Source organism: Siniperca chuatsi, linkage group LG1 (genome assembly GCF_020085105.1).
Source record: "Siniperca chuatsi isolate FFG_IHB_CAS linkage group LG1, ASM2008510v1, whole genome shotgun sequence".
NCBI lineage: Eukaryota > Metazoa > Chordata > Actinopteri > Centrarchiformes > Sinipercidae > Siniperca > Siniperca chuatsi.
The window spans coordinates 18852897-18924985 of record NC_058042.1 but is presented as its reverse complement, the minus strand read 5'-3'; the positions used below and the strand labels follow the sequence as shown (position 1 = coordinate 18924985).

At 39.2% G+C, this 72089-nt stretch overlaps 3 protein-coding genes and 1 long non-coding RNA gene across 9 annotated transcripts; 3 read left to right on the top strand and 1 right to left on the bottom strand.

Moving 5' to 3' along the window:
* Positions 1 to 2652: 2652 nt before the first annotated feature.
* LOC122879779 (C-type lectin domain family 18 member A-like) lies at positions 2653 to 14916 on the bottom strand. Of its 6 annotated transcripts, none has more exons than XM_044204210.1 (13): positions 14548 to 14892; positions 13215 to 13306; positions 11465 to 11536; positions 9145 to 9378; positions 8917 to 9014; positions 8304 to 8425; positions 7740 to 7868; positions 7519 to 7611; positions 7134 to 7240; positions 6875 to 7004; positions 6627 to 6723; positions 5677 to 5768; positions 2653 to 2872 (listed from the first exon to the last, which is right to left on the bottom strand). In XM_044204210.1, the coding sequence occupies exons 1-13, from the start codon at positions 14669 to 14671 to the stop codon at positions 2835 to 2837; spliced, it is 1428 nt and encodes a 475-aa protein (XP_044060145.1). In that variant the 5' UTR covers positions 14672 to 14892; the 3' UTR covers positions 2653 to 2834. The 6 variants fall into 6 exon arrangements, 5 of the variants coding, with proteins under 5 accessions (XP_044060145.1, XP_044060150.1, XP_044060160.1 ...); XM_044204215.1 differs by having other exon boundaries at positions 7761 to 7868; positions 14548 to 14885; XM_044204225.1 differs by lacking the exon at positions 11465 to 11536 and having other exon boundaries at positions 14548 to 14883.
* A 2782-nt stretch (positions 14917 to 17698) lies between these two features.
* Positions 17699 to 24805, top strand: LOC122879804 (fibulin-7-like). Its single transcript, XM_044204258.1, has 8 exons — positions 17699 to 17866; positions 20051 to 20210; positions 20303 to 20473; positions 21092 to 21217; positions 22505 to 22678; positions 22770 to 22907; positions 23344 to 23479; positions 23705 to 24805. The coding sequence occupies exons 1-8, from the start codon at positions 17807 to 17809 to the stop codon at positions 24066 to 24068; spliced, it is 1329 nt and encodes a 442-aa protein (XP_044060193.1). The 5' UTR covers positions 17699 to 17806; the 3' UTR covers positions 24069 to 24805.
* A 7070-nt stretch (positions 24806 to 31875) lies between these two features.
* On the top strand, positions 31876 to 44975 carry kif7 (kinesin family member 7). Its single transcript, XM_044200650.1, has 20 exons — positions 31876 to 32021; positions 33770 to 34162; positions 34407 to 34604; positions 34728 to 35127; positions 35232 to 35579; positions 36473 to 36665; positions 36763 to 36930; positions 37171 to 37329; positions 37622 to 37767; positions 37944 to 38065; positions 38613 to 38768; positions 38875 to 39080; positions 39991 to 40188; positions 41003 to 41128; positions 41391 to 41567; positions 41650 to 41865; positions 41998 to 42204; positions 42490 to 42688; positions 42954 to 43115; positions 43949 to 44975. Exons 2-20 carry the CDS (start codon positions 33832 to 33834, stop codon positions 44341 to 44343), a joined length of 4107 nt encoding a protein of 1368 aa, XP_044056585.1. The 5' UTR covers positions 31876 to 32021; positions 33770 to 33831; the 3' UTR covers positions 44344 to 44975.
* A 3154-nt stretch (positions 44976 to 48129) lies between these two features.
* LOC122878912 lies at positions 48130 to 59715 on the top strand. The gene is made up of 3 exons (XR_006378572.1): positions 48130 to 48480; positions 49870 to 50073; positions 59175 to 59715. It is a non-coding gene; the product is annotated as an uncharacterized LOC122878912 (long non-coding RNA).
* The last annotated feature ends 12374 nt before the right edge of the window (positions 59716 to 72089 follow it).

The window sequence follows — 72089 nt, the reverse complement described above, 5'->3', positions numbered from 1 at the left end:
AGAAAATGTATCGCCATCCAGTTTTTTATGTCAGATAGGCAGCCCTGCAGAGAACTCAGTGTACCAAGGTCAGTGGGCTTCACAGGGAGGTACAACTGTGTGTCATCTGCATAGCAATGAAAAGAAATCCTGTGACTATGGATGACATCATCCAAGGGGAGCATATATAAGGAGAACAGTATTGGTCCCAGAATTGAACCTTGAGAGACACCATAATTGATTTGGTAAAACGAAAACGCCAAACGTTATTAATGGTGACACAGAATTTCCTATTGGGAAAGTAAGATGAGAACCAGTTTAGTGCCCACCCAGTGCCTCAGAAGAATCCAGAAGAATGCCATGATCAATAGCATAAAAGGTCATTAGTTACTTTAAGAACTCAGTGCTGCGGTGCTGACAAAAACCAGATTGGAACTTTTCAAAGAAAAGGTTTCAGTCGTAGTCATCTGGACACTGTTTTCAGAATCAAGACGTTTCGGCTCCCATCCGGAAGTCATTCTCAATTGTCCAAAAATGGGACGGGAACTAGAAATTTAAGCTACTCTGTGTACATAAGCCCTGCCCTCAGGAAGGAACACACAGACATCATCTCTCTCTGATTACTGGGCCATCTTGGAAACTATTGGGCAGACCTGAGGGCAGGGCTAACTGATCCATAGTCTCAAATAGGATTCTGGGGTTGTGCTGATGGGCAGAAATAAGTGCAGAGAAATGGCATGTTTGTGCATCTTTCACCATCCCATTATAAAAGAGTAATAACGCTTTCATAGCCACAAAGTGGACCTGATTTCTTCCATCTGCGTTCTGCTCTACTGCATTTCCTTTTACAGCTTCGAATCATTCAGTCATTTTTCAGAGGAGCAATGAGATCTAAGGTTGAAGAACACAGGTAGTTAAAAGAATCAACCAAATCGTTTGTGCTGGAGGAATCAACACATTGCCAGTAGAATTGAATAGTGTACACAATTTAGAGGCACTATGCTCATTAAGGACACATGTGTACTTAGAGCGGGATAATTCAGCACTAGCAGCCTGTAATTTACAATTAAAAACAATGCAGAGGTGATCCAGATACAAGCATGTCCCTGATTTCCACAGATGGTATTCTCAGACCCAGACTAATGACTAGGTCTAAAGTGTGGCCAGGGGAATGAGTTTGGCCAGACGCATGTTGTTGAAAGTTAAAAGAGTTAGCGATGTTTGAAATATCAGCAGCAAGGGCATTAGAAGACTCATCAACATATCAGCAATATTAAAATCACCACAAAGAACAATTCATAATCATAATTTAAAATAGGTTTAGGTGGGATGATAAATAATAGCAAAGGTGACCGGAAGTGGGCTACCAAGTTTAAACATGGGCACGACCAATCTGGAGGACACAATTCAGCAAGCTGACTGTGATCACCAGGATGTAACCAGGATTCTGTTAAAAACAGGAAATCTAAATCAGTAGAAGAGATAAAATCATTTAAAATATTTTTTTGTTAGAGAGGGATCTTACATTGAGAAGAGCCATCTTAAAAAGACTGTGCTGGGTTAGAACTGGAGGTAGGGTTCTGGCCCGGATCTTTATTACTATTGCTGTGTCGGCTGTGTCTGTTTCGTATTAAGGACCTATGCGAAACTACCATAGGAATTGGCTGTTTTTGGTGGGCAGATAAGAGAAAGAAGAAGACCAAGGGGAGACAGGTGATGTAAATAGTCAATTATGTGAGGAGGACAGTACAGCATGCTGCAGGTTAGCCACCAGCATGCGACTACCTGACTTGTTTGGATGAAGACCTTCTCGTGCAAACAGGGAAGAACATCCTAGAATAAGTTACAATTGTGAATAAAACCAATGTCATGGGTACTGCAGACAGACTGGAGCCAGGTATGAAGGCTGAGGATCCTCAAAGTTATTACACGGGTCCTCAACATTAATACAAGGGATCATCAAATTTATTACAATTTATCCTAAGCAGAACATGAATGTCTAAACCAATTTTCATTTCAATCCATCCAATATTTGTCACTCAAAACCTCAAATCCCTAGAGCCATGTCGCTAGCATGGCTTAAGACATAAAATGTAAATGATACATATTGCTTTCCATGATGTGTCCTTTGCATATATTTATCTGTGCATTAGAATTGTCTGCTCTGAAAAAGTCTGATAAACTGAAAACAAATCCTAGATTTAGATTTATAATTCTACAACCTGGTTCATCAAAGTGACAGATTACTACTTATGTGCACATACATATTTGTGCATACCTGTGCACCATGGGGCATTGTTGCTTGTACTTATCCAAATTGTACAGGACATCTGAGCTTTAATTATCTAGTTCTTTGCTTTAGTGTTGCTTTAGTGCTGCTGTTATTTGTCTGGTCCCCGCTGTTCTTTGACAAATGACGTGGTTTCAAGACAGCCCACCATCATAACTGTAGGAACCTTCTCTTTTCTTTCTCCTCACTCCTCCAAGCAGCATTAAGAGAGCTGAAACATCCTTTAATGATGGCAGACCAAATCAATTTCAATGTCACATGAGGGTTAAGATACAAAAGAAAAGAGGAGGGATGTATGGCAGTGAATGTCAGCCTTTTCATTCCCACTGAAGCTGCTCACTGCTCAGGATATGTGCAAAGAATGAAACAATGTATTTTCTAAGTAACATACACCCATTTAATAATGAAACATTTGCATTAAACATTCAAACATGTACAGTATATCAGTATATACAGTACATCTAAACTACATGTACAATGATTGACAAAACATATACCAACAACAGTGGCCATTGTCCCAACCACCGTACTGCACACCTAGTTTCACCCCTTTGAGAAATCCAGGTCACCTGCCTTCTTCCCACCGGACAATGTTCTCTGCAGCTGTAAAATACACACAAACACACACACATTATATAAACAATGAAAATATGTACGAAATATAGCACGTTGAGTACAAAAGCACTGTAAAAAAAAAGGAAAAACTGTTAAATAAGTGGGAAAAAAATGTGGTTTGTATCATAAATCCCCAGTTATCCTTAATTTCTGGTCAAACGTGACTGTGAAGAAACTGTTAATAATGTAAAACATGACATAAGAGACCAAAACTGTAGACTCCTTTTCATGCATATGGAAACAAACACACACACACACACACACACACACACACACGCGCACAGACAGTACTCTGGAGAAACATAGCTTAGTGTCTGCCTCAGGCTGTGTAATATTCACTTATCATTTTATTACCAATTAACACAACACAGCAATGAAGGCTGGAAATTACTCTGATGGGGTGGAGAGCTCTGCATGCTTTTAATCAGCTAAATTTATGCATTTCACTCTTTGTTGCTTCAGTGAAATTGTGCTTTTATTATGAGAGGAAAGGTGGGAAAATGACTGACTGAAGAATAGTCACATAAATTTAGCATTGTCAATGACCTCTGCAGTAGCTTATTTACCGCAGATCTAATCAGTCTCTCAAACCCTCTCATGATCTACTGCTTTACAACACAAACTACAAAGAGATAGACGTTAGCTCTTGTGTGGTGTTCAGGTCTGTGGGACCCATTTTCAATGTTCACTAAAAGAAAAATTGTATAACATTTTTTCAACGTGAAACTCATTGGCCTGGGCTAATTTTCTGTGAAGAACGTGTAAAAGAACACATGCACACTGTACACATTTACATTACATATGTGGTGTGTGGGTCCTGGATTCCTCAAGAGGAAGCTAACGATGGTAAGAACACAATGAAAAAAGAAGCCAGAGCTCCCACCTCAGTTGCTGAGTAGACAGCCGACACATCCCTGGTGTCCAAATGCCAAAGAAAGACAAAAATCTGGTACTCATGAGTATGCTGCATAGGGATGGGAGAATCTATGACCAGGAGCATCAAAGACCAGAAATCATAATGGATTACAATGCTACAAAAGGAGGGGTAGACAATTTAGACAAGCTGGTGACTGGCTACAGTTGCAAAAGAAGAAACCCTACCCATTGAACCCTGAGTGGAGTAAGTGTTAATGATATTGTTGCATGTGTGTGTGCAGTACAAATCTGCCAGTCATGTGGTGTGTAGACCAGCATGAATTTGTGTTCATTAATTTAAGACTGCATGCAAAATTAGTCTTTCCATTTGTTCAGTTCAAAGCAATAAACATCATTATTGATTTTAAAAAACCTTTCATTTGTATGTTCAAGATAAACATGATTTATTCCACCGTCTTGATTATAATAGATTTTTTTTACAAAGATCACATTGTATCACAAAAACTAAGAGCATTTTTATTAATAAATCTGATCTTGCAGTGGTAAATGGCAAATTTTAACCATATATGCTGTCTATTGCTTAAGTCAACATCTAAGTATTTTTACAAAAATTGTTATGGTTTTATTGTTTTAAAACCCTACTAATGTTGTGGGTCCACCAGACCCACGAACATTGGGTGAATGACAAAAATACAAACACCGCACAACAGTTAAGAAGTCTTCAAAAAAGCAGGTTGTAAAAATGCTGTCCTAGCAACGTTGACCACATTCAGAGCAGATCACTCTTTCAGCTATGAGTGATCAATACCAGATTACACACCAACATCTTGAAAAGACACAAACAAGTGGGCAAAACTAAACATCTGCCACCATCTCATTCCTTACAATCAATGTAAGTGGTATATGTGTCTAAACACTGCAGGACTTTGTGGAGCTGACGTATATTGATTGTTCAAAGGCTCTTGATGGTGAGCACTGAGTGCCATTGATTTAGACTGAGTGCCGTGTTTAAATGTGTAGGCAGGACCACACAGAGATTTCAATGTTGTGTTCACATCATTAATGGACACACTGGATTAACATTTTACACTTCACCCTGCTGTGATTATCAGTGACAGAGGCTGTGAAATAGGTAATGCTATTTTTTATATTAAACACAGAGTCTGCAGCTCACCGATTTGAGCCACTTTTAGTTCACTGTTTAGGGTTTCTGGCCTTCACATTTACTTCACGGCTAAGTCTCATAAAGTAAAAATAAAAAAGCTCAAAAAACCACTTCTAGTAAACACCCACATATTTTCTCAAGTCAGCCACCTTCCAGGTCCCCTCTGCAGTGATGGCAGGAGCCCATTCCCAGTACCATCTGGGAGACACTTTCCCAGAATGGCCAGTTACCACCACCACCAATCATACTCAGGCAAAGGAATTTTTTTGTCAAGAGACACACATATCACCTGCAATAAATCCTGTTCTAATTGCGCCATAGTTTTGAAGAGACAGGCCTGTTTCACCATAAAGTCCAGAGCCTGGTGGGGTTTTTTGCAGTGAAACAGTTGGAGCAGGACAGAAAGTAACATGGCAAGTTTTGGGGGAAATATGAGAGGACAAGCCAGTCTCCCTTGCAAGTCATCTGTGGACATGCTGCTGCAGTTGAAGAAGTGCAGCCAAATGTGTATAGTTTTCAGAGGCAAGATAAAAAGCAATGCTATCAGTGATCAGCTATTTGGTTTTGTGCCCAAAGTATGTCAACAATGGCAAGTCTTATATTCCTCACCTCACATTTGTAGGGCGACGCAGTGACTCAGTGGTTAGCAGGAAAGTCCAACAGATCACAGTGGGTGGTCATTTTGTATAAAAGAGAACTTTACTTTTACCTCTCAGCACTTTCATCCGCCCTCTCCCAAAAGGAGACTTACCATGTAGGCAAATGTATCGGTTCTGCGCTTTACAGCGCTGGTCGTTCCAATTAAAGCCACTTGATGCCTGCAGCTCCACGCAGTTTCCAAAGCTAGACAGAGAAAGAGAAGGAGTAAGTGACTCTGTATGCTGAGGTTTTTTGAGCTGCCAATTAGAAAGGTTTACTTTAAAGTTGAAGGGGAAAAAACCTTTGAAACTTTTTCAGACCAGTTTTGTTTGTTTGAATTTCTAATGAAGCGGTATGAAGCAGAGGAACCAGCAGAGGACGCTGCAATTTTTATTGTAATGTAATTTACTGTATTACATTTACACATGACTATATGATTAAAACTAGTAATTACTGATATAATAACTAGTTTTATAGTTTATATAGAACTAGTTATTGCTTCCAGATATAATAGCTGTTTAGATAGATAGATAGATAGATAGATAGATAGATAGATAGATAGATAGATAGATAGATAGATAGATAGATAGATAGATAGATAGATAGATAGATAGATAGATAGATAGATCAGAGGAATGGAGTGAGTGAGACACAGAAAGAGAGAGACATCTAGTGGTCAGGGTGAAGGTTGCAGGTCAGCCAACATCACTGTCTTCTGTTTAGTTCATATATAACAATGTCATTTATTTGAGACACCCTTGGTGGATAATGTAATTTTAAGTGCTATTTAAAAGTTGGATTTTGTTTCAGAGATGAAAACAATTGATTGACCCAACTACAGTAATCTCTTGCAATAATTTTTAAGACATACATATTGTACATATGTAGACACATCTACAGATTAAAAAAAGCCTGAGCTCCAACCAAAAAAGTAATTTTCTTCCTTTCAGATGATCTGTTTTTCATGTGCTTGTCTGTTTGTTTAGCTTCATTGCACTAGGCCGTCTCTGTTTATGATGTACTCTACAGTAGCTAATGTCTGTTAGTAAATGTGTCTCTTACCCTTGGTTGTCAGGTTGCCCAAAGGCAAAGCTGCTGTATCTGGGGATCTCTCCTGTGTCCCAGCGAAATGAGTCTTTCAGAGGCTTATATGTCAAACCTGTGGAGCAAAAACATTGCTGTTTTATCCGTGCAGCATCTCCACAACCTCCACCTGGCAGTACATCTGGTCCAAACGACAGCGTAGTCTGCCACCTAATATGGTGGTGTTAGAAAACATTTATTTGGATGACCCAGTTAAACGACTGTACCAATCCAGAAGTTTCTTGTCTCAAAGTCAGTGTTGGTGACCTCGTTGCTTGTCTCCAGCTGACTGAGATAAAACGCCAGGATGTCCTGAACCTTCTGATTGTGGATGTGAGCTAGAATACCCCCTCGTTCCTGGTGGTTTAAACAAAAAAAAGGCCAAATTGAAAGCAGAATGAAAGTCCTTATATAGATTTCTATGATGTACTATGGCTGTAGCGCTTGTCTCACTCTCTCAGTGAGCAACACACACCTGTCTCTCACCTGACAGTGACTCTTGGCTCCATAGTAGGTGTCGGCTTCTGAAGACACCATGAAGCAATCACCATCTATCATCACATCACAGCTGTGAAAGGGAAACTGCACTTTCTCTGTTGGAAGACAAGATTCAACTGAAAAGAACAATAATGATACTGACCATCCACCATGGCTCAGGTTCACGGAACAAACTTAAATATATTGTAATCTTTTGAGGCAATACAATTGTAAATGTGGATTCAATTTGCAGAATTATGTTCAAGGAAATTAATAAATAAAACCTAAATCAACTCAAAATAATTTTGTTGTTTTCATCATGTCACCAGACTCGGCATCCCTTAAAGATAAATATAGAATGTAGCAAGAAAGAGGCAAAGCACACTGCACTTACCTGCACACTCAGCACCACCATAGCCAAGATCACACAAACAAGAGCATTCTTCTTCTTTGAAACGACCGTGTACACACTGCACACTGCACCGCACTGAAAAACAAACACTTGATACAGTGAAATCTGCCTCTCTACTTTGAATATTAAAATACTAACATATAGAGAACAGACTCATTTAATGAGGCCTGATACCAATATGTATATTATCTAGATGCTACTACACTTGATGTTGATGCTGGTACCCTGACAGAGGCGTCCGGTGAAGCCAGGGTCACACTTGCACTTGCAGGATGAGATGTTAAGATGGCCATGCTGACCACAGCTCATACGACACGGATTCCTTGGAATCTCTGATAAAAAATGCACATGCACACCAACAAACACACACACATAAACGCAAGCACAAACATGTACGTTGCACATCTGGAAATTGTACATCTGGTCATTTTTTTCCAAATCAGCTGTGATCTTTGTGATTTGGGCTTAATTTGCATTGCTACCTATCACTAAACATGACACTGATGGTAGATGTGCCGAAATGGCCTTGAAGAGCATATAATGGAAATAACCACAGTAGAGGTAATAGTAGTAGAAAATTGAAAATTCCATTTTAATCCTTTTAAAAATACTATGATAATGACATGCATGTCTGTTTCAATTCCATGTGGAATGCCCTAATGAAACCCATTAAATCTTATATCAAAGAGCTCCCTCAGAAATATATTTTGAATGTCAAATGACAGCAAAGTTTGCTTCTGTAGCAACCTATATATATATTGTCTTACCACATAATCCACCTACATGGTCCCACAGTTTAAAGCAGCCAGACATGGAAGAGGTGCAGAGAGAGCAGTACAGCCCCATCTTATAGGGCATCACCAGCCATCCATTCACCTCCCAGTTACCCCTACAGCAACACAAATATATATTGCAGAACACATATTCTAAGAGACACACAATCGGACAAGATCTGGAGGAGTGGTAGGGGGGCTAAAACCATATTAATGTTCAAAATGTCCAATAAAATCTCCACACAGAACACGGACTTGATTTTAGAATAATCACATTCTGAGACCTTCATGCAGGTAGTTTCACGTAATGTTTTCTTTTTAATATATGTACCAAGGACTCCCTGGAAAGCAGTACTAATACTGAGTGAAATAAAGTAAATGTGGATCATAATGCAGTAGATAAAGTCTTAACTGTAATCATTAACTGTTTTTTTCTACATGCAGGGACTTGCAACAACCTTTCATATCAATATTGCTGTTTTTTTAACAGCATAATGAGCTGGATTGCAGATAGTCTGTATTTATTTAAAATGTATTAATTAATTAGCTTTTTTTAACCATGTTGTTCTCAGATTCATTTAACATTTAAATTTTTTGTAATTGTTACCCAGGGTAATATGCACAGACAAATAGCTCCCAGAGGTCTCCTCCTCTCAGACACAGCTGGCTGGCGCAGCCCACGTTACTGGAAGTGGCCCACACCAACTACACAACAACAGATAGTTGAGACACACTACATCAGCACTTTTAAACACAAATACAAATATCTATGAGGTGTCTGTAAAAGTACGACTTCACATAAACATAGGTACAGTTTATATCTGCTTGTTAATACCTGCGTATAGTGTTGACAGGTGGCGTTCTCTCTACATTGCCCACTCAAGTAGAGAAAATCTGTCCCCTCCTCAAACCAAGTGTGAATGACGTCAGAAAATGAGGTGACACCATAAGCAGAAAGATGTGTGTTCCAGCCAACGTGACTGAAAGATGAGGCGTGTTGAGGGGAGGGGTCTGTGTGACACAATGCTGCTCTCTCCTTTGCAAGTAAGGCCAATTTCTCATTCCACTCCTATAAAGACAATAAAAATATTAAATAATATCATTGCACATCTTTCATTTTTTACAATTACAGTAAAAAAATTAATAAAAACTAGGACATTTTAATTTTGCTACACATATTTAAGCCTTCTCTGGCAGTATCTTGCATGCACACAGGGGAGTTCTACTGCTAATCAGCACACTGACTATAGTCAGAAGAAGCTGATGTTAAATTTACTTTACTGTATCTGTGTGTTTCAGAAGCTTCCTCTGTTTTTTGATTAAATTATTTAAAAGCAGATCTGTTTGATAAAATCTAAGGTTTTCAACTCTTCCCCTATAGTTTTCAGTATTAGGGTCCAACAAACCCTCAGATTATAATAACCATGTACAGTCCTGTCAGATTTGATTATTAATATTTGAAGTTGGCAGACGGCCTTGTCACAGGTCATCTCTCAGCTGCCCCATGTCCGTCAGAAGCCCATGAAACTTTTGTAGCACTTTTCCAGCAGCCGTCCAACAGACATCCCGAACACATTACATATTTTTGCAAACTGATACATATGAAGGCATTGTGAAGCCTTTTAATTCTACATGAATAATTGATTATTTACTAGAACAAATAATTAATAAGCAATTACATAAATAATTACCAACAAGAAATATTCATCACACTGGCTTCACTAAGCGGCACATTTTTCAAGATTTGCAGTGGCTGATTCAAATTAACAACTGGTTTCCACATAAACTTTCCACAATCACTCTGCCATATTTGCTGTAGTACAAACATCACTTTAGGTACTCTCACTACTAGAAAAGGCAACAACATGTGGAAAGTTACAGATTCAAGCTTAGTATGAAAAAATATAATAAATGAATGAAATGAAACAAATGAGTGAAGTTGAATGATTATTGTTTTTTCACTACCACATCTTTAATTTATTATACCTCTTAAGAGGACAGGTCAATTTTAAACTCTCTTGTAGATAATAGTAATAATAATAATAATAATAATAATAATAATAAATCCTTTAATATGGGTTTATAAATTGAAAATAATGGCTTTATCAGAGGCAGTATTGGGAAGTAACACATTACTTATTACAGTAATATAATTACTTTTTCAGTACAGTTCCCTCAGTAAGTCTCTTTTACTTCCACATTTTGAGCGTCAACTTATTCACGTCCAGAGACCGCTGCAGAATGTGTTTACATGTTGGGTCTTCTTAGCTGGCTTACTAATGTTAGGCACTAGTTAACCTACAGTACATTCAGGAATTACTTAGTTTTGTTGAAGGGTGTCTGAACCCTGCAGCTCCACAGGGCTAATGTTAAACTAGATGTTGATGATAAATACCATGGATGTATCATAAGAAAAGTTTAGTTACTATGCATAAACCTTTTGTAAATGTTGCCTTATTAGAAAGTGGTACCCTTGATAAATTAGACTCTCATTTAGGTCAAAGAAGCAAAGCTTGAATGTCTGTAGCTGTTGTCTTATCTTAAGTGACAGTTTCCTGTATTCTACGAACATTGAGGGAATCCTCTTCGTATTTCCTGTCACATTTCACAGCCTGTGCAGTCTTTTAAAGATGGAACCTCAATGATCTAATCTAATGTCTAATGTCCAACTGCTTTTTCTGTATGGTTAGACAGAGTTTGGAAATTAGACATCAGAGGTATGACACTGATGTGTGGTGTAGAAAGGCTGAGCTCCCTTGAGTTCATTGTTCACTCTGCTCCAAAGTCACCGGCTCGCACTTTGATGCCACCAGAGGGGTATAAGGTCACCGGGCAATATTTCATCTAAGGCATTTCATTTTAAGGGATGTCATGTTATATCAGCTGAGGGATTTGAATGTCTCACAAAGAAATATGTGTGTTTATACTCTGTTTTGCCATCTTTGTGGCACAATCAACAACTGCTATATTGTTGTATGCTGAATTAGTTAAATTAATAAAGTTCCATATTTTGCTGTGAAGCTCTGCAGGTCTGTTTTTTTCACCCTAGCTGCGTCAAAATGAAGTGTTGGAGTTTGAGAAGTTCTGAGAGAGATTAATAAGATACAATCTCACAAACAGAGGTCATGATTTACATATCAAAAATAAATACTTAACTTTAATTTCTGTCTCTGAGGGCGACAGTATGACCTCATAATACTTCTTAGCTTCAAGAGCGCAAAGAAAACCTGCAGATAGGGCATTGGGTAAGAAAGAAAGGAGCATCATTCATTCCTAAAATATTAGTATTTTATCTCACCCTGAAAGCAAAGCCTAAAGGACTATATTATAATCACTTCAACACAATCTCACCACAACATTTACTGGTTCGTTCCTCTGTGAGGAAAAAAACCTCCTTATTCAGATATTCACAAACACAGCTTTAAGCCTTTTAACGTTTATCAGTAAAGCTCTTTAATATGCCTCTTCAGCTCAGCAAATCTTCCTCTGAGGGTTTTCACAGGGAAATTACCTGTAATACCAGAGTTGTGAATGCAGAATGATTATCCACATCCTCTTTTTCTCATTACCGCCTTATCAGTTGAGGACAGTTCTCGGAGGCTGAAGAGCAGTCGAAGAAAGGGGCTCAGTCTGTGCGGGTGGCTTTGAGGATGTAATCTATGACAAAGTGACAGTTTTCCCTGGCACAAATCTCATATTAGGCCCAGAGGATATCTTGTGCATTGTGAGTCTCATAATCCATCGTTACCTCTTGGTCATAATCACATGCAGACAAGACAGTTGTGCAGATAAGCGTTGTACAGCAAAGCAATAGATGGAATAAGATAGGAAGAGGATTTAGCTGGGGTGTTTTGCAGAGAGTGGGATTAGAAAAACCTGAGTCAAAAAATCATTTTAAGAATTGCTGAACATTCAGCAACACCTCACTATGACTCTAACTGTTTTATCGCTCTGTATAAGCATCATTAGTATTTAGAGACTAACAAATTAAAAATGTTGCTTAGTTTTATTCTTATTCTGGTCAAAAAAAAAGAAGATTCATTGGTGTTATTTGGTTGTGTGACCCTCACAAGACTATGCACACCTAATTGATTTTGGCTTTGCTCTAACTGTCCACACTATCACTCAGCCTGCAGCAGAGCAGAACAAATGGTGCACTAACACTACTATTTCACACTGTTGAGACTATCAGCACTACAGAGCAAGACAGCTCAACTAAAAACCTTTTATATCCATGCCTTTGTTTAGTGACTCCACTTTTGAAAAAGGAATATTTTTGAACTGTATAAGTGCACAGGGACCAAAGCAAATGGTCACACTCTCAAGTGTCCTTCCTGGTCATAGATGTTGTTGTCAGAGAAACAGACTTTTTGTTGATCAAGTTCTTTGTGTGCGATGTTGTGCTTTGCCTGTGACTATGTTGCTACTGTACCTGGTGTAGTTAGATAGAAAAACAATAAAAACAGAGCTCTAAGTTTCTGGATTGCTCTTATTGTTGTCCTCTCAGAACTGTTGGCTCACATCCAGATCAACACACCCTTACAAAACCCATGTCTGATAATAACTGACACCATCATCATTATCATTACTGTTTTTATCTGGGCTTTGCACTGGAAGATGCAAGCTTGTTTGAACTCAAAAGCTTATCGGTTAAGTTTGCAACATGTGGCAAAATGTCTTCCACTAATGCAGGGAGACAGAGTCTGTACAGTACAGAGCAGTAACTCTTTGCAAACTTCGGTGTGAAAATGAGCAGTGTGGACAGTGTACTACCTCTATTTTATTAACAAGAGTGCAGACTGTTAACAAATCAATAATGTTAAATTGCCTTAAACTCACATTTAGGCGACAGCATTCATACCATTCAAACACACATTGAAGAAACAGACAATAGATGCCACAAACCATTTTTTGCATGTTAGCTGCCATGGGTTTGACCCAGCTGCGCAGCCTATTGTGCTGGACAACAATCTGCGAGTGCTCCTTCACCCCAAGCCCTGGAAGAAAACAGAAACGCTCATTTACTACACCTCTACTGCCGTTGCTATGGCAACGGAATGCAAATGTGTTGGCGGGATGTTTGAGTGTGTGTCAGAGCGAGTGTGTGTGTGTGTGTGTGTGTGTGTGTGTGTGTGTGTGTGTGTGTGTGTGTGTGTGTGTGTATGTGTGTGTGTGTGTAAGGTTGAAGCACTGGTTAATACAGTCAGTTACAGGTTCACTCGCATTTCAACTCACACAAAACTCCAAACAATATTTTTACAATTTTTGTCATATACTGAGTCAACAAGCATCCCTATAAACTGATTTTAAAATGCCCTAATTATCTGTTAATGTACAGACACACATGATATTCACATTATACAAACTCAGGATGATTTAAGCTTATATCACTACATTCCCCATTAATAATTCCAAGGTAAGAAAAATTATCCGGATATTATTAGCATTCATAAACATATCTAAACATGCTGGTGTAAATGGATAATGAATGACAGTATAACACAGTTGGAATTATATAAAACGTGTCTTCATAGGAGAAGTTATAATTGCTGAAGATTGATCAAATTTAAAACTATATTATAATGTGTTGTAAACAATTTATTATTGATTTATACACTGCTTATAGATAAAGGGGCTAGAGTAAAGTGTTAACAATGTGCCTTACTTTGCAATCCCTATTTCAGATTAAATTGGGCTTGAAATCCTTAATCATTAATATAAGGGCGGACTGTGGATAAATAACATTTTAGACTAGACTTTGACCTGTCATTCATCAAATTCAGTTATTTTACTCCCTTAAGTTACTTATTACATCTGAGCACATTTCACCAAAGAGTAGGGATTCATCTCCCCTTAATTGCCATGTGTTTGGCAAAGTAGGCTCCCATCAAAATTGTAATTTGTTAAGCTGATGCCAAACGTCTGTATAGCACAGCAGACAGTAAGACAGAAAAGTTGGGCTGTTGGTGCTTTGCCAGATGGATTTGGACAAGAATGCCCACTTGAGCTACACAGCCTAAAGGATTGCCACCTGATTGCAAGCATGGGATAAAAACCTCCTCTTATAAAATTGTATTCTCTTAGACTGACTTGCTGTAACTTAATTTACATCAAGAATTTAAATATATTCAGCAGTCAAAATGAGCGCAAGTTGATGAAGGTGATCCTGCACTACGAGGTCTCTTTAGAAAACTGTCCCTCGAGGCCACCTAACTCGTGCACAAGTTAAAGTGTTTACCGGTGGTGGTGGACATCTGGAGGTCCGGTGTGTCTGTGATAATCCGGTTGGCGTAGATACACGGAGGCAGCAGAGACAAAACGACAAACAGATCCAAACACCGGGAAGCTGTTACAGACCCCATTGTGAACTCCAGAAGTGTCTCCAACAACAGTGGCCACTTGCTCTCAGTTATCCTGCCTCCCTGCTCTTCTCCTCCCTCTTTTCTCTTCACCAGCTTTCACCCCGGGCTGCAGCAGAGCACATGTCTCTATTCAAAGAGCGTTCACTACTCCGACTGTATAATTACTGTAGAATGTCGTTAACTTTTTTATATTTCATTTGATCGTTAGGCTATTACTCTAATCCGTCTGTTTTGGAAAGTAATCCACGCTAAAAGATGCCCCAATTTATTCTTGCACTTTTTGCAGTGCAGGTGGAAGCAAACATGCAAAAGGAATAATGAACAATAGGTCCTCATCAGCCACATAGAGGATATTATAGAAAGTTCAGATTGACCTCTCCTTCTAAAAGAACGAAAGGGAAAGTTTCAGGTTGAAATATTTATGGGCAAAAATATGTTCAATACTGTACAACTACTGTTTTGTTAAACAGAATAAAATATACATTAAAAATAAATTTTACACTTTGGAAATAGATTAAAATGTTTCATATATTTTTTATTTAATTACTTCACTTTATAGTGCAGACATCAAAGCAGATAGTGGTAGAAGTATTGAAATCCTTAAAGTAACTATACTATGCTGTAAATATGCTACATTAAAAGTTAAAGTCTTGCATTTAGAGTTTTGCATGACAAAAAGTATGTGTCCTCTTTTAGTGAGTTACAATTCTATAAAAATTATGTTATTGGTATATAATCACTGATTAATTCATTCAACATGTATGCAGCTTTTTAATGTTGTAATTGGCCGAGTTTTGACTCTTGGGTACTTTAATCTATAACAACACATCTATAAACTGATCATGTGTTTTGTGTGTAAAATTGTGATCAGTAAAGTAGGACAATAGCTGTAAAATAAATGTAGTGGAGTAAAAAGTACAAGTGTTATCTCTATTAAAGTAGTGGTTTAGAATAATAAAGTAATATAAAATGGAAATACTCAAGTAAAGTACCTTAAAACTGTACTTAGGTATAGTACGTGAGTACATTTAAATGTAAATACTTAGCCTACTTTTCACCACTGACAGCAGGTTACCAGTGTCATGGTCAGTGAGGAAAAAAACATATTTCTTTAATCATCTCTCTCATCATTTCCCGATCTAAATGACAAAAAGAGCGGTGTACTCCTGGTTGGGTGTTCATCATTGTTAAATGAGGGAAAAGTTTGTTTTGAGAGACTGATGTCCATCATTCAGATGAATCACCACAGATGACGCTTTATTCCTGAGCCATCAACAGGCTGAGGTGCAGGAGCCCCCTTTAAGCAAAATGTGTTTGTGATATTTTTGGTACAAAATGACTAGATGGGTCTGAGTGTGGAAAGGTACAGGATGGAGCTGTCTGGGTGTCTGTTTAGACATGGTGACAATGTTTTTTTATGGACCCAGTGTGGGAAGCATGAATCATGATTTGCACATTGTGGGATGATTCAGTGTCTGGAGATGACTGCAGCCCAACACAATAGACTCCCACTCAGTCCTCTTCCCTGTGGGCTGAATGTATTTTGCAATGAGGATTCAGTCCCCAGGCTGCCCAGTTATTTCTTATCTCTTCGATTTTGCTACATCAGTAAGAGACTGTCTGACCCTGCTGAGCCAAACGACAGCTGTGCACGCAGGCTGTTCTGGGCTCAGTCAGACACAGCCTCTCACTAAGCTGATTTCTCAGGTGACTCCAACTACCAAAGGAACCACTTTTTCCTGCTTAAGCTCAAAGCAGTACTCAAGAGCCTGAGCCTCTTCATTACTCTTTGAACTGCTGTGGTGTTAGCTGATCCACAATAAATGTTTTCTCAGCAGCATCGTTATACTGAGTCATACTCGCATCTTCACCATTAATTAAAATGATCGGATTTTCCGCAAGTTTGGTCAAATTTATTTTTCTTCCTTCATAGCCAGTGGCGGACTCTTTTTTTATGTGACTCCAATTAGTATAACTACTACACCTCTGTAACAAAAACACACAATAGGGCACCCTAGAGGGCCCTTTATTATGTTTTATTGTTTTACCATACTCCACCTTAACCTCAGATGTAAGAATTTATATATATATATATATATATATATTTATATAAAACTGACTGTTGCTGTTTATAAGTCAACTGTGAAGCGTGCTGAGTTTCAAAACAGTAACAGAGAGCTGAGTAGAAATTTTTTGGATTTACTGGTGGTATATGGTTAGAAAAAATAAGGGAAGTCTTTTCACAGCTGTAAATCACCATTGTTATCGGCCTGCAGTAATGATATATAAAGGGAAAATAAATTTTTCCTATCTGTCATCTTCATCCATCTTGTTGTATTCCCTGACCCCACTGTCAAGGCTATATCGCTGCCCAGAGGCCATCATCATGATATAGTCATGTCAGATATGGCCCCTGTGAACGTGAGAAAAATGTGTGTGTTGTTTTGTTCAGTCCAACTAATATACAGGACAAGAATGCATGTATTAATATATCGAGGGCTTCTCTGTAGTTTCTCTCCATCACTGGCAGCAAATGCAGCTTTCTAAATACTATGTATTTTTTCATCTAAATTTAACTGACAACACTGGCTTGGTTTATTCTTGTGTTCACAAATATTATTGCTGTAAACAAGCCTTTAATAACATCAGAAAACATTATAAACTAGTGATAGTTTTAATCCTGTGTTTTGAAGTTTTGTGTTATTAGCCTTTTGTTTATATTTTGCAAAGCAAAGTGCTACATGTCTGCATCCTTCAGAATGATTATACTCATCTCATATTTCTGGATGGATTGTAACCTACATGATCCAGAACATATTTTCATGCAAAGTTCAGTTTTTTTCCACTTCTCTTTAAACAAGATATAAACTAAGCTGATTTGACCAGAGAAGAAGTGCACTCCAAATTAAGTAAAGGGATAATAATGTGGTCACATTTTTCTTAAGGTCTCTTTCCCTGATTGGCTCCTGAAGAGTAAACCCAACATTCCGCAGTGGTTCGCTGCAGCAGCTTTTCCACTGCCAACTGTGGTCATTCTCTCACCTGGAGTCCCTGCACACACTCAGAGTTCACACTGCCGGCAACTTTTAACTCATTTGAGGACTGATCGTCGACTGAATTGGGATCAGTGGAAACATGTTTGGGATTGTCATCACCTTGTTGTGTTTCTGCTCGCTCCACCCTACTTTTGGACAGGTGAGTGAGAGCAATGTCACAGGCTAACATGTTAATTAATTACATCCTTCTATCTATTGAATTGATCAAGTGATTCCAAAATGCATGGCTTGAAAAGCAAAAACTGCTCAAACCTGAGTAACCTCTCTCCTCTTAAGTACACAACAGGTCCAACTGTGAATGTTCCTGCTGGGCATTACATAGAAAGTTTTTGATACAGCAAACTTTAAGTGACCTTCACTTTGCATGCAAGCTTCAGGAACAAGACCCCAGAGGTTCCACTGAATACACTCAATATTTCTATGCTGTGCTTCACTGCAATCCTGCTTAACTTTTCCAAAAAGCTGCATCAGTCTGTGAATGACTCTCTTTGGGCCTCTGTATGCATGTCTGTGTCTTTGCATGGGTGTTACTGACAGATGGCCAACATGTTTATGTGCTTATGAATAAGAACGTGAGTTGGATGGTTTAGGTCCTGTATATACGTGTGTGAGTGTATGTGTGTGTTGTTTAAAGTTGCATTTCAGTGTTTCAAAGTTGGTTATGTGGTTAGATTTAATAGTACTGTACTGTAATCTTGAGTTCCAGTACTGCATGCCTCCTACACACTGTCACACAGTTAACATGAAGCCATGAGAAATGTTGCGTAGCACAGGCAGAAAGAGGCCTTTGACAGCTACACTATAAACACCAGCCAGCTCCCCCCGACCGACTGAAGTTCTGTCCAAATCAGAAAGGTGTTTTCAACAAATATTGACTCTTCTTACATAACTCTGGCTGGACGAAAAACACTAATTGGTTGTCTGAAAACATGCATGAGAGGACAGGGCAGAAGGAGTATGACACTGTTGAATGGATAGAAAACAAGTCAGTGCCACTCCCTTGCCCCTCCAGCCAATAGAAAGGGAGGTTGTAACACAGGTGATGTTTATGCTGAGGATGTTTATACCCGAATGACTGACCCCAAACCCTAAATCCACCACATTATGAAGAGCAAGTGATTACCCATAATGCAAGCTAAATAGCTGATAGCTAATTTGCTGATTTCATCCCCTCTCCTAAGATGTTCACAACTAAAAACTACTTCCACAAGAATAGTAAACTGGTTACTTTCAGTGAGTGTTCCTGTGTTAATGACTGAGTTACAGTATCTAGTTTTGAGAGGAGGAGGTTCCTGCTTGAAAATACTTACAGTGGCCAAACATACTCTGATCCTACTGCATTTACTCCCTCATATAACAGCCCAGTCTCTGTGCTGCACAGGTCTTCAAGTGCACTCCTTCAGCAGACTTTCATTTGTTTATGTGCAGTGGAGCTCACTCAGATTTTCAAGTTTTGGATACAACTGTGATTTTATATAATAATGTTCTTTTAATTAAACCATCTACTGGCACAATTGAGTGATAAATCAATAGATTTACTTTGGGAGTGTAACCTCAGGTATCCATAGGCGTTTGAGGTGATCAGAATGTTTTTGCCCTTCCAGTAAAATTTACAAGGGAAGCACAAAGAAAAAACATACAAATGCAATTTATGTAAGGTAATCTGTTGTCTGGGAACTGCAATTTCAATCATAGACAGAACTGTACAAATGCAACATAATGATTGAGTGCAATGAAAAGGCGAATGTGTGGTTACAAAACCATTTGTAGGTTTTCTGGCTCAGACACCATTAAAAGAATAAAGATCTTTTGGTTGTAAAAATCTTTAGCATCCTTTTGAGTCTTGTGAATGAATGGAAAGTTAGTTCTCTGGCTAACACGTCAATGACATCACTGGCTTGTGGTCCTGCGGACTCTTTTTCATGATGACAAATATTTATTTTAAACTTACCTGAGCCAGGGGAGTAGCTTTTCTGTATTCCTAAATTCAGCAAAAACAGCATTCCTTTTTGAGAAAACTCATAAAAAGTTTTAACACAACATCTGTAGTTTTCAAGAACCAAATACTAACACTATATATAGTGCAATATACTCTTAAATGCTCCTATGTCTTAGAAGAATGCAGTGTTAACAAAAATCACAATCTTCTCATATCAAAATGATTGAATGAAAGTACTTACAATTATGTGGAGACACTTTTATTTGCAACATTGTAGCAAATAATAAAAATTCTATACTTGTGATACACTCAACATAACATAAGTTGTTTTGAAATATTAATCAACATTTAATGAAATGAGTCGTCCTCTCTGTTTTGTTCCAGGACTGTCCCAATAGACAGGAAATACAGGGCTCTCTGAAGCAGGTTCAGAAGCTTCTGTCAGCCCATGAAGCCTCGTACTTGCAGAGTCTGCGTAACCTGAAGAAGAAAATAAACCTGTTGCAAGGCAGCGCAGGGAAGCAGACCACAAGAGCCATCAACAGTAAGCAAAATCCTCAGAAAGACTGATTTATTCAAATGTTAGATGTTGAAATATCTGCCATCCCTTTTTATCACCTTCTACTTTTCGAACAGGTACCTGCCCAAAACTGGACGCACCCATCAATGGGAGAAAACTTGGGAAGTCACACAGCGTGGGCCATGAGGTTCACTTTCTGTGTGACCCTGGTTATGAACTTGTGGGATCAGAGAGCAGGCTTTGTCAGGAAAGCCTGACCTGGAGTGGCCAGCAGATTACCTGCCGAGGTGAGAGACCAGCACTGATCTTCTGCTACCTGGCCTCACTGTGATGGTCACTTTCTCCAGTGCTTCCTCCTCATCCTGTGTCTCTCCTCTTCTTCACCCTGACCACCACTCACCCTGTTATCTAACCCACTGATCACTTTTACAACCCTGTCATCGTCCCCTTTGTAACCTTCCCCTCTCCTGCTCTCTATTGCCATTCCTCTTTTTGTGCTTTATGCATGTCACCAACGTTTTTCTACGTAGAGTGAGATACATTTCATATGTGACCCAGGATCATATTTCCTCTTTATGTACTTTGGTCATTGTCCAGAGAGCTTATTGAATGCTGTGACATGTGATATTCCAACCTCTATGTCCTCTGACAGCTCGCTGACTTTAAGACAACAGCTCAAAGGCTGTTTGATCAAGACAGGGTTTCCTCTACACTTTGGCTGCACCTAACATTAACTCATCTGCTCCATTTTTTCCTTATTTGCTCTCTAACATACATATGCCATGATGTCATGTTCTCTTATCTTTAATCAGTGTTTTGTTGCATATGTCTTTGTGTTTCTAGAAGGTTCAAAGGTAGCAATGGAGTTTCCTCGTATAACCTTCCTTTTCTGTCTTTTCCCTCAGACATCAATGAGTGTGCAGCCTCCCCGTGTCTGAATGGTGGGACATGTGTGGATGAAGTGAACCAGTTCTCTTGTGTATGTGCCAAAGGCTGGTCTGGAGCCACCTGTCAGAGCCCTGTGCCAACATGTAGGTATAATACACTACATAATCAGACCACACACATATGTTGGAGATGTAGTTTTATTTCACCATCTTACTGCTGTTTACATTTAGATTCGGCCTGTAGTTGCACCAAATGGTTTGATATCTTAATACTGGGACCTACAGCACATATAACAAATGAGTTTTCAAAACAACACTTTACTGCAGAGCAAATGTTTTATAGGCTAGTATCCAAATCCTTCCAGTCTGCTAAAGGAGATTACATTGGCTGGTGGTTTGGCTTGCCAATACAAGGCAGTGCTACATACCACAAAGTGGGTTTTATTAAATTCCAGCCTGAAGTCTAAGACGATGCTGGTTGAGTGGCAGTGGTCTGCTCCCTGATGTGGATGGTTGAGTTCACGCACAAACAGAAACTGTGAATCTCTGGAGCCCAGTTTGTTTTGTTTTTCTCTGTTTATTTAATATTTCCACGCCAACATACAGTTTGTTACTGTAGGTAACAGTGTAGGCACTCTGTGTGACCGATACTGGATTTTTATGGCCGATACCGATGTCAATATTTGAGAGTTTTAAAGTTCTGATAATGTCTGATAATAATTTCGGTTAATATATACACACATAATATTTCCAAACATTTCTGATATGGATCCCTTAAATTAGTTTTGTAAAGTATTTTGATATGATATGTACAGAGCAGGACATTTTACAGTTGAAAAATAAACTCTGTTTCTTATCGCTTATCGGCATTAAGCTTATATTGCATCTTTTTTATTAGTCTAGTTCTAGTGTAGACAAACCATCTTGACTAAAAAAAATAGATGTGTGAATAGATGAAGGCTGAGTGATGCCAACATTTTCACTTGGTGAAAAAAATTCAGTGTACAATATAATTGTCCCAAACCCTGAAAAAAGATGTATAAACAGCCTACTTGTTAAAAACCTCAACTGAATTACATGAATCATAAGCATACTGTTGTTGACATAATGTTGAATTTACACATGGAGAGTATCTGCACATTGGATTAAAGCTCACAATATTTTATTGGACTGATAAAAGGCAACTTTTCTGCCCTGTCAAAGCAATATATGTCAGAGCTTTATGCTGAGATAAAATCCAGTCACTCTCCTCTTAAATTCCATTTGACACTGGCAGTTGTGACTGACACTGTCTCACATCATAATGCTCTACACATCAACAATGTCTGTCACACATTGTCCATCAATAATTGACTTAATGAACGTTGCTGAGCTCCAGGGTAGATACAGAGCTACTGCTTATTTTTCCTCTTTCCTGTCTTCCTCATTCAGTCTTTGTCACCATGACAAACACCTCTGACGCCACAGCTGCTGCTGCTACCTTGCCTGCTGCTACCACTGGGCCCTTTGTTCGTCCATCACGTTGCACTATAGTGCAGGGGACTACCCACTGCACCTGTGAGCCAGGATACACCATCTCTGGCAGGGACAGCAACACCTGCACTGGTGCGACTAATACCTGCCCTGTAATTAAAACAGATACACTCATTTATGTTTCCATGTAGGATGTTAACTGTGTGCGCAATGTTCACTTCAGATATAGATGAATGTGAGCTGTTCCATAATGGCCAGGCTGGGAAACTGTGTTTACATGCTTGTGTTAACACCCCTGGAGGCTACCGCTGTTCCTGTCCTGTCGGATACAATTTGACCCGCGATGGACGCAGCTGTAAAGGTGCACTCGCATTTTTCTTTTTCTGTGTTTCGTTTGGCTTTTCTTAATTTCAAGAATCTGCACTCAACATTAGATTAAGTACTCTACAAGATAGTTTCTGTTATGCCAAATGCCACAGTACAACATTCCCATTTGTATATAACATACTTTCTATATACTGTGTTGCTTAAACTACATGTAATAGAAAGCCTATTATGTTAATGACCAAAGCCACCAAACCTAGCCCTAGACATTAAAACACTTTTTTCTTAGAGCGCACACATTTGAGAAACTTTACAGTGGATTTAACTGCAAGTTTAATCAAAAATGGCTCCTATCAAAATGACTCCAGTTCACAAAAAAATTCAGAATGTAATTCTCATACAGTATGATGATGATGATTCCCAACTAACTTTTCTGTTTGAATAAATGTTACTGTGTTGATGTTTCCTCACAGACATTGATGAGTGTGCCACCAGACAAAACAACTGCACAAAGGATCAGATGTGCATTAATACTTACGGTGGTTTCCAGTGTGTCCGTGTGGACTGCCCCAAAATCCCTAATGCTACATATGTCAAGACATCGCCTATGTGAGCATTATCCTTAATCATTTTTTCACATCCAAGTTCACTCCCCATTGTACAAATAAGATTGCATTTGAGATGCACAGTAACATGTAGATATGGGGATGAAGTCTTAGACCAAATAAAAACTTTGACAGTATAACTAGTTTGATTTCGTAGACTGAACACCATTTCTCACACTTGGATGAACTCTTTCAGCTACATTTTCCTCAGTTTTCACTTCTTTTCCAGGCGTTGTGAACGTAACCCCTGTCCTGTGGACAACAAGGCATGTTCTCAGGCCCCAAACTCCTTCTCCTACCATTTCCTGGCTGTCGTGTCCAACCTGTCATCTCCCCGCGTCATGTTCAGGGTCTCAGCATTACGTCCATTGGGTGACACACTTCGCTTCTCCCTGCTTGGGGGAAAGCAAGCTCGGCGCCACTTCACAGTCCAGCGTTCAGACCGTCTGACAGGTCAGCTGATGCTGGTGAGCCCCGTGCAAGGCCCTGCCACGTTGGAAGCAGAAGTGGAGATGAGCGAGCTGGAGAGACGAGTGCAGCTGGGGAGGTACATCACCAAAGTCACCATGTTTGTTTCCCAGTATGAGTTCTAGAAAGGGAGGGATGAAAGTGGAAACACACTTAGAGCAAAAAGGACAAACAAAAGTCTGGTTTGGATTTAGGACTGGATAATCTGATGTATGGTGGTGACCATCTTTAAAGTCGACTGTACTGTTGCTGAAGGAGGTGCTGCAGCCAGGTCTCAAAACTGTAGTAAAGTAAGCATGAAGCAGCATATTTACTCTCAAGTGATGGATGGATTAACACCTGTCTTGCACAGCTGCATGCAATAAATGTTTTAGAATATGGTTTCTTTGGGGACATTGGTAATAAGATTAAAAAAATGCTAATTGAGTAATGTATGTTTGGGTTGACTTTACTGTAAGAGTTTTGCATGGATTAACTAAAACATATTTATTGCACAAAGATAGAAATGAGTGTAGGCGATATATATGGTGAATGACATGATGTAGCAAACAGTAAAGCAGCAATTAACTGGAGGAACCAGATAATATGTAGACAGTCCACCCTGAAAGTGCTTTTTTTGTAAATGACAGTCCTGCTATGTTGACATTTATGCTATGTATACTGGACATGTAATCATGACGTGTGAAGATTTTGTATTTCTCTTTAATATCATGTTTTGTTTATATTCTGGTTTCAGTACAACTATAATATTCTTGCTTCCAGTACAATCATTAAAACACCATGTAAACCCTAAAAAGTTCAGTCTTTTATTTGCAAATGCATAAAATCTTAACAACAAATAAACTCTCTACCTTCTGAAATATGCTGTACGAACAGTCTGGTATATGTACATATATATAAGCAGTGATATATGTGAGCAGTGGTTGTTTGGGAAACACTTTAGTTCTCGCAGTACAGAGTAGTGCTGTTCAGCAGACAGACTGCCAAAGACAGGCTGCTCAAAGAGCCACTGTGTTCTTACAGTGCATGAATAACTTTAACTTTTAAATTTGCAAGTACACACAGAAAAATGCACGCGTCACGCGAACCTTGCAAGTAATGTATGTGTGTTTATTTGAAAAAATAGTGGCATTTTAGAGAAGCGTGATGAAATGTGGCACCTCTGTACTGCACCAGTCATCTCTCTACTCCTTAGTGTTACACAACTTTTTGAAAAAGAAACCACACAAAAGTACATGTGTGGATAGTGAGGCAAAGTGTTGGAGACAAACAAGATGTCTTTAGTTGCAGAAGGGGCTCCGGAGACTCACCAATGATGCCGCTAAAGGGGGCAGGGTAGCTTTAGCCACGGGATCCTAAAACGAGATTGCACACTCAGTGAAGAAAAAAGATGCAGAGAGATAGGGAGGCAGACAGAGAGTGATGGCTGAATGGAGAAGGCTGAATAGAAGACGATTCACAGTAGCCACTAGCCAGTCAATCACTGGCTGAGGGGTGCAGGCTTAATTAAAAACTGCTGTCTTTATTACCACCACAGAATAGACCTCTCACTGTCTTAATGGAAGAATAAGTGAAAGGAGAGGTGAATGAGAGGCTGTCCTTATGTCTGTCCCTCAGGGAGAGGTGATGATTCAGTATCCAAAGTTCAACCAGACTCCTTTTCTATTCCTTTCGCCCTATACTAGAACCCAAATAAAGCCTTCCTCTACTCATCTACAGATTATTCTTTCTGTACTCTGTGTGTCCAGCCTGGTACCACAGCCACTTACACAACTGGGCTCTGAGAAAGTCTGCCCGTGAGAGTTGGTGTTTTGTCTGTGTTGTTTCACTTTTCACCCCTCACTATCATCTCTTTTCCTCCCCACCTCTACCGTATCATATTACATCCACCTTCTCATCCTTCTATCCCCACTGCTCCATCTCCTCCACGCTTTCTCTAACAGCTCTCTCCAATGTCACACTGTACAGATAAAAACCCCTCCTAATGAGTGCTGGCAGTGTGTACAGGATTGAAATCAATATCCTGATCTCAGTCTGGTTGTGAGGTATGGTCATAAGAAACCAGCACACTCTTTGACAGCAGGCTGGGTTGTCACAGGTACTTACATTTGAAACGGAATACTTTGGTCTATCTGAAGTTTAATGGAACAAAGGAGAGTGTGACTGGGTCTGCTCAGGCCCCAGAGAGTGCAGACAGGACTCTACAGATAGTTTGGCTCAGGGCCATTCAATGTGGGCATGCAGGTGAGGGGGGAGGGAGGGAGAGGGAATAACAGGCATACCAGTAGTGCCCACAGTCGTCGTCAGTGAAGCTAAACTCCCCTGTGCTGCAGGTCAGTATAGTACTTCCTTCTCCAACCCTGACACCTGATCTTCTCTTTCTTTTTCTCTCTGCTCCATCTCTTTAACAACCGTGTCTTTTAGTGCATACTCAACTATTGTCCAGTCAAATATCAATAAGTAACTTTTTTGTTGTGTTTATGTTTTAAAGTCATTGCAAAAGACTGTGTATGTTCATGTGAATTTTCAAACCATGGTGTTACACTGCCCCCTGCTGCTCCCAGAGGAGACATGCTGCAGTCTGTCAACGGTGAAGCCACATGCCAAACATTGTTTCCCCAACAGCTGCCATTACTTTCAAACTGATTTGTTGGATTGTCTCAGTTTGTAACAGTTTGCAATTTATGGAAAAACTAAGACTTTTCATTAAGTATTTTATTTCTGAGGTCAGCCTCTGGTGGGGTTATTTGTTAAGCACATGGAGTCAGATTTGTAAGACTGATATACTTATATTTGTGACCATTTTGGTATTTATTGCCATTTTGTTTTTAACCAAAACATGAAGCTTTAACATAAAACATCCCAGACAGGAACATTGTGGAACATGTGTTGGCATCTTCAAAGTGATGCAAAACTGACCAACCTAATCTAGTCACGATGAATTAGTTATTATGAGAATGACAATTTCCTTTCACATACAGATATGTTTGAGTCTGTGACTCAAAATGCCAGAAGAATTGACCAAACTACATTAGTTGGGCTTTTTTGACCAACAGAGCTACAGATATTTGTTGATATATGAAAAGGTTCAAAACTTATAGGCTAGAAGTACCCCAATGTGGGCCTGATGGTGGCGCTAAAGAGGGTCATGGAGCCTTTTTTGCATTTATATTTAGATACACTGGGACTGATTAAGCAAATGATCAAGAAAAGCAAAAAGGAGAAATTGCTCACTTTGTGTTTTTTATGGTTTTGGCTGTACTCTATACTTTCAAACAATGCTGAAGCCAGAATGCCACATATCCTAGACTGTTAATGCGAATCTAACACACCTTCAAATTAAAGATGAGAGTCAGCACTTTAAAGTCAGGAGTGTTACTTTTCAAATCCAATACTGAAATACAGAGCCAATACAACAAGGAAAGTGTCACTGTCATAATACTTCTAATCTGACTGCATTGTACATTATGCACGGGTCAAGTGGACACAGGCCCAAGGAGTCAAGGACCCTCTGTATGCCAGACTCTACGCCACGCCCTTTGTAGTAGTATTGGAGCTTTCTAGCAGAGTTTCAGGAGCAGGACCACACCTCAACCACGCCACTTCCGGCACTTCCATAAATACCTACCTAACCCATCTCCTCCTCTTTGCTCTCGTATTCTGCACTGTCCCCCCACTCTATTTCTCTCTCCCTTTTCCTCCTCTCCTTCCACCTCTCCATAGGATCCTGAGGGGGGTCCGTCGTGCCATCACCACATTGTCTGTTCACAATCACAAATAAGAAACCTTTGTTCACAGGTCTTTGTGTAACTATAGAAGAAAATCAGTCAATTTTAATGAGTGTTGGTGTGACTGTCCTATAAGCATGAAGAGTGTTCTTACTGATCATTGTCCTCAAGTCTCTTTTGTCACTGTTCATATTGATCTCTATTTATAGTTTCATAATATATCTGTGTATAGTTTTATTAATTACTTTAAGTTTGACATAAATTGTACTTATGTACTGTGAGTTGTCTTTATTGATGAAATCTTTCATATTTTTAATACATTTTATCTTATCAGCATCATTGTTCTCTTATCATGTTGCAGTTTGTAATGTCTAAGAAACTGTGCAGAAGTTCACACCAAATAACTGACTGTGACTTTTTGATGAAGGATCACATCACAGCTTTAATACAATTAGTTATGACCTGAGGGGAAGGTGCATCAGTTGAGTCTGTCTGAACATAGCCCTGATAATGAAACAAAGTCATCATGGTGCAGCATGTCACTCCATCTCAGATCAAGTGTGAGCACTACACACGCCTTTGTGTCAGAACATGCCCAGCCACGAGACAAAGTTTGAAGGTGATCATTGCAAGGGGCAAATCAATAGTTGGGGTGTGAACTTTTGTGAAGTTCTTCTGTTTCCAGTGGGGTGTGTGACACTGACACCCTGCAATAAAATAAGAAAACAGACAATAATCATAAACAGTTCATAATTCTAAAGATCAAGCTCTCATCAAATGAGCATTTTATCAAAAACATTAGGCAATTTGTTCATGTGTAAATACACATATACAGTATACAGTAGAAAAAAAATATATATATACCCTTTTCAGTTTAAATTCCCTATTGATATTGATTGCACTATTACTTTATACCATATTATTATCATCAACCGGTAAACCCACTTTGTACTTCACACTTATTTTATTTTATTTTATACTTATACCCACTTGGTACTTAATTTATTTTCTGACCTGTATTATAGTGTATTATAGTTTTTTTTGTTTAGTACATCAATTCCTGTGTGCACTGACATGATAGTGAGCTGCTGTAGCAAAAGGGTTTCACCTCGTGGATCAAGAAAGTATTTCTGATTCTGATTCTGATACCAGCATATTAAATGTGATGACAGAGAACAAAGGCATTGATCGGTAAGGACACCTAACTTAGGTGTCTGCTCATACAGCAGCAGTCAAGCTGACACCCATTAAAATGGACAGATTTATTCTTTGGAGTGTTATATCACAGTTGCACAAAGACAATGTGCCATGGTTCTACACAGACAATATACACACATATATTATTGGAGTATACTATTGTAGAATTTAGGGCTCTAGGCTTGTGACGTCAAGATGCTATCGGCCACTTGTGACCGAGCTGCTCTATAAAGGACACCAGACTGCTCAGCTGGTAGGTGACTGACAGACAGCAGACTAGACCGAGGGACAGCTTGGGCAGGTGAGAGAAAAAGATATCCAGAAATCCATATGCACATGATATGGAAGGAAACTGAAGACAGGAATGTAAACAAAGAGGTGAGTGAGCGTATGTGTGTGTGGGTGTGTGAGAGAGAGAGAAAGAGAGAGAGAGAGAGAGAGCAGCAGGTACATGTAAGGCAGGCTTTATAAACTTGTATCTTGATTTATGCAACACGGCTGCAAATTAACAACCATTTATTTTCATTTGGCTGGGTGTTTGGCAAACTAATTTTTTTGCCCAAACTTTCAAGTTAATCCCATTGTATTGTTTTTTTTCTGTTTGATCAAAGTTGCTTAAGAGGTTTGTCAAAGTGTTGGACAGTACCACCTGTTCTTCTCCCTCTCCATTTATTCCATTTATTTGTATGATTTATGCATTGTTTAGTTTGATTTGAACATACTGTAAAACTGTTGTTTAAATATCACCAGCAGCTGAAAAAACCATGCTGGGTAATTTTGATAAATCTGTATTATGCAACTAAAGCCAAATATGTTTTCAGGGACTTCTGCATGAGTGAGATTCGGCTCAGATTGAATATCAGCATGAGCAAATGCAGAAATGCATTGTCTTATGGTGTCCAACTGAGGGATCAACACTTTCCCCCATTGTTCAGTCACCCTCTGAGTAGTTTTGTGTTCAGTGGGTCAGTCATACTGCAGAGATTAGAGTCATTGTAACGTTTGTAGACGGAGCTCATACAGATGTATTGAAATACAAGGAGCTGTTTTCAAAAACTGCTGTGCATTGGAAGACACAACAGGCATGCAGTAATGCATGTTCCTGCCTACCAACAGAATGTATGAGGGCACTCTGTTAGCGGTAAGTACAATATCAGATTTGTATTGTGTAGTTCTTCACAATAGAGCCAAATTAACCAACCAAACTATGCAAATTGCCACTTAAAAAAGCAATATACTGAATGTGTACATATGTAAAACTGTTTGTTGTATGATGGCTCTTAAACAGGATGTATTTAATTATTATTTTGCGATTTCATTTTAAGATTTTTGTGGTGTGTATGGGACACAGCTGCAACGTGCATTAGACTGTCATCTTTATTTATGTTTTTATTTTTATTATATAAAAATGCATTGCTGAGTTGACTGTCCTTATTCTCATGCAGGTGAAAATGAAAACAGGAGGGTCTCTATGCACATCAGTGGAAAGGGCATTTTGATTTAGAGCCTTATGACATTATTGACAAGACATGGTTTGCAAGGGTTGATTGAATCTTATATTTCAAATCAGTTATAGTAGTTTGATAGATGAGTTTGACATTTTGTGTGCATGTGTTTTCTGTTATGCCAAAAGTAATAAAGTTAAATTCTAATGTAAATTAATATTTTGCTAACAATTTGTTCATTTTTTCTCTTTTTCAAAGGATGAAACAGTGTCCTAAAAAACAGAACTAATGTCAAAGCTAATGTTTTGAATGCTTTGGAAGATTAGTGATTTTGTTGTTGTAAATACACTACTCAGACAACAAGTCACAATCTGCCTTAATATTCAAAATGCACTACTCAGTAAAGATCACATCCAAAACTTTGTGTGGATACTCAAACAAGGGATTGCTATTTGAAAAGAGACTGTTTCTGACTTATTGTGTTAAAATTCAATCAAAGCTCTGGTTATTTTGTGATCACCGCTATTTTGCCATCATTATAATAAAATGAAATAAATGATGACGTGTCCTTGTAAAGATAATGGAACTTTACCTGCAGAGGTGTCCATTGATAGACCTAATATTCCTAATATGAAAATGTTGCAGAATAAAGTTATTTCCTCCCACATTTTGTTTATTTCCAGCTACAAACCACACACATGCAGCTTTAACATAGTTAACAGCTGACTATTGCCAAATTGTTCATGATAGTTTTCTACATTTAAGGTTGTTTCTTAACCAAACTAAATATTTATGCCACAGACTTTTGTAACTATGTCAGAACTGTTTTTGTGCCTGGATAGTTGGATATGAAGAGTGGGAATGATGAGAGTGGATGTTTTCGTAAGGTCACAGGCTAGCTACAGTACTCTGCTAAAGGCAACTGTACTATCTGTGCAATTGCAATGGAAGTGCAACTGCCTTTGACATACTGCTTATGTAAACATCAGCCCCTGTTGGATCTGGAGCTTCCTGTGCAGACGAAACAGAGAGTTAAGGTGAACAGACTTTCATCTCGCCCTCTAAATGCAAGCACAGACGCCCCTTGAGATCCTTTAGTTGAAAATAAAAACCTGGGAGCTGAAATCCACAAAATAGACATTGTTGGAGCACTGACTCTTGTGTGTTTCAATTGTCCAATATTTTTGCATTTTTAATGAGTGTTTTACGCATAAACTACCCGTATATGGAAGGAATCCCGTATTATACGGGTGCCTAAGAGAAAAGCTGTATGTACTGTATGTCTGAATGATTTGAGACACAGCTGATGCAGTGAAGGTCTGCAAAAAGGTTGTGCTGCCACTTATAGATACACACATTGACCTCTGTCAGGTTGGTGTTAGTGGTGGTAATTGTATTAGTGTATTGATTTTGCTCTGCATTTAATAAGATTCAGCTACATGTTATGTTTCATAACTTATTCAATATTACCACAGCGCATTTGTTCACTTTGTTGGTTATGTGACTACTAATTCTCAGTATTATGTTAAATTCTGCTGCAGCAGCTCTGCAGCTATAGGTGACTGTTTTTCACCTCTGCACTGAAGCCTCTACAGACCACACCCAAAACTCAGCCCAAACTCCTCCTCTAGGCTGCCCCTCAACTTCCATTCCCCCAAAACCCTCCAGTGTTGTCCTGAATCCATGGTGTAACTTCTGCCACATTTAAGTAAGTTAACTGTTAGTGGTTACGAGAACTTACCCAATCAATGCATGCTGTTTGACGTTAGCTATTTCTTAGGGGAGTATGTTGCAGCACTTCTAGATAACGACATCCAAGCCTCATCTTCATGTTTTGATTTTGTTCGGACTGCTGGCAGGCTAACTATCTAACTTTAGCTTAGCTGAAGTTATCTGGGAAACAGGCGACCAAACTAGCGTGTGGAATTTGTGAAATTTCTTGTCATCGAATATTTATAAAAAGCCGACATGCGTGTTTTTCTTATAGATAACGGAGCGTAACGCCTTTACTTTGTTAAACAGTGGTAACGGTGGCTAGCTAACGTCACCTTGCTAACATGGTCAAAATAAGTTTACTTTACAGTGACGTTACTATGATGTTTTAAAATGATATCTGTATCTTTTTTACGTGAACCTGGGTAGTCCAAGTAAACCAATTTTCCTAAAGATTAAGGATTACCGTAACTTTACGAGTTTGGTCCATGTTGTCTCACGTTACTGACAGTAACATGCAGTAACGCTAGCGTTAAGTTACTTGTGTAAAATAAGGCACGAGTCACAACTCAGCGTTAACTAACATTTTTTAACTATAACGTTACTTGATGAGGTGATCCTGCATCCGGTTTTTAGTCAACTCGATAAACTTTAACTTTGAGGTTTCGTATAACTAAGCTTACCAAAGTTAGTTAGCAGGAGGCAGTGTTTAAGATAAAGTAACGTTAAGCGGAAGACGGTCCATCCAAGTCCTGAATACGTATGTTTTACACAGGAAAAAGTTCAGGGAAGCGGCTTTCTGCTGCTCTTTCACTACGTACCCAAAATACATTTGCCAAACTCATCCTTGAAGTTAGACCACATCACTGAAGCCTAATTATTGTGAGATTAAATTAAAAGTTTGTACATATTTGCAGTAAAACATTGTATCACCTTTTGTGAGATGTATGCAGTGCCACCTCTGTAAATACTCTCCAAACACAAAACTAAAATGTATCACATCTATTTGTCTGTTCTTTTCACTGTAAGGTTTTTATGGTTTTTAAGGTTTTATTAAGTAGCTCCAGGATGTGTTGAATTTGCATTAACAGTGTTTCAACACAATAAACACTTGCATGGACACACTGTCCACATGCTTTGTGCTCAGGGTTTTTTTTAAGTTGTCAGAAAAAAAGAAAAGCACAGGCAACTTGAGACTTGTGACAATATGAATTTGTCATTTGTCAGAGATTTTGCCATATCATTTATACAGAGATAGCTGTCTCTTTATTATCTCTGGTTGTATTAGACCATTGTTGGCATGGTGCCATACAATGAGCAGGGCTGTGCTTTATGGCAAAAATATTTTTTTTTTACATCAATATGATGAAGTACCTTGATTTGACAGGTATTTCATTTTCTTGATTAGCCAAAATCAGACATTACTTTCTGGTTATTTTATCTTTTAACAGTTTCTCAATTGACTTTCCAGAATCATTATTATATCGCAAATATACTGCATATTTGTATTGCATTATTGAAGTATATATTTATCCACATCATCTTCACCCTCTCCAGCTGTAGCTTAAAGTGAAATGGTTGTACAATATGGTCTTGAAAAAATTGTTGCCTGTACAGAAAATGTGTGCTTGAGCTGCTTGGTTGGTTAATTACATCATCATGTAATAAATCACATTCTCGCTCATAGACATAGCCATGAGATGTTGAAAACCTTTGATGACTGATGATTTCTATCCCCTCTAGTGGCTCAAAGATGATCCATACATAGCAGTGACGCACAGGAGAGCTCCCACGGTGCAGCAGAAATGTCTCCCAAAGTGCCCGGTGGCCAAGGCAGGGGGGATTATTCTGCAGTGCAAGTAGCTGTTCGAGTGCGTCCCCTGCTGCCTAAAGAGCTTCTACACTGCCATGAGAGTTGTATCACCGTGGACTCAGAGCTGTGCCGGGTTACTCTGGGCCATGACCGTCACTTTCTTTGCGACTACCTATTTGAAGAGACTTGCTGTCAAGAGGAGGTTTATTCTGTGTCTGTCCAGCCACTCATAGATGCCTTCTTTCAAGGCTTCAATGCTACAGTCTTTGCCTATGGGCAGACAGGCTCAGGAAAGACTTACACCATTGGAGAAGCTAATATTTGTAAGTTATTTATCTTTTCTTCTATTGTCCACTTGTGTTTTTGTCAGCTCAGTTTATCCTGTATTAAAATGAATCAGGCTCAACTCAGTTTAGGGTTAGGTCCTTTTGATGATTCAAAAGAAAATAAGACCAGATAGAAAGTACAGCACACATCAGTTGGACCAATTATGCACTGTGCTCTAATCTAGTTTTACTGTAAAAAGCCAGTTGCGTGCAGTGATGTGCGTTTTCATTGTGTTTGTAGGTTCCTTTAGAGATGAGGAGCAGGGTATCATCCCCAGGGCTGTTGCAGATGTCTTCAAGCTGCTAGATGAAAATGACCTCTCAGATTTCTCTGTCCGAGTGTCGTATCTAGAGGTCTACAAAGAAGAGTTCAAGGATTTACTGGAGGTGGAGACAGCCAGCAAGGACATCCACATCCGGGAGGATAAAGGCAACATTGGTATGGAATAGGCAGCCTAATGTAATTTGTCTTTTTGTGGTTGTGATATGAAACGTTATGCAGGATTTTACTTTGTGTATGTATTTATCTGCATTTAATATTGTTGTCTGTGTGACTTCATAGTTTTGTGTGGCGTAAAGGAGTGCGAAGTGGAAGGTCTTGATGAGGTGTTGAGTTTACTAGAGTCAGGAAACACAGCCAGGCACACTGGTGCAACCCAGATGAATCCAAACTCCAGCCGGTCGCATACCATTTTTACCATGTACATGGACCAGCGTCGGGGAAGCTCTCGCCTTTATGGGACTGCTACAAGTTCTGGACCACAAATGTTGTCTTCCAAGTTCCACTTTGTTGACCTGGCAGGGTCAGAGCGCATCTTAAGGACGGGGAACACTGGAGAGAGATTGAAAGAGAGTATCCAGATTAACAGTGGTCTTCTGGCTCTGGGAAATGTTATTGGGGCACTGGGGGACCCCAAGAGGAAAGGCTCTCACATACCATACAGAGATTCTAAAATCACAAGGTATATTTTTAATAAGTTCATGAGATACTTTAACATACCATTCTAATAGAAATTGGTGTAAAATGTCGGTTTGGTTTAATTTATATAATCCTTGTGTCACCTAGGATCCTAAAAGACTCTTTGGGAGGAAATTCCAAAACACTGATGATTGCCTGCATCAGCCCTTCCTCCTCAGACTTTGATGAGAGTCTGAATACACTAAACTACGCCACAAGGGCCAGAAACATTCAGAACCGGGCGACAGTCAACTGCAAGCGTGAGCCAGATCGGGTGGAAGGGCTGGAGCAACAAATCAAGGCACTTCGCAGAGCACTCGAAAACCGCCAGCGTTCAGAGACCCGCATCATTTCTCACGCTGACCCACACAGGAGACCTCGACTTGGAGAGGGAGAGATCAACAGACTGCAAGCCCAGAGTGCCCACTATAGGACCTGCACAGACACTGCTTACAGGTTGAAGCACATTGATTGATCGAGTTAAATTTAGTCTGCATGATTTTTTAATGTGCTCTATTCTGCATGTCCTTGACCACTGAGTGGTAAGTTAATTTGGGAATAATGTGCATATGTTATTAAGCAGCCATTGGTGCCCCATGCACAAGCTCACAATATAAAAACTAAATTAGGTAAATTAAATTATAGCCATCATTGTTCTGTTTTATGCATTACAGTCCACGCCTCCTTCTTTCTGTCGTTAATTCTCCATTATGTCTGTTTGTGCAAACCTTAACCATAATATGAACCACCCTAATTCCATATGAGCCAACTGAAATCCAATTGCGTCAATTTGAGAAATTTCTACTCTACTAAAAAATAACACTGGTGTTACTTTATCTTTTTTATTTTTATCTACAAATCCTTAAAGAGGCCAAAACCCACAAAGAATTTACAAGTATTACAATATCTGTTTAGCCAAAGCTTAATATACAGTAGCATATATCACTCTGTAATACAACTCTACTTTCATTAAAAAACTATTGAAAATATGTTAAAGCCATACTTTTGCGTTGACATATTTCTTCATTGCACTCAACATTGCTGGTGTGTTTTAGAGACAACCAGAGACAATCTGTGATGGAGTGCAGCTCAGTGCTGAAAAGAAGTCATGCACAGGGACATGTTTCTGAGTTTACACTGGTTTTAGCTTGAAAAGCTGGAAAAGAATACATGAAACTCTCTTGTAAACAATGGCGTTTGTTGTCGGCGGTATCATCTATACCAGGCTTCATTCAATGTAGTGTCTCTCATCCTGAGTGTGAGATGTGTGTTATGCTTAATTTTCATAAATGTCGGCTTAAGAAGCAGTGATTCCTTCCTTCAAATGTTCTATTACTAATATATCACAGGTTGCTACGGGAGCTGCAGAGTGAAGGGGCTCTGACTGCAGAACAGAGTCTGAGAGTGAAGGAGTGGCTGTGCTCAGTGGAGGAGGAACGGAGCGGACTGACCACTGCCTCAGGACCAGACAGCGGTATCGAGAACAGCTCCACTGAAGACAGTGTTGCATTAAGGAGAGGAAGGCCTTCTGTAAGGAACCAGGTGTGTCTCTTTCACACTCCAAAAGAAAATGAAATGTTTCAGTCTAATTTTAGATTTATTTGTTTCTAAATATAGTAATATATAAAATATTACCCAGGATTCAGAGGCTGTGGAAGAGAGGTGGAGCCACGAGCATGAAAATGAGAAAGATGGAGAGAAAGAGGATAGTATTGTCCAGCTTCAAGCACAGATCCAGCGGTTGGAGAGAGAGAACACAGACTTTTTAGCAGCTCTGGAGGACGCTATGGAGCAATACAAGCAGCAGGTGAGATCCAGGGGAATTCTAATATTGTTTATTTCCATTAGTGCAGTGTTTCACAGTTTAGTCATGGCATGCCACATTCATTGATTAATTTGCATAGTCACGGCAGGGTTAACCAAGCAGTGACCTGCAGACACTTGGGACACAAGCTGTGTCATCATCATATTATACTGATTTTGAACATATTACTTTCATTGCCTTAGAGGATGTGTTATTTATTTGATTGCTTTCCTTCTGCCTCAGAGTGATAAGCTGCAGGAGCAACAGGACTTGATAGCTGAGCTGCAGTGTCATCTGTCTACTCCAGGGCTGATGGGCCTGGGCCTTAACTTGAGATCACGGCCACACACTGCCCCTATGGGCTCCCTGCAACACAGTCAGAATGGAGGCACATACAGACAGGTAACCAACCAACAGAGCTAGTTCTTCTGCCTGTAGTGTTGTGTGGATATAAAAGCAAAAAAGTGGTAAGAAATGGAGATGCATGCTCTTTAATTAGATGAGCGTATACTAAAGAAAAAGGACCACACACACTGACAAAGAACTAGAAAAATCTGCACAAAAAAGGGTAATTTATTTTATCATTATTACTATCATGTTGATACAGATCCAATGTATAAATAATTCATTTTTACACTGTTTATGTCATAGCCTGCTTGTTTGTAGATCTGTGGGGTTATGTGTGTGGTTACAGGTCAGTCCGGTAGGCTATCTTGGTAATGGGCCTTGTGGTGATCAGGATGGTAGCCTCAATGAGGAGCAGGAGATCCCAGGAGGAGCAGAAATGCAGGACACGGAAGAAGAGGGAGGTCTTTCCAACTTCAGCCGGGAGAGACGCAAGTATGTTGTGTTTATAGAAATCATAGTTTGCAGCTTATACTATTTAAATTGCGTGGTAATAAAATAAATACTGCACTCATTACAGACAGAACATTAACAGACAGTGTTGATGTCATTGCACATGTGCTCATGTTATGTGTGAAATCTATATAATGTAATGCTTATGATTCTGTCAGGCATGTGAACCTGACCTGGACCAAGAGGGACATGCTGTCAGGAGGACTAGCAGCTGGTGGTAGAGGGCTCATATCTCTGCTGCATGAGCCAGACCAGCACCCCTGTTTAGCCAGAAAAGCATGTAAGTCTAACAACCTTAGGTGCTTATGTTATAAACAGATTTAGGATAATTGATTAGGAAGTTTGTGTGACCTCACTAATGAAATCGTGTATTTACTAATGACATGTTATTTACACATTTACAAAATCTTTCTAGAACTACTATTCTTTTCTACACATTTGTAAAATATATTTGTTTGCACAAATCCAATTTCTGATTGATTTTTGCACATTGAGAAACAATCACACAGTTTTTCTAGTTAGATAGGGTAACCTCAGGCTTTTAAAATCTGTTCAATATGCTTTGCTTGCCTGCTTTTAGTCTCTATTCTGTGGTCCAAGGTTCATATTACACCCAATTTATGCCCAGTGGAGGGTGTCACAGACACATGGCCATGACAAAAGAGGGAGACGCACACAACCAAGCCAATTAACAAATGATTTATTCTGGTACTTCAGAACGATCACACGTGAGAGCTTGAACCTTGGCGGTTGCCTTGAAGCTCTGTCCCCTTCCTCATAATATCACCCTGCTGACCTCTGGTGTACTCTGTCAAATCTCTGTGTAGCTAACTTCAGTACCGGTGAGACATCTGTACGTGAAAGTCTGAAAAGTTTTGAAGGTGTTTCAGAGTGGGGACTTCTTCAGGCACAGCAGAAGATCAGGGAGCTGTCTGTCACCATCCGCATTAAGGAAGAACTCATCAAGGAGCTGGTCAAAACAGGTAGCAATTTCGATCTCGTTACCCTCCCTTAGCTGCAATTTTTTTAAACAGAGGTTCTCTTCTGTGATTTTCTAAATTAATTGTTTGTGGGGGTGGGGGGGTTTAGGTAAGGATGCTCAGGCCTTGAACAGGCAGTACAGCCATAAAATCACGGCTCTGGAGAGTGAAGCTGTGCAGGCTCGACAGGAGCTGCAGGAGGCCCAACGGCAGCTTCAGGATCTAGAGAGGCAAGAGAGAGAGATCAGTGCGACAGACAAAACCAGAGCACAGGAATGTCGCAGGAAGATAGCTGCTGCTCAGAGCAAAGTTCAGGTTTGACTGTAAAACATCTGTATTCATGCATAATAACACACAGGCAACAGAAAGATACTGTTTTAAACCCATGTTCTTCCCTGATGTAATTAACAACAAAACACTTTTTTTATATATATATATATATATATATATATATATATATATATATATGTGTGTGTGTGTGTGTGTGTGTGTGTGTGTGTGTGTGTGTGTGTGTGTGTGTGTATATATATGTGTGTGTGTATATATGTGTATATATATATGTATGTGTATATATATATATGTATATATGTGTATATATGTATATATATGTATATCTATATATATATGTGTATATATATGTATATGTGTATATATATATGTATATGTGTATATGTATATGTATATATATATATGTATATGTGTATATGTATGTATATGTGTATATGTATATATATGTATATGTGTATATGTATATATATGTGTATATGTATATATGTATGTATATGTATATATGTATGTGTGTGTGTATATATGCATATATGTATATGTGTGTGTGTATATATTTATATATGTATATATGTATATATGTGTGTATGTATGTATATGTATATATGTGTGTGTGTGTGTATATATGTATATATGTATATGTGTGTGTGTATATATATATATGTGTGTGTATGTATGTATATATGTATGTATATGTATATATATAATATGTGTGTGTGTGTATATATGTATGTATGTATGTATATGTATTTATATATATGTGTATTTATATATGTATGTATTTATATATATGTATATGTATATATATGTGTATTTATGTATATATATATATAGATATATATATATATATATTCTTGATTTTATATTCTCATTAATGAGACCCTTTAGACCTGTACATTTGAACTTCTGAAAAAGGAATATGTGTATGCTTTCGTTTTAGGTTCTCAGTCAACGTCAGAGGGATACCGCCCGTCTCGCTAACCTTCCTGCCCAGAGTGAACGTCGTGTGTTAGAGCTGGAGCGAAGTGTTCAGAGTATGAGGCAGCAGCAGGAGCAGCTGCAAAGGCGGCTGCGCCAGGAAAGTCAGCAGAAACAACGTCTGGAGACCGAGATGCAACGAAGAACTCACAGAGTCAAGGTACCTCAGGCCAGTACAGCAGAGTGGCAGCAATATGTTTCAAGTAATTGTGGGTATTTTCAATCACATTAATATTTAGCTGTTTTTTGTTTGTTTGTTTTTTTTTGTTGTTTTTTGATAAAATGGTTTCACGTACTTCACCATAGAGCTTCAAATTTGGGAGGAGCACTGCTCTACAGTATACATGCTGAAGTCCAACAGTCTAAACCAAAAAGTAATTAATACATTGACCATTCATCCAAGTTATTTGCACTCATTTAACTAAATCACCAATAAATGTCACACCTGCAATTTCAGTAGAATATTATTCACTTTTTCTATGTCATTATTGTTTTGACACTAATGCACTGATGAAATTGATGGACTGGACAGTCTGTAATCTCATGCGACGTCAACACTTATTAATAAACATTACTTTGTTAGCTTGAACGTCTTCAGAAAACATTAGTTAAGATATCTTTTGCAAACTACAATTTCACTGCTAGATGCCACTAAATCCTACACACTGTACCTTTAAATGTGCATGTAAAGTTGTGGGGAACCGCTACGAGGGCTGACTGCTGTATCACTGCAAATTTACATTATATTACATTGCTTCTAATTCTGAATGACTGAAATTAGAACCAAGGTAGTCTCAGTTTATTGCAAATGACATGTTTGTTTTTTTCATGTGTGGAAAAAAGTCCATCTTTATTTGGAATAAGCAACAATTTACTCCCCAAGCCTTCTGCAATTGTTTAAGGAAAACGTGTAATGTTACCACTACCCATTAATTGACTTTTATCTTTCTTCCACCACTCCATGCTTTTTGTAGGAACTGGAGATAAAGAATGAGCAGCAGCAAAAGATCCTGAGAATAAAGACAGAGGTGATTGCTGCCTTCCAGAGGCAGAGACGTAGCGGTAGTAATGGCTCTGTCATCTCATTGGAAGAGCAACAGGTGGGATAAGAATCGCAAGGAGATTATATGTCTACTAACTTTGAATACATAGAAAACAAACTGCCTTTAAACCCCAGAAGAAAATTAATGGTTTGATCTAAAATGCAGCATCTATTTTTAATTTTAAGATTTTGTCATTTTGGTAAAGAGGTGTGGAACTTTGCTCATGGGAAAGTCACTCCCTTGGAGCCTTAGTTTGTGTGTTTGTGTCTCTATTTCTGCATGATGTGTGGGCTTTTGTGTCTTGACTCCCTGTGAGCAGAAGATTGAGGAACAAAAGCGCTGGCTGGATGAGGAAATGGAGCGGGTACTAGACCAGAGGAAAGGGTTGGAAGATCTGGAAGGAGAGCTCACTAAACGAGAGGATATTCTGGCCAAGAAAGAAGCCCTGCTACAGGAACGCAGCGGACTGGAGACCAAGAGGCTCCGCTCCAGTCAGGTATTCACAACAACAAATGACTCAATTCAGTCACACAGGAAACTGGCAAATGCTGACAATGTTTTCTTCATCTTCCCTACAGGCCCTGAGTAAAGACCTGGTGACACTTACAGGGCGTATTGAGTCACTTGAGCGAGAGTTGAGTGAGAGGAATGGTCTTCTTCGCAGCAGCAGTGCTCAAGACTCGCAACAGATTCGTCAAGAGATCTCAAACCTGCGTCAAGAGAAAGATTCGCTGCTTAAGCAAAGAGTGGAGCTGGATGATAAGCTGCGGCAGGGTAACCTGCTGTCACCTGAGGTCAGATATTACTCTGGGGTTCAAGCAGCAAACAGAAAAAAGAGACTTCCTCACTGTAATATTACCTGTTTGTGACTGGCTGTTCATGTTCACATTCTCAATAAGTCCATCTGTTCCCACTGACGTTTCTAGGAGGAGCGAACACTTTTCCAGTTCGATGAGGCGATCGAGGCTCTGGATGCAGCTATCGAGTACAAGAATGAGGCCATCACTCAGAGACAAAGACAGCTGAGGGCTTCTGCCAGTATGCTTTCCCAGTGGGAGATGAACCTTATGGCCAAACTCAGTTACCTGTCTGCCTCTGAGACCAGAGCTCTGCTGTGCAAGTACTTCGACAAGGTCTGTGCAATGCTCAACCTGAGATTCAGCTTTTTTTACCGTGTTTTCACCTACTTCAGCATTGCAAAATGCCATATGTACTACTTTTTTAGACAAGTTTGCTAGTTGGTTACACTACACTAATGTCATTTAAACATCAATAACATTAAATTAAATTCCAATTAGTAATAACAGCACTTGTTCACTCTTTTATTAGAAAGCTGAGCAGTGTCAGAGCTTGCAGGGTAAGACTCTGAACTCACCAATGTGTATGCTTAAGAGTGTTGATGTGGATGTATTCTGTAGGTGGTGTCTCTGCGTGAGGAGGAGCGTAAGCTACAACTTGCCCTGGCTGAGCTGGAAATGCAACTAGATGAGCAGCAGAAGCTGGTGCAGTGGTTGGAGAACGCCCTCGATCGCACGCAACTCGACACAGATCGCCGGCTCACGCAGCAGCAGAAGGAACATGAGAGAAGCGTACAGCTCTTACTGCAGCAGTGTCGAGGTGCAGATCACATGGACTTTTTACCCCAAAAAAAGTATCTCTCAATAAAAAAGGCTGCCTGTATGTCTTTAGGTGTTTTCACAACTTAGAATATATTATAAATCCCTCACTCATTGGTTTACATATGGAATATAAATTGGATTAAATTAAGGGTAATGCCGAAAGGCAAAATACTAACCATTTTTTTGCTAGCGTATCTTCTACATTTATTTATTAATAATTAATTTATTTGCATACCCTCGTGTGTGTCATCCCGCCCTCACAGAGCAAATAGACGAGGGCCTGGCAGGAAGGCAGCGGCAGTTTGAGGGATGGATCCATAACCTCAGCAAGGAGCTGAACCACTACAAGGTGGCAAATCTGGAACTAAGCAACAAACTGAGAGAGCTCTGTGGTTCAGCCAGCCAGCCAAAGGAGCATGCTAAAGGTAAATGTATTATTAGATCAAAGTGTTTGTTGCTTTTAATATTTATGATTATGATGATCATGGTGTTTACAGCTTGCAGTAAGATGGCTTCAGATATCCATGTTATTAAGCCACACTTTGATTCTTTCCATATAAAATCACATAAGTGCAAATATCCTTCCACATATCCTCAGGCAAATCCACTTGCAGCATTTTTGTAATCATTTGTGTCTCTCAGATCTCCACATAGATTCTCATAGATCTCCATTCTCCTCTCCATTTTTGTGCTGTGCTGTCACTAGCTCAGTTATGGCCTGCTGCTGAGGGAGCAGAGGAAATCTTTCCTATGGTTAGATAACCACAGCACATTAGTTCTGCAACTAATAATTATTTTCATTATTCATTAATGTGTTCATTATTCAATTCATCACTTAGTCGTTTGGTCTATAAAATGGCAGAAAGGGGGGTAAAAAAAATGCAATTTCCCAAAGTACAAATACAGTACATCAGAACTGTACTTAGAACTTAGAACTTGTACTTGTAAATGTACATAGTTACTTTCCAGAACAGCTGTTTAGTTTCAAAATTTTATTTTCTTTGCCCTGGTTCATGCTTGAATGCTTCTCCTTCATACTTCTGTGTAAATGAAGGAAGGGTCTGACATCTTGACATCCTATTTCTTTGATTATCTATTTTGCCCTCAGATTTCTATCTTGACGTTTGTTTTGATATTCAATAAGAGTAAGCTCAAGAGTATTAGCACTCAAGTCTGTTGGGTAATGCTCACTGTTTTCCGGCAGCTCTAACTGTCCTTTGTCTGTATGACATGTCTGTCCTGACGTGTTGTCTTTCAGTTGTGGCATCTGATGGTAAACCAGCAGGCATCGGCAGCATGGAGAAGCTGACCCGCTGCCCAGAGGACAGCCTGGGAGGCAGGGTAGCGGGACAGTCTGACAAACTTCCCAGGTCCAGGGAGGAAATGCGTGAGCTGGTGAACACCCCTCTCCCGTCCACGTGGAGACGCTCTTCTCTCCCCACAGAGGAACCTGCTGTCATGGAGGAGTTATGGCTCCGAGCGACTGGGGACGTTCCTGTTAACCGTGTAGTTCAAACTGGTATGGGGTCCTGGGGCGGGCCGACATCCCTGCCTGTGGTTAAGTCTCGTAGAGAGTCCCGCCGCTCCAGCCTCAACATTGGACCACTGACTTCAAACAATGCATTCATTGACGTACGGAAGAATCCTGTCTGAAAATGTATGTCATTGTGTTACTTAAGACCATTCACATAGATTTTTGTTCTGTGGTTTCTGAAATATTTTGTCGTATTATCCATCTTTAGTTTTTGTATTTCAATTTTTGTACTTGTATATAAAGTTTTTTAATAAACAAGGATGGTAACACTTTACTTGGATAGTCCGCCTACAGATAGGTTATAGAGTATTTGTAACATTTCAACTGTTTCGCTTTGTCTGTAGATGTTTAACAGATTATCAATAAAGTTTATGTCACAATTCATACCCTAATACCCTAACTAAGATGTTTTTTGTGCCTAAACCTAACCATACCTTTATTTGTGAAACAGTTGAATCTCAACTAATAAGCTGTTGAAATGTTACAAATACTCTATAAACTACCTGTAGATGGACTATCCAAGTACAGTGTAACTACAAGGACACCCACTGATTTTTATATGAAGCACTTTCACTAAGATAAAGTTTGTTTCCATTTCATACAGTAATTGATAGGTATATGGTCTTACCAACCATGAAGGTCAATAAGAGGTGAATCATTTGCATCATTACAAAATGAGATTTTCATGCTTTCTAATCATGTAGTATTTTTACCTTCTACAATATTTTATATTAAAATGTTTTTGCAAGTACGCACTCATCTGGCTAGTGTTTTTATTTCTTTTTAAGTCGAGGCTTTGTTTTTCTGAAAAGTTTTACATGAAGCTCACATTTCTTCCACAACTCGTCGCATAAGAATGGTGAAATGATTTTTGCCATTTGGTCTGTAATCCTTTTTAAATTGATGGGCAGGTTGGATGTTATCACAGCTGATGTAGATGAGGCATGAATGCTGACGTGAAATGTCAGATTAGTGTAGGCTGTTGTGTGGGTTTAAGTGCAGCTGTGATAAGCAGGGCAGGGGTGCTTCTGGGAGGCCACAGCTGACTGTTGAGTCCTTTTCTAGTAGGGAAATTCATTCAGCACCCAAACATTTACATAGAGTACTGCAATTTGTGTCAAAAATTGTACTCTTTCTCAGAGTCATAATTCATTTTTATTTTCCGTGTGGCTTACACTTTAGAGGATATCATTATCTGTGATGCCCATCCATAAACGTCTATAAGCTTAGAAACCACAGGAGAAAATAACGTTCCTTATAACTACAGAACTTAATTGAGAATCATCATGTTTTTAAGTTTTCTTCAGTAACTATGTAATCCAGTGATAGTTGTCTGTACATCCATAGGTACATTGCAAAAAGGAACTGCTAATAGTTAAATCAGCTTACTTTTAATGATGTCATTTTGGCAAAATGTAAACAAATACAGGCAAAGAAAAAAATGGGATCCAAGTTGTGGCCCACAGCTAACTCATTGACTCCATGGCAACATAATATTTTCTGTTTACATCCCCCAAAGCCCCCAAATTATAGGAACTGTAAAGTTAGAGCACGATTATCCCCCAAATTTACATAAGACAAATAATAATAATAGGAGTGACAAATCCAGACTTTTTAACCCCCTGGCTTAGGGTGCCAATCTTGGTAGACCTAGAACATACAGTACTTGGTCTACCACCATTTAGCCTAATGTTTAATATTGATCTATTGTAACTAGTCAAACCTGAACATAAGGAACATAATCTATGGAGATAACTGTTTGATTTTACTGTATCTTAGGCTTTCCGATCTGCATGGAGCTCCATTTGTTGTGATGCAAGTTATTCCTCCATTGGCCTTATCAAAAATAATCCTGGTTCTTTATTTCATGAATAAGAGCTCAATATATCTGTCCTGTTACATACAAGTGGAAGACTAACCAGTAAGTACAAGGCAGGGTATCTCTTTAACTGGTCATCTCTCTACGGTGGAGTACAGAGAACATCGAATGTGTGAGATGAAGGTATGGACACCATCTGAGCAGTAGAGGGCGGTACATCCTCAGTGTTTCACATGAGTCGGTGAATATTTCTTGACTCATCTCCATGAGGGTCGACTAATAGTTGTTTTTTCTCTTTTGGACTAAAACTGGAAACTTTGTAAAATCATCGCTCCTTTAAGAACAAACAGGATTAAGAGGAAGCTCAAGTGTTATTGCTGAATTTGGCCACTTAAAAAGGAGCAGATTTAAAGGAGGGAGGAATACATTCCTTTTATTGAGCTCCATGGGTACCATAGATGGGTGCAAATGAAAAAACAATTTTGCAATAGAAAAATCTAATAATAAATCCAATATCAATTCTTCACATCATTATAGCTCCAAAACAGGCCTGGCGGTGTTGGTCATGGTGAGGCAGTGGGCAGGGCAGCTTGGAGGATGAATGAGGCACAAATCATTTTAAAAGGAGAACAGCGTGGGATTCTGAGACAGAGATGATCCAGCTCATCTGAGGGGGAAGGGCTGGTTTCAGGACTCTGGACACTCCTATGTAACAGAGGAGGTGGGGTACAGTGTATCTTGGGAGATTCTTGTCCTGTTTCATGCTGTGCCACATCCTCATAGAAAACTAAACAGTTATTTAACTCACCAAAGCTAAAGTAAATCTGGGTTGTTCTGAGCTAACTTTCCTGTACTTTAGAGATGTGTTTAATCCCACCAACATTGGAAAGCTATAGACACTTGTAGCAGTTAGATTGAATTAGTTTAAAGTCTAAATTTAAATATCAGCCATTGGGGAACAAGCTTCTCTAATGCAGTAGAAAGAGGTTCACGACCTAAGAATTATTTTTCCTGGGGTAATGAGTTGCACAGTGTATAATGGAAATGTCATTGTTTCTCAAGGCCTATGATGCCTATACTGTAGTTTATACTTTCTTAAATAACCCTGTGGAGTTTTTAAACACTAGTGGTGCTGTAGAGCAAAGTTTTAATGAGTGTGTTTTTGTGGTGTTTGTATCTTGTTCCCTACCAGGCCAAGCATGAGAACACACTTGCACACCACAAGCAAGAGGCGACCTGATACACATTTCAGGCTGAGGGCTATAATGCATAACAATGAAAAGCAGGTGTCTATAATGTGCTGTCAAATGTATATGAGCCTATGAAAGAGGAGAAGACCAAGTGTAAATGCAGGGATTTGCATATAATTGATAGGAAATGCACTCAACATGTTTAGCCTTAACGATACACACAACACTGGGGGCGCCAAAGTCAGACATTTTCATATTCTATACAGTGGCTTTAAGTATTGGGGTGTAGATGTCAACCCATCACCTTTATTTTTATTTTTTTTACAGACCAAGACAAGTATATGCACGCAGGCTCTACGGTGTCAGACATAGTTCTTGACTCACTTCATCAGTGTATTGATGATAAAGGCTCTTTCAGAACAAACTGGTTCAAGAAAAGAAAATGTGGCCTGATTTCCGTCCTAACAATGTCATACCATTCTTGGAATTAAATGGACATAACCCAAACCACGTAATGACATGAGCCATAACACCATAACATGCTGCACAGTTGAACTATTGATAATGTACAAACTAAAATAAAGTACAGTTCCTATTCCTCACAGACACAGAGTTAAAACAATGCAAGTTCATTTGAAAAATAACTGACTCTAAACCGACAACAATATAATTCCTATAGCCTATGTGTGCCACACTGTGCCACCCCCACAACAGGCACACACACACACACACACACACACACACACACACACTGGGGAGACCATATCCGATTGGTTATCAGCAACTTGCCGTCGGTGTGACGTTGGCGCAGCCGGGGGGAGGAGGCATTTAGGAAAAAAGGCAGAGAGGAGGTGAGAGGAGATCGCTGGAGGCTCCGTCAGAACGCAGCGTCAGGACCTCGGACTGAAGGAAAACACACACTTCCACACTGCGGATAAAAGGCCGTCCCACACCTCTGCTTGTCTGACGGAAATCAGCGAATGAATCTGGGGGGGGGGGGGGCTCCTGATCGTGGATACAAACACACAATTCAGCAAGGATATCTCATCCACAGCCAGCCTCGGCAGACGGTTGTGGGATTTATCGATCTGATCCACGCGCTCACCTGTATGTCACACCGAGGCTGCACAGAAACTCATGTGTCCTGCACATCTGGAGCCCGAATGATGCTACCCACTGTCTCCATCGCCACATGTGAATGTCTTAGTCTCCATGGATGCAGGATTCATCTTGCACGCTGTGCACAAGTGAGTATTTTGGATTCAGTGGTCTTTATTAGTTTCCACAGATCAGCCCTGCTCATATTATCTACAGGCACGTTTTAATGAATGCATCTCATTCTCAGCCTGCAGATGCGCTGGCCTGTGTTATGTTAGACATATTTTAGGAACAGGATGTTATAGACAGCCTGCATTCATTTAACCGTGTTATATTCAATTCTAATGTTTCAAATAGGGTTCACCGTCAAAGCCACAGTCAATAAAGTCATAGTGGGCGACTATGTCTAGTTTACATCGCCCATGAGAACAAATTCACATTTCTCGCATTAAAATCAGGGAGTAAGTCTATAAACTGTGGTTTAACCACAAAGACAGCGTTACGCTGTTTATTGTGACAGTGAAGATAGAGTATACAGCCCTGTTCTGTGCTACCAAAAGCCCCTCACAAACCCTCCAATACAGTGAGTCAATCAAGGCAACTTCACACCTATAGTGGGAGGTTTTATTAATGTGTCTCTAAAACTGACTATGGTCGCAGTGCAGTCTCAAGTCTGTTATCTTTTGAATATGTGAATTTATAAAAGGCTATGATAATTGTAGTAATATGTGTGAGAGTTTTCTCATATACAAAGAAAGTGACGCATGCCTTGTAAGTGCATCTACTCCCCAATTAAAATGACTGACGTCAGACGTACTGACAAAGAAAAGCGTGAGTTCATCATGAGGTTATTTTGAGTATAGATAATAATATAAATATAGTAAAGTAATCATGTAACCTGGTGATCTTGCATTTTTAAGAATTATTGGCTGTTTTTTTTTTCAAGTATAGCAAAATGTATTTGGAGGAAAAATTATACCTAAGTATGGAAAAGTAATGCTTAAGATTTAGAATTCACTATCTCAGTGACAGCATCATAATAAAATGATATCAATAATACTAAAAACAGAAGAGACTGATGAAAAATGTCATATTCAATAAATTACACACTTATGCCTATATTCCCCTGATAACGTCTGCATCCCAAAGATTTGTACATTGTTATAGTAATTGTTCAGCAAAAACGAGGTTGGGCTTTCATGAAAACATATCATGTGGAGCTAGTTGAAATGTTAAAGCCCTGTTCTCTTCTCAGAGCAAAGCAGGGGGAGTTTTCTTGGGAACGATTTGAAGGTCTGTGAGTGCCAGAGAGAGAATACATTTTAAGTTTCTGAAACAAAGAAATTGTATATGTAGATGAAGAAGCTATTTCTATTTCATTGAAAAGCTTAAAAAAAGCTGGTTTCAGTTGGTTGTGGAAAAGTTATGCAAGAAATTTTAAGGTTGAGGTTTTTTTCAGTTTTTAAAATCAAATTTGCCAGTTGAAGCCCTTTGCAGTGTTAAATGCATTAACTCATAATCATTTTCTTTGTTCCCAGGAAGCTTCAGACGTGCCTTTTGCTGTTACAGCAAACAACGGAGCCTGTTCCTGTCTTTGGTTATCTAGCTGTATGAGTGTTAATCATCCATCATAAAGCTAGATAACCGAAAGTAGGAATGCCCTCCAAACCTTCAGCCTCCTGCATTAATGAGATTAAATGAAAAGAACAACACAGACACAAGAGGACAAGACCTCTTTTCGGGTAGGTTTTGAAAAACGAAGTTGTTTTATTAATCTGAACATAAAAATAAAGGCTATTGGGTTTTTATTGCCACAATTAGCTGGAACAATTAGTTGATTTAGTTGATCAACAGATAAACAATCACCAACTATTTCGATAATTGATGAATCGTTCAAAGGATTTTCTGCTTTTCTTAATCTTATGAGGTACTAAATTTTGTTGGACATCTTTCACTGTGTCTGACATTTTATAAACCGATTAGATTAATCGGTAATGATTACCCTGTGCACAGTTAGATATGCTTTGAAAATGTCCTCCCTTTGGCTTGCTGATTTAGTAAATATCTCACGCCACTGAATTTTATGAGTTTCTTAATGTTGGTCTCTTGTTGAGCCTTTCAAATACCATAATTATCACACATCCCATATTAAATTATCCCACTTGGAAGGCCAGACACAAGTAAGATTTTCTGACATGTGTGAACATGGGAACAATTATTTAAATAAATCAGACACTTTCTCTTTTATAGAGAAAATATATTTGAAAATTAAAAATCCAAAAGCGACCCCGCTGCATACTAATACAGTTGCTGTCCTACGCTTCCTTTACACACAGACTGTCGATACATACCTGATACCATTTCTTTGTGTCTCTACTTGCTGTCGAGTTGTCCCCTCACTAAAGTCTCTTTAAAACAAACCTAAAATGATTAAATACATTTATCAAGCAAAGATAACTCCATTATGAATTGAAATATAAATTATGCTTTTCATTTGCGGAATTCTTAAAATGTTATTAAATCCTACATTTCTTTAAATAATTGTATCAAAACAGATGATCCTGTACTTTTGCTGCCATTAACCAAGTGAGTGGAAGAATACAATATATGTGGCTCCATATGTGCATATGTATTAAATTATCACTCAGATCCACTGTAGATTTTACATTAACTAACTGATTGTCAGCCAGGCTGCAGATTTTAAACTATTCCACTATTTTCACTGTTTAAAAAAACCCAAAACACAGACAGCCTCACATTGCCTGTCCTAGATATTAACAATAAAATAAAATGTCTGACCAAAAAAACTAGAGGTTACAAGAAACTGTTTTGCAGTTTAGTAATTCCAAAAACTGGTCAAAACTGCTATAGCAAGAAAAGAAAAGTGCCTGCTTGTGTCACACAAGCAAAAGGCTCAGGTGAACCAAAACATCTTCCTTTGCTGGTGTTAAAAGGCATAATTATTATCATTGCAACGATTCTTTTATTATTGTTTTAAGACATAATTTAAATTACACAGAATTTTTTATGTAATTTTAGGCATTATTTGATGTTCAGACACAGATTATGCAGCAGTTATATACTGACAACACTTTTACACCAGGTATTTGAAATGCAAAGAATAAATAAAATATTTTCCTAAATCTAAATGGCCACCGCTGTGACATCCTTACTCTGAAAGAAAGGCCTTCTCCCGCAGTGAAGACACATGTCGGCCTGTGCAGGTTAGAGCTCAGCCTCCTTCATTACCAGAACATCATGTTGTCTATAAGGAAGCCATCTTGACAGTCTCCCTGCCCTCTAAAATGGTTGTGTTGGCACATAGCAGGGTCACAATAATTGGTCCATCGTTAGCTGTCTATCAGACCCTAATCAGTCTGTCTTTAAGCCTTCCTGTCTTAAGCTCTGGTGTGATCAAGATGTAGCTAATTAGTGAGCTCACATTACTGAGACCTTTTAAAGGTCAATCAGTGATTCAGTGCATATAACTGCTTCTGTAATTGAACAGTGAATGAATAAATCACTGATTTGCTGGTAGACAATCTCATGACATTTGATTACATTAAAGCTCCTGTACACCTGGCGTCTCTGAGATCCCACTAATGTTACGAGTGGGGAAACCCTCAGGTAAAAAGTCCTGCAAGACTAATTAGTTAAGTCAAGTTTACAGAAACGACACATTATAATACACATAACCTTTGATAATCAAATATTAGACTGCTCTTATTAAAAATGATCCCTAAAATTAAAACCCTGATTCAGATTCTACAAGTTCAATTGTTGCCTGCCTTTTTTATAGTAAGCATGACAGATTAAAAAATATATATACATAATATATATACATAAATACATTCACACATATCTAATTAGCCAAATAGCCTTTTCCAAACTCTGGACATTGTAAGGTAATTACAAACTGCAATCACCTCTCAGATCCAGTGTGACCATATCTCCCTTGTGCTAGACTCCTCCCACATAAAAATGGCACATAAAAAGATCTAAATCAATAATTTTAATGTAAAAGAAAAGCTAGGCAGCTAAAAATACATGTAGATAAATAAAGAACACTTTATTGCTTTCAGATGCTTTTGTATATTATCTGTTTTTTTCCTTTAAATAGAAACATTCTTTCAATTGAATAGGCCAAAATAATGTTAGCTTACATTTACAGAAGTTATTAGTATAATAATTATTTGAAAATAAAGTAGATAAATAAGCCTTATTAGGCCTTAAATAAGGCCCTATATATGAAGCTTCTTCTTTGGCAGAGGATAAAGAGTTAAACAACAGGCCATTAGTCTGTAAATCTCCTGCTCTGGAAAAATCAGCCCGTGTTAATAAATGTATTAATTATTATTTATCATTTTAGGTGTAATGGGTAGAGAGCAGCCACATGAGTTTGTCCCACGAACAATGAAGATGGAAAGAAATCTGAATACATTTTTCAACAAAATCTCCATCAAAGCACCTGGATGAGTAACAGAGGGGTGGAAATGTGATAGAATTTTCATTCATTAATCAATAAACATGAATTATAGTAAAGAGGTCAGACTGGTGAAGTAGGCCTATATTTTCAAATTAGCATTTGGCCCTTTTTCCAAAAAGGCCATACCTCCAGGGCCAATTAATAAAGATTTATAGTAGAGAAATATACAAATATAACCTCCCCTCTTTTACCTCCATATCAAACATCTGTCTGTCCATTTTTATCACTTTCTGACCTTTACAAACTGCACACTCTGCTATAGGACTTCATTAAAAACCTCCTTCTTGTATTCAGTCTTTAAATATTGTGTATATATAATAATAATAATATAATATAAGTGCTTCCTCTCTGTTTCTTATCGTGATGTTGTTGAACAGAGATGGAGTAATGTTGTATGGGCACGTTGAATTTGAGGTCCATTAGCGGGCTTAATTGTGTCAAGTGGACTTACAGTTCAATACAATTAAATATCTGTCATCAAACAAGAATGAACCTGGGCTATTTTACAAATACAGCCCAGAGATAACAGGCCACTTACTTATAGACCGGTCTGTTTTATCCGCAAAGTTGAAACTGAGAGAATGAACCTCACACAGAACAATGTGCTGCAAAGTAACAGCTTCTTGCAGAAAGTCTTTATCCGACAGCTCTCTGTTGGTCTCTCCGCCAGACCATTGCTGTGGGATAAAGCAGGCCTGCCAAAAAAACCAAGAGCGGCCTTGGATGGAAAATAAAGGAAACAATCACGCAACTCCCGCCGATAATGAATAGGAGCCAGACAAGCTCTGCATATTAACATAATTGCATAGAAACGAGGGGAGCAGGGAGAGTATTTAAAGGCGCAGCAGCACCCAGCACGTCCCTCCATCCGCTGTTATCTGCGCGTCTGGAGAACAAGACGAAAGTCTATATGAATATTTAAATTATGGACTGAGAAAATGGACCGTTTTCATAATATATGGTCGCATTGTATTGGCATTAAATTGTTTTTTTATAAAGATAGAGTGTGTAAATTATCTCATCCTTAAATGAAGCCTAACCTGAAGTTATGTCTTTTATAATGATGTGCTGGAGACCTACATTAAGTAAGTTAAAACGCATATTAGGCCTACATTTAACCCATGAAAATATTCATGTCTTTCAACCAGGGCTGTAAAACAGAGTTTCAGAAACACTGAAGTCATTAGTCCAAGTCCTCATCTCCCCCCTCCCCCCTGCCACCCCACCTGCCCTGAACATTTTGACCAGACACCAAAAGTTGTATAATAGGCTAATTTGTTAACTGTTCATTTTCTTTTTTAAACATAAAGGAAACTAGATATAAAAGCAATCTCCAACTTGCCAGGATTTACATTCTGGTGGGGAAACACTGAACTCTTTATCATTTATTAGTTTATTGTTGGCGTATAGTCATATTTAAATATATTGAGTTTAATACTGAAAACAGCCTACAAAAACCCACCATGTGTACATTTTTAATTGTAGAATGTAAATTCCCCCCAGGTTGCTAAAACCTCCAACATTTCCAGAGAAAAATTAAGAGGACATGACCTCAGTGAGTGTCCCTGCTTTGAACTGTTGTTTTTTTTAAAGAATATGTTCTTATATAATTTTAAATCAAATGTTGCACAAAGTGACCGTTATTGATACTAGTTATGTCTAGTGAGTTAAAAACAGTCAAAGCGTGTCCCTGTTCTCAGAATAAACGCCACAGTGTTTTATATTCTGACTTATAATGCTGTTGAGTTTTATGTAACAATCTGTGTTTAAAGGTTGTTGTTTTCTTATCATGACAAAGACAAGTACTGGATTTACTAGTCAGTGCCACTGCTTGAGAAATAAAAGGGGAACTGTTCCTTTATTAGGCACCAGGCTGTAATTAGACAAGCAGCTGGGGGGAGGGGCAGGTGTGGAGCTGGGTGATAATATGAGCTCATACAGAAAAATACTGTATGGCTACCAACACAGAGCACATGTGTAAATCACCCTTTTTAGCTTGTTTAAAAATGTATTTTATTCTTAGATTGGAACATTTCTGTGTGTGTGGAAGACTCTGTTTGATTTGTAGATTTGAATTAATATCATCCTTGTGTAATTAAAAACCACCAGAAGAGATTGAAACCCGGAGTTGCTGAAAATAAAGATTGATATACATAATGTATTTGATTAAGTGCCAGAAAAAAATATAGTCTGATAGTTAAAATGATTTTAGGAGAGACAGCAATATCTATATAGACTGTAGTAAATTGTTAATGATTCTTACATAATTGAAGCAGCACCTGAACCTTTTCTACAATAGAACACTCCTGGACGAATGAGGGACTACACCGTCTTAATTTGAAGAATTTTGGGCAGAAAACCTTGAATCTGGTTCGGGAACTCGAAAACACAGCCAGGAAATTAGCAGACCACAGGAACCATCTCTGTTTTAATCTAACAGATACTCAGGTAGATTCCTTCCTGAGGACAGGGGTTATATAACACAGAGTAGCTTAAATTTCTAGTTCCCGTCCCTTTTTTTCACAATTGAGAATGACTTCCGGATGGGAGCCGAAACGTCTTGATTTTGAAAACAGTGTCCAGATGACTACGACTGAAACCTTTTCTACAATAGAACACTCCTGGACCAATGAGGGACTACACTGTCTTACATAATTGAAGAAATTCCTGAAAATGATTTCTGAGGAAAAACTAGCATTTGATTTTTCTGATATTGGACATTTTGCCAATAATGGACATTCACAAAGTGACCTACACCTAATATGCACATGTACACATGTAAAGTACAAGCGATGCACAAACACAGTGCAGCCCTCTCAGAGGCTGCAGGTCGGAGCACTGCAGCTGCAGGAGACCCTGTTGGTAAACAGTAGCCAGAGTCCACATTATCATTCTGATCCTGGCTTCGCTCCACAATGGATGCTTTGTGAAAGGAGCACTTGACAAAGGTCCGCCACTTCTTTTTCCCAACATTGTGTATGTGAGAGGGCGCTGCAGTAAACCCTGGGCAATGAGGTGGGAACGTCGAGCCAGACCAGACAGTGGCAGATGCCTGCATTAGCACTGCAGCCATAAGAGTGTCTCCTGGAAAAGTTGGCCCTTTGTCTTCCTGCCTCTTTATGTCTGTGAGTGATTCTCTCACAGCAAGTGCATGGGTGTGTGTGAGTGTGTGGTCTCATGCCAGAACTAATGTTGATGAAAAAGACTGCGGCCATTGTGTCAAATGTGTGTCCTTCTTGATTCATATCACTAGAGGGAACTCAATAGAGCACAGTTCTCTGCCAAATCTGAACAATTCTCCCGTTTGCAAAGTTGTAGCTTCCCTAACGTTTAGTTTGGTTTAGTCATAAACAACCCACACATACCAGACTTTCACAAAAAAAAAAGAAAACCAAAACAAAAGACACAAATACTATCCAACATGGGACCTGGACATGAGGAGACAATTATGTAAAATTAAATGAAATAAAGGTGTTATGCATAAAATTGAAGCATGACACAGGATGAAAACAATAAAAGTTAATATAAACATTAACTTGGACATTCTTGATATGGGATTTTCCCACTGTCACTTGAAAGCAGGTTAAAAAATGAAAATAGTTCAATATTACAAATCCTAGATCCTGACAATCTCTAAAATCCAAGGGATATATATCAAAATATTTGTCTGTAAGCAAGACGAAAAGTCAGAACACATATAACCTTCAGAGTAAAATACACTGAATGGATACTTTTATTAAAGTACGCTGATAAAGGTAATCTAAATAAAAGCTATCTGTTATTGATTTCCTTTATTACATCTCTAACAATCATACAGACATTAAAGAGAGACAGATTTAAAAACAGAGATGATTTTAAAACTTAAAAAAAGATTACTATAGAAATAATAGAACTGGCAGACACATGAATATTCTGGTCTTCAGTGTGTTTGAGTGTCTGAGAGGGAGAGAGTTTGCTCAGTTGATGTGTTTTGGGGGGTTAGATGATCTGTCTCTGTTGCCATGTGTCAGAGGCTGCAACTGGCATTTTAACAGAGAAGGAGACTTAATTCAAATATAATACAACACACAGATCAGACTCAGACTGTATAATTAAACCAATGATGGATAGCTGTAAGGTGCTTTCATTGTCAGGTCTGATAGCCGTTTTGTTTTCTGTTGTGAGACCTTCCTTTCACCAGAACAAAGCCGCTATTTTACAGTATACAGGAATGACCCGGGCATGGCTTTCCTTGTCCAAACATGACAAAGAGCCTCATATTTCAACAACAGAACCTGTATAGAACGGGAACAACTGGCAGGACTGTGTTACGTCCCTGCAGCCTCCTCTCCCTCCCACAAGGATACCGCAGCTGCGATCCTGTAATAATCTGAGGATACACGCGCTTATCCAGCTATAGCTTGTTCTTGGCTTTGTAACAGCAACAGGGGACCTTTCACAACTCCTTTTTTCCCATGGTCGAGTGGGTCTGAGCAGCTAAGACCCCTGATGTGGACCAGTTGCCATTCATCGGTTGTAGGCTGGAGCAAACAAGCACTTCACACCGACCCTGAGGCGGAAAGATGCACATAAAAATGTTGAAAATATTAGCCACGTTATTATTTAGGTGCAGCTCCTCACAGTCCTTGTCTCAACTCAAAAGATCCTGTTCTGATCGGTTGTCTTTACCCACTTCTAATACTTAGAGAAATCAAAAGATAATGTTTTTTGTGCACTTTACAGAAAAAGTAATAAATAAATAGTAAACATATTTTGTAGTAAACATATTTTGTGTATATAAAGTATATGCCAGTAGACTACATAGTATTAGATACTGTATGTGAATATATATTATTTTCAATTTCATTATAACAGAACAATTTATAACAATGTAATCGCAATGAAACTTTTTATTTTTGTATATTTATTTGACCAAAAAACTTAAGGTCCACTTTCAAGCCTTTTCCGGAGCTTTCAACCACATTATTATTATTATTATTATTACCTATCTTAATTTAAATGATCCTAAACAAGCTACAATTCAATATAAACTCTTAATAATAAAACATTTGTTCATTCATGATTTACAATGCAGATCTTTAACGTTCATGACATATAAAAGTATTTTGGGGACTAAATCACAAAAACAAATCTCTGGGGAGTTGATTTCCATTCTAGCCCCGCCAGTCGTTCAGACTGTCAGTCAAGTTCAAGTTCACAGGGGTAGAAATGTCTCGACTCTTCATTCACTTCTGTTGTCGTCGTCGTTCCCCCCGTGCTCTGCGGTGACTGGCGTTACTATGACAGAGGGGTTGTGGCGTTGTTATGGCAGCAGGCTGGACGGCCCGACTATGTGCTGGTGAAAAGGACAGTCTGTCAGAGAGGGAGAGAGACTCAGGTCCCCCCCAACAGCTGGGCACAACCCCCCACCCCCCTTCAGGTCTTTCAAACACCACAGAGACCCTGGGAACACCAAGAATTTCACATTCATCATCCTCACACACAAACACACAACCTCCTCTCGCTCTTCCTTCCCAACCAACTTTTGTGTCCATCCTTGCATCCATCCACCACTTAACATCACTCTTCACCTACACTTCCAGCCACCTCCCTCCCTCACTTCTTCGTCTAGCTCTCCTCTCAGAGCCCATGCTACACCTCACTTCATTATGCCCACCTGTACTGTGCAATCAAGTAGGATTTCAAATTAAAAACCAAAAAGTAAAATTTTAAAAATGACAGAAAAGACAATTCAAACCGAGTCAGTGTGTGTGTGTGTGTGTGTGTGTGTGTGAGAGAGAGAGAGAGAGAGAGAGAGAGAGAGAGAGAGAGAAAGAGAGAGAAAGAGAGGGAGAGAGATTTTGTTGAGGTCTCATTCAACTTTGAGCATGAAAGGCTGATAATTTGCATAAACTGCATGCTGTCTGAGGGGCTTGGGGGTGGCAGCCATACTGAGAAAAGATATGAGAGAACATGAAAAAAAACCCAAAAGCACGATCCTGCATTGTGGAGCTGCAGGAAGAAAGAGAAGGTTTGAATAAGAGAGAGGGTGAAAATTGGCAAAGAAAGGGTCTTACCATGTCTCCCAGTGGGATTAAATTGTCCAGGAACCTCTTTATATATCATTTGGTGAATCTGGCAGCAGCATGGCTGTAGGGCTGGACTCACACCAAGCTCCTGCATGAACTTCATTAGACAAGAGTCACATGTGCTGAGATGATGCAACCAGTTAGAGAAAAGTGTAAATGTTCAGAGTGGTGCACTGGATTAATTTTATCAGATTGTACCTGCATACAAAGAAATGTCCAGTGTAAATGTAGAATGACAGAGCAGAATCTGATTTCTTATGTTGTTTTTGTGTTCTTTTTTTTTCTTCAGAGAAGGACCATAATGATGCTGATGCCACCAGCTGGGGAGGATCTTCAGAGCTTGTTACAAGTGTTAATCACATGGATGCACAGGCCAATACATGGTATCTGTGCAGTTAGGCTGCAACAATGAAATGGTTCTCTGCCACATGTATGGACATCAGGTGTAACTAAATACAGTTTTAATATTCTGCCACTAACCTTTTGCATAAAAACAGCAGAGTTTTGATACTGAAAAAGAAAATTCTTCAGATATACTGGTTATTTATATTAGAAAATGCTTTTTGTTGCAATGTGCATGGATTTTAACTGAAATGTGATCTTTGGTTTGCTCTTGTCAACATAATATTGAGTTGTTGTCTTTGTAATAGATTATTTGTGATTTTATTAGTATTTGGATGATTTTTTAAGGCATTTAAAACAAAATGTTGAAAGGCTTCTGTTTTCATTCATTTATACATGGTTAATTTATTCATATGGCAGTCGATATTGTCAAAGCGAGCTGAATGAAATTGTTTGCTCCTTACTCAATAAAATCAATGTTGGCGATATATGATGAGTGTGTTATTATTCACGGTGTTGAAACAGAAGGCTGGTCTCTGTCAGCACCTTGGACAGAGGCAGCCAACTGAAAACAAGCGGCGCTACAGCCATTTGGAGATCTATAATATAGTCGCATGTTGCATTACAGGGCTATTTAAATCGTCGATATATATGCTTACTCTACTTTTTCCACAAACACATGGTATGGCGGGAGAAATAATGGAACATTTTGCTTTCTTTTGACGGACAGATTCACAACATTCATTCATCTTTTTCTATAAAAATACACGAAACGAAGCAGTGAACAGGTAAATAAGAGGAAAAAGTAAAACTCGGGAAGGCTTCGGCAGAGCACAAAGAGCACAAAAACGTGCTGATTAAATGTAAACTCTTCAGTCACACCTTGCTGACTATAATGTAATGTGCCAAACGGACGAAAATGATGGTTTAACAAGACAATAACGTGACTGCGTCTCTCCATACAGTGTTTTTAAAAAAGCAAGATTAGTCTAATTTTGTCGCCACGTCAAATCCTCCGAGAATTTGAGTAAAAATTTGATGTCATTGCTTTACTCTGTATGTGTAAGAATATACTCTATTAAAATAGATATACAAGTGATGCAAAAGAATATAGGCCTAACTTAAGAATGCACCAAGACTGAATCCAGCCATTCACCTGTATGTTGTCTACTGAGAGACGAAATATTTTACTTCTTTCTCTCACGTCATGTAACAATGAAAGAGATGCCATGTAATCTCAAATGATGGCATTATAAACCAGCGGTTGCTTCACTATTCAATAACGTGTCAGGAATATGGCTCACAGACGCGGAACCTACATGCACGTGCCTGTGCTGTTTTGCTGTGGATTAGTTAACTGCCTCCCACAATGTGTAGAGCTCTTGTCCGGAGAGCGTCAGCCTGCTGCTGGACAGACGGAGTCATGACCTTTCACTCTCCTGGGACACAACTTGACCCGGCACAAGCCGACAGACAAGTGGGTGTTCCTCTGTTGCATATCATATATATCGTATATAAATATTAAATAAAGGCCTATATTTATAATAATTGTATAATAACGTCGTATTTCAGCCTCTCATAGTACAAAACAGGGAAGGTTAGAGAGTTGATTGACATGATGCAGAGAAGGAAGGTGGACATACTGTGTGTCCAGGAGACCAGGTGGAAAGGTAGCAAGGCTAGAAGCTTAGGAGCAGGATGTGAGTTAGAAGAGAAGGAGAAATTCTGGAGTGAGGTAGATGAAGTGATGCAGAGCATCCCCAGAGGTGAGAGAGTGGTGATTGGTGCAGATTTCAATGGGCATGTAGGTGAAGGGAACAGAGGTGATGAGAATGGGATGGGCAGGTTTGGTCTTCAGGACAGGAACGCAGAAGGACAGATGGTGGTAGACTTTGCAAAGAGGATGGAGATGGCTGTAGTGAACACTTTCTTCCAGAAGAGGCAGGAACATAGGATGACATATAAGAGCGGAGGTAGAAGCACTCAGGTGGACTACATCTTGTGTAGACGTAATCTGAAAGAGACAAGTGACTGTAAAGTAGTGGTAGGGGAGAGTGTAGCCAGACAACACAGGATGGTAGTGTGTAAAATGACTCTGGTGGTGAGGAAGATGAAGAGGACAAAGGCAGAGCAGAGGACGAAGTGGTGGAAGTTGAAAAAGGAAGAATGTCGTGTAGTTTTCAGGGAGGAGCTGAGACAGACTCTGGGTGGTCAGGAAGTGCTCCCAGATGACTGGACCACTACAGCTAATGTGATCAGGGAGACAGGTAGGAGGGTACTCGGTTTGTCATCTGGAAAGAGGAAAGAGACAAGGAGACTTGGTGGTGGAACGAGGAAGTGCAGGAGTGTATACAGAGAAAGAGGTTAGCTAAGAAGAAGTGGGACACTGAGAGGGCTGAAGAGAGTAGACAGGAGTACAGGGAGACGCAGCGTAAGGTGAAGGTAGAGGTGGCAAAGGCCAAACAAAGAGCATATGAGGACTTGTATGCTAGGTTGGACACTAAAGAGGGAGAGGTGGATTTGTACAGGTTGGCCAGACAAAGAGATAGAGATGGGAAGGATGTGCAGCAGGTTAGGGTGATTAAAGATAAGGATGGAAATGTATTGACAGGTGCCAGGAGTGTGATGAGAAGATGGAAGGAGTACTCTGAAGAGTTGATGAATGAGGAAAATGAAAGGGAACGAAGAGTCGAAGAGGTGACTGGTGTGGAGCAGGAAATAGCAAAGATTAGCAAGAGTGAAGTGAGGAGGACGTTGAAGAGGATGAAGAGTGGAAAGGCAGTTGGTCCTGATGACATACCTGTGGAGGTATGGAAGTGTCTAGGAGAGGTGGCAGTAGAGTTTCTGACTAGTTTGTTTGACAAGATCTTGGAGAGTGAGAGGATGCCTGAGGAATGGTGGAGAAGTGTACTGGTGCCAATTTTTAAGAACAAGGGAGATGTGCAGAGCTGTGGCAACTACAGAGGAATAAAGCTGATGAGCCATACAATGAAGTTGTGGGAAAGAGTAGTGGAAGCTAGGCTAAGGGTAGAGGTGAGCATTTGTGAGCAGCAATATGGTTTCATGCCTAGAAAGAGTACAACAGATGCAGTATTTGCTTTCAGGATGCTGATGGAGAAGTACAGAGAAGGCATTGTGTCTTTGTAGATTTAGAGAAAGCATATGACAGGGTTGTAGACTTCCTCATTGTATGAGGAAGTCTGGAGTGGCAGAGAAGTATGTTAGAGTGGTGCAGGACATGTATGAGAGCTGTAAGACTGAGGTGAGGTGTGCTGTAGGTGTGACAGAGGAGTTCAAGGTGGAGGTGGGTTTGCATCAAGGATCGGCTCTGAGCCCCTTCTTGTTTGCTCTGGTGATGGACAGGCTGACAGAAGCTTGCCGCAGTAAGACAGAATACATGTGCGTCAATGAGAGGGACCCAGGTGGAACGGTGAGGTTACAGGGAGCAGAGGTGAAGAAGGTGCAGGACTTTAAGTACTTAGGGTCAACGGTTCAGAGCAATGGAGACTGTGGAAAAGAGGTGAAGAGGCGAGTGCAAGCAGGTTGGAACGGGTGGAGAAAAGTGTCAGGTGTGTTGTGTGATAAAAGCATCAGTGGCTGTCCTCACTGATGCTCTTGTGGCTGAATGAGAGCAAATCTGTGGATGCAGGATCCAAAATATTGAGGAAAGACTTCACAGAAGCGTGGAGGTTGTTATAGCAGCATATTAAAGCCAATGGTTTTGGAATTAGATGTTCAACGATCACATGAAGGTGTCAATATACTTTTGGCCGTGCAATGCCTCTGCCTTTCTCATGATTTTATCACATTTGAGCATCAAAACCTGATTTATCTTTTCTTCTTAAGTATTTAAGTATGACTGTATCTTACAGCTGTGATATTTCAGCAGCATTGCACACAATCAATAAATCATGTCAGTTGTATTTATGTATATATTATATATATTAAATTATAGCCCAATATCACAAATCATTCCTCCTCATTTCTTATTTGTGAGATGTTAAAAAAATAATCTGTAAAAACAAGAGTGATATGTGTGACGCTGTGTCAGACAGTCGACCGGAGGAACTCATGAGCTGCTGGCTGCAGGTGTTCTCTCTCACGGCACTCAGTGTGTGATCATTCATTAATTCTGCTCAGATTTTCTACTTGTCCGCAGATAGAGATAGATGTTGTCTATGTGGTAGGAGTCACTGGAGGTCACATTTCTCACCAAAGCTGAAAAATACACTTTCAGGCTGTGCTGCAGAGAACAAAACACACTTTTATGTGCTGTTATTATACGTATGTAAAATAATACTTATTGTGACATCCCATTCTTTACGCTGCTTCAGAGTAAAATCTGGTGTATAGGCAACATTTGCCATGAGACAGGACTGAATTTAATACTTATTGATTAACAGAGTTGTTGTGTGAAAGTGCCAAAATGTGGCACTCAGTAACATCATCATGTACATTTCACTGTCGAAGTAGGAAGTGAGACGTTCAGAGTGAACTCAGACGTCGTAGTGCTACCTCATGAATGACGAGTAGGCAGTTGTAGACCAGGTTTGTGTCTGTGGAGGGCTGCAGATGATTGTCCAGTCATTTATATCTTCCAACTCAGTGAGCTTTAGGTCTTGTACTCTGCATTTGCATAAGAATAGAATCAGGTCCTGTGAACTTCCCCAACCTATTGACCCAGCTCCCCAGACATGAATAGCTCCTCTTTGAGGCTCCCCAGCCTCTCAAACAGGCTTTAACCATGCCTTAAGTCCCAATCATGGTAATTTAATATATCTTAAGCCCCTGGCTGTTTTGCTGGAGCCCCTCTACAGTTTGTTTTAGGCATTCTCTGCTTCTCACCTCATCAGCACTACTCCTTTTTTGACAAATTTAAGGGGCTGCTGTAGCACTACAAGTTCTCTTTCAGCAGCTAAATAAGCCTAGATTCCATATAATTAGAAAAAAGTGTTATTATTCAGTCTTTTGATTTAGAAGAAAGAATGAAAATCTCACCAAGAATAGATGATAGCTGAAGGTGAAACAGGAGGTTGTCCCAAATGCATCAGTGCCTCAGAAGTGGCAGCTCCACGTCCAGTAATCTGGAGTCTGTCATCAGGGAATTTATAGTAACATAACTGTATTTATATATCATGTAGAGACAATCTGAGAAAACCAGTTAAAAGTTCTGATGAGGGGCTTTCATAGAATATAAAACTGTGAATTTTAGGATAAAATCACTTTACATGTAAGTAGACATTATAGTTGTATTTCTTACATTTGTCTGCAGTATTTTGGTGTATAAATTGTAAAGCAATATTTTATTACAATCTTGAACTATTTTATAATATTTTGAGTGATTATCATCAAGATTTGTACATTTTTATATGCATCTGTGCCGTTGTTGCTGTGTTGTGAATTTCCCCTTTTTAATCTATGTACTACGGAAGCCCTGAGAGGCAAGTGAGAAAAAAAATTCTGGTGATCCATTTTCTAAGTCTCTCCTGTGTTCATGGCTTAAGAAAAAAGGGTATTGCCAGGATAATCTTGATCATTAAAAACTTTTTTTTCATCTGTGAAACACGTGGAGAAAATAAGTTTTGCCAGGTGAAAAGAAAAAGTTTTTGTCAGGAATGTTTGTTTGTTATTGTAATACTCCTTTCAGCCACAAGAGCCTGAAGTGCTCCACTTCCGATTAGCGCCGATTAAAATACATTTCTATCTAAAAGAAATACATGATGGTAATGTTACATTACTTGCTAACACAATATATGTACCTCATGTTTAGAGTGCATGGAGAAATTACAACACACCTGTAAGAAACATGAATGCTTTTAGTCCTATTTAGAACATGAGCCACTGGTGCACTTCAGCCTCTCGTGGCCGAAATGAATATTACAACAACATACACTTAGAAAAATGATAGATACTAGATAAAATACTAGATAGCATATTATTGTATTTATCTCTAACTTTAGGCCAGATTTTACTTTCTAGTAAATTATGAAATTAATCATATTTTTCCAAGCAGGTTGTTGAACTGACAGGGAAAAAGTACTTGAGATTGAAGACATCCATCATTATAAGCTACTCGATTCTGATGTGAGGTTTTATACTCTGGTTTGAACACGCTGACAAAGCCCAGGACACCAAAAATAACAGTGAGCCCAATTTGTAGTCAGGGTCACAGTGTTATTTAACAGTGGAGTTCATTCAGCATCATAAATGAAATGAAGCTGGAGGTGTAGCGTGTGAAAGAGGAAGAGAGAGTGAGAGCTCTCACTCCCACTGTTACTCTCTGTAAATATAAACTGTATGTAAACCACCAACATGACCAGTTACCTCTGAGTTTAAGAAGCAGGTTACCCAGTTGTCTAAAGTTTGAAGATCTGTTTAGAAAAAATGTGAGCAGGTTGATACTTAAGGCCTTTGCGCTTTATTGGAGCTTTTCTGTGATAAACTGTGGCTGTAACCACATGGCAGAGGTGTGAATGTATGTGAGCAGGAAAAGCATCATGGCAGAAAACAGAAAAGACCTTCTCTGAATATATAAAGGTAGAAAACGGAAGATGCACTCATTGTGACTTCCAAAATATAGCCTGAATAAGTAGAGTGAAATGAAAGAAATGTGTATGACACAATAAATGACCAGTTTGAGTTATTGTCACTGTGGCACCACCTGCTGGAAATTAAGCACAACACGTTCCCTTACTTCATGTTCTTTTATTGCCTTCTCATCTGCGTCTACCTCCTCACACATGCACACAAAAACACATTGTACACGCAACTGGCAGAAAAATTGCTGCTGAGCTCAGTGACTCAAATGCTAAAATGGTATTTGAAAGGCACAAACTGGGATTCGTTTCTTGTCATGTTTTTATGTCCACATTACAAATTTTTGTAAAATGTAAAGTCTTGACAGAACCCTTTTGAAAACGAGATGATGCATCTTAAGGAAGTTACCATGCAAAGAACAGCTTATACGTATAAGGAAAGGACTTTCAACCGTCCATCTCATATCCTCAGTGCAGTGCATTGTTTCAGTTCACTGATGAGCTTGGAAGATGGGGGCACACATGGATATTTTCCCAAAGACAGAGATGGAACACGTCCGGAAACAAGGACTTCAATCAAAGTTTTGGAAACAAAAAGCTTTCAGCTCTGCAGATACATAAACCCCTGGGAGGAGAAATTTGAACAAGACAACAAAGCACACATTTGTTTCTCTTCTCTTCACGTCCCAATCAGAGCCTCTAATTAACACAGGTTCTTTTCAGATGGTGGAGATCAAATAGTAGCAATTATTTGTGCAAACTTTGATGAGATGGAATCTCGTGCATTCATGGCTGCACATTCAACAATAATCTCAGTCCCCAGCCTGGTTCACTGCATAAACAGAGCTTAGTGAGGCCCACACTGCAAAAAAAACAAAAAACAAATGTTCTATAATGAAAGTCCATACAATGATCCATGCCGTGCCAAAAAATTGCAGGACACAGAGTTGACACACACACACACACACACATATCTTTGGTATTAATTATTTGAAACTTCTTTGGATTCAGCAATCACTTTAATTTAGGCAAATTCAGTAAGTTAGAGAAAATAACAGCAACCTAGCCTCTGTAGTTATACAGCAGGATGTTTAGTAGCAGGCTGAGAGTTTGTTTTAAATGCAGGATCGTCTGGTTCTTTGCTCTCCCATCTTAACAACCAAGCCACATCTCTACTGTGTTTCATCCAAACCAGAAAAATGCCAACCAGGAGGTCATCTCTGTGCTTTAGCTTGGAAGTATTCATGTTTTGAACATGCACAGCTGAAATAGTTTTTAGCCATGCTATCTGCATGCTTCTAGGGATGGCAATGTCGGTCAGTCCGTCCACCACTTTGATCCAGACTGAAATACCCAAACTTTGGATGGATTGCCTTGAAATTTTGGTTCCCAGATGATGAATCCCACTGACTATGGTGATGCCTTTTCCTCTAGCGCCAACATTAGGTTCACATTTGTGCTAAATGAGTGAAATGTTTATGTTTGGTGCACAAACTAATGCTCATTTAGCTGCTATTTGTTATTGTATAATAAGTGAACTGCTGTGGCTATTGTTCATTGGCACATTCAAATCCGATCAACTCAGATTTTTGTTACTATGGTCTGCCGACAGCGTTTCAAGTTCAAGTTCAAGTTTATTTGTCATTTCAACTGCAAAGAATACAGTAAAAACTAAATAACATTTCTTCAGGACCAGATTAAAAAAGTGACAAAACATCAGAGAAATCATAAAAGCATCAAGACAAAAACATAAATCATCTTAAGTCTGAGTGTAATAAAAGATTTGATTATGTTCAAAAGCAGTGCATATAGCAGGATAAAAATATAATGTAACTGACATAACGCTTTCCTTATCCTTTCCCCTAACCTTAACCATCACAACTAAGTGCCTAACCTTAACCTTAACCTAATTGTAACATGTACCTTAAAACCAAGTCTTAACCCTCAAAAAGCAGTCTCTACCCATGGGGACCTCAATTTTTGTCCCCATGGTGACACAAGTCCCCATGGGTTAGTGTGCATTCAGGTTAAAGTCCCCACCGGGATATAAGAACATGAAACACACACACACACACACACACACACAAACACACACACAGTGTTCATAAAAACAGGCCCACAGTGTGTCTCTGTAGCCAGGCAGGGCAATGTGTGCACATCAGGTTTTGTGAGGCTCTGACGAGATGTGACAGCCCAGCTCTCACTCAAAGATCCACGAATTTGGTCCATTTTTCTGCCTTTTCCACTTACAATGCTTCAGTGGAGATTTCTTTATTTCAGAATGGACAATGGTCTCTTTCTTTCTCACTGCCTACATCTCCCTCTCTTTCATACACACAAACAAACACACACACACACACACACACACACACACACACACACAAAGCCTCCCTGGCAGACGCACGCACACTTGCTTGCTGCCATGCTCATTTTGATGGTAATTAATGACATCACCACTGCGAACGGGTGCATGGTGGTGTGTGGTGTGGTGTGTGGTGTGGGAGTGGGGGGTGCGTTTGTTTGGTGAGCAAACCGTGGGAACAGGGAGCCCTCCAGGGTGGCGAGTCAGGGCCTCCAACAATACATATGCTGTTGCTTTTCACCCAAACACCCTCCCTCCCCAAGAGAATCATTCCTCTCCCCTCCTTCCCTGTCCTCCTCTTTCCCTCCTTTTTTTCCAAGACTTTCCCTCCTTCATTTGCACTTGTTGCAATGGAGTGTGCGATTACTGCCCCCTCTCTGTCACTGTGTCTCATCTGCATTAACTTGGAGCTGAAGGTTTTTGGTGAAGATAAGTCACCTGCAAGAATTACAGTGTGTTCTTAAAGAGTGTATAAATAAGACTGCACCTGGCCTACAGTTGGCATGCAGGAATGAATAATTTGGGTCCTCACATCAGGAGCATTGATGAATTTAGTGCAGAGATGTTTTTATGCAACTAGTACAGTCTCATGGAGGAGGAGTGTAAAACAACTATTTACATCCACTTGCATTACTGTAAAAAGTACTTCCACTTTTTTGTATACCTTCTAAAATCAGTAATTCTGCTTTCACAAAAGTAAATTTTTCTGTTTTGAATGTCTCTTACTTCCTAAGGCTATATTTGACAAAGCTCTTCTTAACAGAAACAATAAATACTGCAGACCTACCATTTTGCACAGCATCACTGTCAGGATGCCATATTTGTACCCTATCTATGTTACTTACAGTAGTCTGCAAGACTTGATTTTATATTTTCATTGAAGTAGTTTTGAATACAAGTAATATTATTCTGTAAAGAAGAAAAGAAAAGACCAAGTGCTCAGTCAGTTTCACATGCAGTAAATCCACGGACCCACGGAAACCAGCATTAAGGTGTATTACTGCCACCTACTATGACAAAGCGAGAATGGAAAGGAGCTGCAATGATTTAAGAGGCTCTGGATTATTTACACGATAATATCATATGTGTATTATTAGCATGATATCATAATATTATAATATATCGTCAATACCATTGTATTGCAACACCCTTACACCTGATATTGACAATACATATAGATATTGAAATAAATATTATTGCATCACATAATGAAATGACTTTTCTTTTCTTTTTTGTAACCAATATTATTAACCTATCTCACTGAACTCACTTTATTGGCCATTTTATAATCAGTAACTGTCTTTAGTCTTTGTCATGTCCTTCAGTTCCTCTGAAGCAGTTATTGTTGAGGAGTATTTTGGCATTGATGTTAAACACTGGCCATCAGAACAGTGTAATTTATTAGTCTTCCTCTCCACTTCTGACTTCAGAGTCACACACACTTCTGCATGCGGTCATACCTTATACATTTGCATGCATGTGTCCATATAAGGTGATAAAACAGGCCTCTGGGGTCCATCTCTTGGCTTCCAATCACTGTATTTTTCTAGGAACAGAAAAACTGATGTTCAGGTCTTGTGATACATTAGATTGTGCGTATTATTGTTTTCATAGCTAAATAGCAACAAAAGATCATATGTGGGCTGGAAAGTGCTTACAAAAACATCTCAACTCAAAATCAGTGTATAAACTAATGTAACCCATTTAGTTGTGTGTATCAACAGTATGTTTGTGTGTGCATGTGCCCATGCATCTCTGCATGTGTCTGCAAAAGAGCACTAAAGCACATACTGTAAAAGCAAACTCCCAGCACTGACATGCCACAGGCAAGGCCCGTTCAGTCACAAACTCCCAAAGGATGGAGGTGTTACTGCACACAGTGCTGTCAGACTGACCACATGCACTTTCTAGCACACAGTCTTGCCTGGCGACCAGCGTGCAGTGAGACGCCAGCAGCAGCATAGCAATGAGAATGTCCTAAACTTTGTCAAAGGCCTTTCTGTGTCTAAAACATGTGTCAAATTTATCAGATATTTCTGAGAAAATAATCTGTCTGTCTCTGGTCTAATTAAACCAAAAAGAGATAAATACAAAGCAGTGCACATGTTTCTGAAGCTTTTTTTAACGGTTCTATTGAACAGCTGCTTTCTTTCTGTGAAAAGAAATGTTCAGATGCTGATCTTTCTCTTACTGCTGTCTGTTTTTATTTTTACTTTCTTTTATTTCCATACTCAACCTATCTCTTTGTTTTATTGGCCTCTGTCAAATACCATACATTTTTTTAAGGTACACAAGGGCATTGGTATAAATGGTATAAAGTGTCCCTCTCTTGGGACAATTGCTATTTATTAGCCTTGAGGTTTCCGAATTGGGGTCTGAAACATCTGTAAGTAAACTCCTCTGGCATTCAAGTTTACAGCAGTTGAGTGAACTTCATAGGCCAAAAACAGAGGTATAATTCCAAACTGTGCTTAAAATTTCCCTCTTGTTTCTCTACACTATGCCAAAACACAGCAGACTGTATTTTATTTAAAAAAAAAAACAAATGTTAATATTTAACATACCTAACAAGAACAAACAAAAACACACAGACAAAGATAAACAGAAATGTAACTAATGATAAAATCTCCTCAGGATGGAACACTTCTTTGCAGATACAAAAACAAGTGGGTTTGCTGCTATTCTGTGAACCATTATGCAAAGAAAATGTGAAATGTTATAGTTATGTTTACATGTTAAATTGTATGCCAATATTGCCAATAAGAAATTAACAAGCATATTATTATATTAATCAAATACTATCTCTTATGCACTAATTATGGCTCAGGGGCAGGTGGAGCACCTAATTAGCTAAAGCATTCAGTTTGGATCCGTCGCACATGTTTTAAAGCAGCTCTGATTTCTGCTTCTTTCAATCTAGGCAGGGAACTAGTGGCCTTTGTGCCCGAATCAAAGCACTCTCCCGCTATGAATAGTGATTTCTCTGGTACTCCTCCTCATCAGTGCTGACAGAGACGTCTTCCCCCCCTGAGAGTTTCCCCTTTGACCCCAACAAATGGACTCTTGTCAACTAAATAAAAAAGTTGTGATTGACCTTTAGTGATGCCTGTTGTTCAGGCAATGGACGTTTGATGAGTAATCACAATGACAGAAAGGATCCTAAGGAAAGATTGGTGGAGCTCAGCACTTAGTGGGACGTCTTGTGATATGACATCAACATTACAAGCTCTGGACAGTGAGGAGGTTCATTTGTATTGGTTAGATTACAGGGTTACCTCTCAACACAACTCACTGCATCAACAACCAACTTGCCAAGTGTTTTGCTTGCTTGTGATAAGAACTAGAAGAACAATAAACATCCTTCCCCTTGTGTGTTTCTTTTTCAAATGAAGTAGTCTGAGAGAAAGCACAGAGATGTGACTAATGATTGTCACTGTCATGTGGCAATTACGTATTGTGGACCTCTTGAAGGGCAGGAGCTTTTCAGGAGTGTGCTGATGAGTTTTATTTAGACCACAAGAGCCCTTGATATCTCGCTCAGTAGCCCGGTGAGACCGCTTGGCGAGGACAGTGAGAAAATGTAGGTTGTTACGTCCATGTAAAAGCCCAGATGGACTCTGCAGCCTGCTCCAATCATCTCACAAAGGTGATATAATTGCCAGGGCAGGATGGGACAAGGCCACCGCCTTTGGAGTTCTTCAGTCTCCTCCTTTTCCCATTGCACCTATTCTCTCCCACTCTATACTCACTGATTATATTCCCCTCCCTCATTGTCCCATTATCCCCCTCCAACAACAGGCCAATTTGTCCCTCCAGCCTGGCTCCCGCCTCCCCTCCTGCTGCGTTATTTAGCCCCTCTTCTGCACTTCAATGGCAGGTACTGATTAGAGAACTTCCACGACCTCTTCGCTATTCCTCAAAAATCCCTCCTCCCCTTCCCAGCAACCTTTAATCTGATTACAGG

What these genes read in the sequence shown, in the direction of transcription:
- LOC122879779 (XM_044204210.1), bottom strand. Translation starts at nt 14,671, where the DNA reads ATGGGGTCTGTAACAGCTTCCCGGTGTTTGGATCTGTTTGTCGTTTTG. An exon ending in CAGCTAACATGCAAAAAATG is followed by an intron (nt 11,537 to 13,214) that starts GTTTGTGGCATC and finishes CCCTATCTGCAG; the next exon opens with GTTTTCTTTGCGCTCTTGAA. An exon ending in GAGCCAAGAGTCACTGTCAG is followed by an intron (nt 7,005 to 7,133) that starts GTGAGAGACAGG and finishes TTAAACCACCAG; the next exon opens with GAACGAGGGGGTATTCTAGC.
- LOC122879804 (XM_044204258.1), top strand. Translation starts at nt 17,807, where the DNA reads ATGTTTGGGATTGTCATCACCTTGTTGTGTTTCTGCTCGCTCCACCCT. An exon ending in GACCACAAGAGCCATCAACA is followed by an intron (nt 20,211 to 20,302) that starts GTAAGCAAAATC and finishes CTTTTCGAACAG; the next exon opens with GTACCTGCCCAAAACTGGAC. An exon ending in CGATGGACGCAGCTGTAAAG is followed by an intron (nt 22,908 to 23,343) that starts GTGCACTCGCAT and finishes GTTTCCTCACAG; the next exon opens with ACATTGATGAGTGTGCCACC.
- kif7 (XM_044200650.1), top strand. Translation starts at nt 33,832, where the DNA reads ATGTCTCCCAAAGTGCCCGGTGGCCAAGGCAGGGGGGATTATTCTGCA. An exon ending in GAAGAACTCACAGAGTCAAG is followed by an intron (nt 40,189 to 41,002) that starts GTACCTCAGGCC and finishes TGCTTTTTGTAG; the next exon opens with GAACTGGAGATAAAGAATGA. An exon ending in AGAGGCTCCGCTCCAGTCAG is followed by an intron (nt 41,568 to 41,649) that starts GTATTCACAACA and finishes TCTTCCCTACAG; the next exon opens with GCCCTGAGTAAAGACCTGGT.